The 54,058-nt window shown below is 48.0% G+C and overlaps 1 protein-coding gene across 1 annotated transcript; it reads right to left on the bottom strand.

The window, feature by feature from the left end:
* Positions 1–3,768: 3,768 nt before the first annotated feature.
* LOC111159019 (rab effector MyRIP-like) lies at positions 3,769–41,394 on the bottom strand. Its single transcript, XM_022521373.1, has 8 exons — positions 41,359–41,394; positions 40,986–41,083; positions 40,689–40,769; positions 38,124–38,267; positions 29,959–30,112; positions 21,827–22,458; positions 6,051–6,290; positions 3,769–3,831 (listed from the first exon to the last, which is right to left on the bottom strand). The coding sequence occupies exons 2-8, from the start codon at positions 41,073–41,075 to the stop codon at positions 3,769–3,771; spliced, it is 1,404 nt and encodes a 467-aa protein (XP_022377081.1). The 5' UTR covers positions 41,076–41,083; positions 41,359–41,394.
* Between the last annotated feature and the right edge of the window lie 12,664 nt (positions 41,395–54,058).

Genomic DNA, 54,058 nt, shown 5'->3' with positions numbered 1-54,058 from the left:
ACTGAGTCACCCCTCAACCATCATTTTTTTTTTAAAGATTTTATTTGTTTATTTGACAGACAGGGATCATAAGTAGGCAGAGAGGCAGGCAGAAAGAGAGAGAGGAGGAAGCAGGTTCTCCGCTGAGCAGAGAACCTGATGCAGGACTCAATCCCAGGACCCTGAGATCATGACCTGAGCCGAAGGCAGAGACTTTAACCCACTGAGCCACCCAGGTGCCCTCATCATTTTTTTTTTAAAACAAGCTTTCTGTCCCGTTCTCTCTTCCTTCTCCTTCTTGGTCTCTAATAATTCAGATTGCTTCTCTTGATGGTATCCATAGTTCACACAGGCTCTCCTCACTCTTTTTCATTATTTTTCTTTTGTTCTCCTCTGGCTGCATAATTTCCAAGGTACTGTCTCCTACTTCACATGTTGTTTCTTCTCCTCAATCCATTCTGCTCTTGATACTCTCTATTGTACCTTTCATTTCATTCACAGTATTCCTCAGCTCCAGAATTTCTGTTTGGTTCCTCCTTTGATTTCTACCTCTTTGTTAAACTTTTCATTTTGTTTTATGCATTGATTTCTTAATTTTGTTGAATTGACTTTCTGTGTTTTCTCATAGCTCATTGAGCTTGCTTTAAAAACCTATTTGGAATTCTTCATCAGGTAAATCACAGATCTCCATTTTGGGAGGTCAGTTACTGGAAGATTATTGTGATCCTTTGGTGGTGTCATGTTTCCTTGATTTTTCATTTTCCTGTAAGTTGTGTGTAGCTATCTTTGCATTTGAAGTAGCAGTCACCTCCTCCAGTCTTTACGGACTGACTTCAGGAGAGAAATACCTTCTATCATCTTTAACCCACTGAGCCACCCAGGTGCCCCCCTTCTATCATCTTTACCAGGGATTCTGAGGCTTTCTCAGACCTCCTATGGATACCCCTGCTCCACATTTCTTTGTCCCCCCTCACCCGTTCAAGCCCTATGGATAAGAGCTGCAGCTCTAAGTGCACAGTTAAAGCTTCCTCCCCACACCCCCCCACCCCTGCCATCCAAGGCAACAGTTAAATGGAGAGTTAGAGGGGCGCCTGGGTGGCTCAGTGGGTTAAAGCCTCTGTCTTCGGCTCAGGGCATGATCCCAGGGTATTGGGATTGAGCCCCGCATCAGGCTCTCTGCTCGACAGGGAGCCTGCTTCCTCCTCTCTCTCTGCCTGCCTCTCTGCCTACTTGTGTTCTCTGTGTGTCAAATAAATAAATAAAATCTTGAAAAAAAATGGAGAGTTAGAAAAGAGGTGTTAATTCTTCAACAGGCATAGGCCTACTGAGATCAATCACTTGTAAGATACAAGTCAGTACCTAACACTCTATTCTCTCTAGCACCATCTAGAGATGAAGACACTCTGAAATAGAATGTGACCTGGGATGAAAGACACTGAATCCTTACATGAACGTGTGTTATTTTACAGGGGTGAGACACACACAGATACAGTTGACTTTAATGTTAACACTGATATCAACAAAAAGGTTTTCATGAGCACATTAAAATTCAGAAACAAAAGGCTCTGGGTATGTTGGAATAGTCAATAGATCTGTCTCCTTGATCACTGACTGGGATTATGTATCCCTGTTCCTTAGTGTTAGTAAATGAGCAGACAGAAGAAGATGCATAAATTCATCTCTTGTTTGGGAAGAAAGACATATAATAATTTAGGGAGCTCTCAATACTTATGATGAGAATTATTCCGTGAAACTATACATATGGGAGGTATCTGCTGGTCTGTGACTCCCTTGTGAAAGCAAAGCCCAATGATCCAGCGACTTCTAATGGTTATAAACAAAGGCACTTTAAATAAAATGCTTTCAGGACACCAGCTATACAAATTTTACTATAATGCAAGAACTAACTAATCTGGGCCTTCAACAGACATTCATATTCCAAGAGCTTGATACATGGGACATCTTTTGTCATATAAACAGTGTCATAAAGGATACTTAGGTCAGGAAACAAAAAAATTAATCTAATCTGTTACATTTCTAGAACCAGGGGATTTGGGAGCCAGAAGGGACCTGGGGGACCAGTGCTCTAAGCCTGGGAAGATTACGGGCTTGTGGGAAATCCAGCCTCTGAACGTAGACTCCAAACTCAGGCCAGGAGTTCTTGGCCATTCTTGGCTCCTTCAGGAATGCTGCCCTTGCATACCTAGATGCAGACCCTTCTAAGAATTGCTTTGGCCAGGACTTTCTCCCAGAACCATTGGCATGGCCATCTGCCCAGTGGTAGAGGTGGTGCTCACTTCTGGGCTCTAAGGATCACATGGTTTAGGGGGTTGACCCCTAAGCTTTGATGGAATAAAATGACTTCAAGGACAAAATGATTCTTTGGGAATCCAGCACCCAAGAGGTTTCTGGGCTCCTCCTAGCTCTGCAAGCGTGTTCTTCCATTGGTTAAAATTCAGAAGGTAGGTACCACCCTCCAACCCCCAGAGAAAGTGAGCCACCTATAGGACAAGTTTGCCTACAGCAAAGAACTGAATCCAGTCAAGATAAAATGCTTCTTCTGCCACTGGGCAGGATTCTAAAGCCCCGGTTCTTATGTGGGTTGTCATACTAAAGACAGTAAACAGCCACTGATATCCAGTGTCTGAGGGAACATGCACATTCCTCTGCTTTGGCTCCCAGAGAGCAGGGCCAGTGTGGGAGGCAGGGGGACAGTGACGGCTGAGCAAACCTCTCTCTGCATAAGGCAAAGCTCCTCTTAATAAGGCAAAGGCAATTAGTAGCCAATTGGGCATTGGGATTTCTTCGCTGCCTACACAGCACTGAAGGATTTGTGAACTGGGGACCATGCATTTCTCCTGTTTAGTTACCAACTTAGTCTGGTTTCCCAGAAGCAGATGTGAGACAGGGATTTAGTTCATGTGGGAGGCGATCCTTGGAAATAGTGGTGGAGAAGGTGGAGGAGGGGTCCGTGGGGGCAGGGGAGGGAAGGGAGTCGAGGAGGACTGTTCATCCTGTTGGGTGCCGGGAACTCGGGGAGTCAGTATGCAGCTCTGCCCCAGAGTCACCATGCCCACAGAGGCCAAACAGCTGGGGCTGCTCCCAGCTGGGGTTCTTGCTCTCCCTTTCAGCCTGACTTTTGCAGAGGAAGAAAAGCTCCTGCTGCATCAGGGGTCTTCAGGCAGCTAGACTTTGGGCCAGTATGCATTGCTAGAGTAAAGGGGTTGGGGAGCACTGACCACTTCTGAAATCATTACACAAGCCCAGTTCCACTCCCAAACCATGCTGTGTGCCAGCCATATGTGTGTGTGTGTGTGTGCGCATGCACGTGCACACATGCTGTACAAATCAGTCATGGTTGGCCCACAGGGGAAGTCATAGTTATTCTGATACTGAAGATGGGAACGTGGGGCATTCTCATGTAGTGCCTTCCCACTTATATTCTACCTAGCACGACAAAACCCCAGATGTGGTTACAGACCTATGTTAGACATGCCAGGTGTCAACTGGAAATAGGTACTAAGTCGTTGCTTCAGTACCTGAAGATGGATGTTAACTCACAGCCATGAGGTTTATAGGGGATCTGGTATTTGCTGGGCTTCTGCTATGTGCTAAGCACCATGCTGTAAAATTCAACCCTCACAACTCTATCAGGGAGTACGATTATCCTTATTTTACAGATGAGGCCAAGATGTGTTTATGCAATCAACCATGAGGCCCAGGGCTGAGTCCCAGGGATCAGCTGAAAAACACAGCAGGTGTGGGCCTGTCTCAGTGCTGACAGCAAGCTCAGGGACTGCAGGGCAGTTGTGGCTGTGGAGTGGAGGAAGAACTGGAGTAGTCATGCATGGTCTGGAGGGACAGAGAGAGCAGCTGGGGGACAGGGTCCAGCGGGAGGCAAGAAATCACCTTGGCTTGTTCTAAGCACTAGCCAAAGTTTGCAGAGTTTGCAAATTGCATGGTTGCATTTCGAATTCAGTCTTATCTTGAAGCCTATCTCTATATCCTTTTGCTTCTAAATAATAGTGAAGATATAAACCTGTATTTCTGTGTTCCCATCCCAGAGTAAACCATGCCTGATGAGGAAAATATATGTTAATTATCTTTCTCAGTTTGCTCCCCAGATTTTTACATACAATAAATGATAGCTGATGGATATTTTAATGCACTGATTCATGGTAGGCGAGGGGAAGACTTAAATTTTGAGAAACTGACATATTTGGGAACTTGAATAAAAGCAACCCTCCTAGTTTCTTGCTCAGTGAGGGCACGGGGCAGAATGGGGGCTTATCTTAGATTTTTCTTGCCCTGGCTCCTCCTTTCCCTGTTCACGTTCTGCCCAAGAGAGCACAGCGCAGACTGGCTGCTCTGCTTCCAGAAGGTGAGGCCTGCAGGCTGACAGGGGCTGGGAGTCCATGACTCATCATGGCCTGGCGGGCTGCTAGAACAGCAAGCCTGTGGGGAGCCTTGTGACCATCAGGCAGCAAAGCCAGTAGGATGCAGAGGCATTGTAAGAAATACCATGATATTCCTCAGTTACCATCTGGCTCTGAGTTCTGGCAGACAAATGTGACTGTCATGGGATATTGGTTCAAGTAACAGAGAGGAGCAGAGCCCATTACCACGGAGGAAGTGATGGGTTGGAGCCCACATCCCAGGGAGGGGTTGCCTGTGAAGGCCACGCTCCGGCCTCCAGCCTACAGATGTGGCAGGGGACAGATGTGTGCACATCCTTGGGCAGAGGACCTGACAGACTGAGGAGTAGGAGAATTCGATGGCTATGGAGGGTGGGACAGGAATGAATGAGATGCAGAGTCTGAGCTGTCGGAGGGCTCAGGGGCTCGGCGGTGGGAGAGGGCCCCCAGTTGGCTCTTAGCCGGCTCTTGCCATATCCGTGCTCTTGCTGGCTTGGCCTGGCTCCTCCCCCAGCTTGGCTGTTGTGCAGATGAAGGAGCTCATCCCTCACTCATGTGCGCTACCAGGAACTTGTTAGCTTATATAATGTACTCTCAGAAGAGGGGAAAAAACTACCACAAGTGCCAAGAAATCTACATGTTTCCAGGCAAGACATTATCTGATTACAGAAGAGACAGCTCGTCATAGTAAAGAAGGGACCTGTGATTTGAGGCCAAGCAGGTCTGGGATGCAGCCCCAGTTCTGAAGCTGACTAGTTATGGGCCTTGCGTAAGTGCCTTCAGGACAAGCCTCTGCATCACCTTCAAAGGGTTTTTATGAAATGAATTCATTAACATAAGCAAAGCACTAGGCACTCAACAAATGTTAGCTTCCTTCTCTTCCACTCGAAGCAGTAGGGATAGCCTGACTGTCCAGTGGCCAAGTCTACAGGGATGTGCTTGGAGAAGCTGTAGAGGAAAGAATGGGGGTAGAGCACTGATTGCGGGGTAGGGGCCCAGGACCCCCCCTTTCTGCCAGAGGGTTCTTCCTTCTGTGGTTTCCTAGCAATGCCCTTGGGTAGTTAGGGGGGTGGTTTGGGACTGGAGATCAAATGGTTGGGTTTTGGGGGCTTTTACCTATTTTAAACACCAGGATTCCAAATAAGGCTTGTTTGGAAAATGATTTTGAGGCTAAGACAAGCCCAAATATGCAAACTGCAGGGATAAATGACATAACAGGCCACATTTAGCACAAAGATCATGGTCTGAAACATTGCTGTTGACTAAAAGGGGGATGGTGAGATGCTCTCAACCCACAGGCAAAGTTCCTCTGGGAAAGGGTGGGGGAAGGAAGAAGTAGCATGGCCCTTTACCAGCAAGAGAGACTGTGAGCATTAATTATAGGCTTGAAGGGTAGTTCCCAGTATAGACTAGGAAGGATAGTTAGTAGAAGGACAGGACAGATCTCGGAGGCCTGGGACCCGCGGGGCCCTTTCCTGGATTGAACCACTTAGCTTGAATCAGCAGGAGTTTCTGGGGCTCTCCTGCATGCATGGGATGGGCATTTGAGAGACAGCTCATGGGGAGCCCAGCACAACTCTGTGCAAATACAGAACTTCCTCTGCCCACCTCCCCACCCCCCTGCTGCACACATGGAGCTGCCTTCATAGCCCTTACCTTCTTCAGCTCTTCCTGGACGCCCTGGCTGTTGTCTTCAGAGGACAGACTTTCCTTGTGGTTCTCAGACTCCATCTTGGGCTCTGACTCCTGATCTTCTCCCGAAGACGTCTCCTTCTCACTCATTTTCATTGCTAACTCATACAGCCTGTTTCTCAGTTTCTCCTCGGTGGTGGCCACGCTGGTCCGAGGGTGCTGAGGTTCATTACTGAGGTCAGTCTCTGACAAATCACCCGACACCTAAATGCAAGCCGGAAGCATGAGCTGAGGACTCCTCTGCCACAGTCAGATTTGTTTGTTCCTAGTCAACCCCAGGAAAGGACAGTCCAGGAAAACCAAGCTCTCTTAACTTGATCTACTGTCTCTACATGTGAGCTTTTATTTTTCACTTTTACTTTCTCAAACATGTGCACCTTAACACTCTGTTCCAGGGGTCAGGCAGGGGAGCATCTGTACTCAGAAACATGTTTGAATTCATTGTTTTTCATTCACAAGGTGCTTACTGAGTCCCCGCCTTGTGCTGATGGTACAAGGCTGAGCACACCTGGTTGGCAGCCCTCAGGTGGAGGTGACATGGTAGTTCTAATAGCCCATTAAGGGGCAGTTAACGGCAGGCCTGAAAGTTTGGGAAAGCTTCCTTGTGGAAGTGTTCAAAGTGGAAGTGCTGTTTAAAGCATAGCAGTTACCCAGCTAAAAGGGAGAGAGCAGATGAATGGTATTATAGGTTAAGGGCAAAGATTTTGAGATGGTGTGAGGTCCTTGCACTTAGGTAGGCAATAATGTATGGCATTCCCTTGATAATTACAGTCCCAGCTTAATAATGACACCTTTGGCTCCTACTATTCCATTTGGTGAACACCTCCGAAGTTTCTTATAGGAGTAGATCCCTGACTTGGCCTGGGAAACTTCAGGAAGACAGGGAGATGGTGACTCTCAATCTATCCTTAACTTTAAGTTGGACAGACGTGTATGGAATTTTAACACGATAACTCTCAGTATACCATTAGGGTCCATTAGACCCAACTTTAGTTTTTGAGTTTCCTCTTTGAGTTGCTCTGTCTATTTAAAAGGCTTGATATTTCATTGCTTTCACTCCTTCTTGAAGGGTTTCCAAAGAACACAGAGAAAATTTACTTATTTTTTAAAAATAAAATAAAACTCATTCTATTTTGTAATTACTATGTGGGTTCATTGGACCCTTTCATAAATCTATGATGCACGATGACATCTTTGTGATCTTATTTCTCCTATCTTTTGAAATATCTTGCTCTTTCATCATCCTGGGAATTATCTTTCATTATTACTCATCAATTATTCCCAATTATGCTAAAAGAGACCAAAGTAATAAAACAGAAGAATGAAATGGCCTGGAGGGATGATTCAGTAATGAAATAAATCATCATTTATTTTGAGTCTGCTTTTAGCTCATTGCATACAGTTGAGAATTTAGAATTTTTCATATTCGCAAAGAGAAGAAAAGTGACAGAGAATAACATTTCACAATTATTAGATGACTCAGAAGATGAACTCAAAGAGAAGGAGAACAACTCTTTAGACTCTAACAATGACAGTAAGTTGATTGTATAAGTAAAGTCTCAGACTACAAGATGAAGGTGAGTTTTCTCAAACTCAAGAGTAAACTATTTATAAGGACAAAAGGAAATATGGTATTTTCATTTAATTCGTCATTCAACAGGAAGGACTTCATATGTAACATTTTGTCTCAAGAATCTGGACCATCTTGTGCTAAAAAAATATGAGAGAGATTCTTTGATCCTTTATGATGTTTGTGCATCAAATTTACTTGACACCATTGTAACTGGACAAATGTTAAAGGCAGTTGTCTATATAAAGGTCAGTCGAAGGAAACAGATGACACAGAAGTGAAAAAGAAGAGCTCCTAGGTTGATAAAAGAGAGTCCACTGGAAATGACTGTTTCTCTGGTCCTGAGCAAGAATCCGTGATGAGGGTCTTACAAGAGGTGATCTGTGCTCCCAGCATGCTTGAGAGAAGGAGGATTCTTTTGTCTGGGGACACAGGGAATCTCAATGGGAAGAATGACCTCTGAACAGACTCTTGAAAGATGAGCAAAGTTTTAATATGTAGACATGGGGCCAGACCTTCTTGATGAGGAAACAGCAGGACCAGTAAGACCCAGGGTCCATGAGACTGCTTGGTGTAGCTAGAACAATAAGGCCCAGAAATGGGACAGTGCAGGGCTTACAAGTGAGGAGAAAATGGGCCTGGGTCAGACTGCAGAGGGTTAAGGATGAGCCTAAGTCGCTGAGCTTGTCTACCAGATGGTCTCACTGCCACCATGTGTCTGCACATTAAACTCGCCCGAAAGTCAGCAACTGGCCACAGACCCACACTTGGGAACCTTCTCTTATCACCTCACTCAACAGATTGAACACACTGAAATATCAATTCATCTTAACTCCTACTTTGCTTTCTTTAGCTTTGGCCTCTTTCTTTACCTTCTAAGAACCTTTGAAGACTTGGGTCAATGGTGATTCAGTCCATAGTCAGCGAACATGCACTGAGTGCCTACTATGTGCTGGGCCTGTGCTGACCACTGGAGCTCACAGGTGGGAGTGACAACCCTCCTGCTCTGGCGGCATTCACAGTGTGATGGAGAGACACCATCTTGACACACTGTGTGCAAGGCACACACATGAGCATTTGATGGGATCATGGGGAACCCTCACCTGGTTGGTTGGATGAATGTTGTCGGGAGAGAAAGAAGAAAAGGTGACAGCTGAGTGAACTCTACAAGAATGAACTCCTAGAGATGATCAGGATTTATATGTCAAGTTTTATCTGAGTGTTGAGAATTGTACGAATGCTAAATGATGGCCCTGGAGTTCAATAAACACTGTAGGCATATGCACTAGGATCCGACACCAGGAGAGGTGATACCACGAACAGAGATGGAAGCATCCTTATCAAAGCCGCCACAGCTTCAAAGCTTACTAAGTAATATTTGGCCCTGTAATATTTATCAAGTACATCAACAAATATATCTTCAAAGAAATGGATCCTACAAAGGATCAAGCCATCCCTACTTCATGTTATAAACTTACACGCTTTCCCTACATACTGATTTTCATGTCAGTCTCCACGGGAGCTGGGCAGTAGACGTTCAGTTGGGGTCTTAGCTAATGGGGGTCTGTGGTTGGCCTCTGTGGATCTTTGATACTGTGTGCAGACTTCGATTTAAACACACACTTTTCTAGGGGGAGGGGTCCTGGCTTTCATTAGATTTTCACTGGCACCTATGCCCCCAAAGGGCTAAGAAACATTGAAAAGAACACACAATTTACTTCCTGGTGAGACAACAATAGATAAATACATGTTACTTGATTACAGGATGGCAGACTTCCAGCTGAATTCAGAGGAAGAGGGAGAAGGGCAGTTGTTTTCCAGGGTCTGTTGGGAACCTGGACCCAGCATGTAGAGAAGATGAGGATCTGCAGAATCTCCAGCCTGAAGAATGTTCTCTTTGTACTTCAAAGGAACCTTGACTATGAAAGTGTTGGGCAGTGACTCAAACAGATTACCAAGAGCATTATAAAGACAGTGGAGATTCTAAGAAACTTTTGTGACAGGAAAAAGAAAAAAATCAAGCTGGGTAACTGTCAGCAATATGTGTATCTGGGCAGAAAATATTTTCCATAATTGGTTGAAAATCAGAATTTTCTGCCTGCTGGTGCTTTGTCTCAATGCCCCCACTTTACAGATTGGCATTGGTCTGTAGAAGGGGACATTATTTTGAAAACAAGAAACTCATGTTTTTCAGTTCCCACTAAAACTGCATTCCCTTGCCTCTTCATTTTCTTAGCTAAGCCTAAGCATTTTACCCTAGAGAAAAGAGTATAGATCCAGAACGAACAGATCATGGGTCATTGTTCAGCTCACCTCTTTAACATGGTGACCGCATGGTCCAGATTTTATGGAGAGACAGCAGAGGTTTCTAGAGGCTGAGGTTCCCTAAAGTTCAAACGCTGGATTTTGCTTGTTCCTTGGTTGGGATTCAGGGAGGAGGAGCCTCATAGGCTGTCTGTGGTCTCTGGCCCTTTCGCCCCTAATAATTTGGGGCAGCTATAGCAGAGTTGACTCAGACCCTGAGGAAAGGCTTCAGAGGAAGACCTGAAGGGCTCCGGGTCCCCCAAGCTCCTGTGTGAAGCAGAGAATATCCAGAAGCGGGCTTATGGAAGACTGTGGGTGGTGCTGGAAGGTGAGCTTCCCAGGGACTCCTACGGTGGGAGGGAAGGGCTGCCTTGGGGCTAGACAGTCAGGGCCCTGGGTCTGGTGGGGAATGAGAGTAACAGCCACGATGGGGCCCGAGGGAGAAGGACCAGGTTCTGACCTTGTACACAGGGAAGAGACCACAGGTTCTCAGGCCTTAGGATGATAGCAGGGCGGGAACAACTTCATGAACAGGGGCCCCATCACTAAGAAGACCTGCAAGGACAGATCTCAGCCCTCAGATGGCCCTGCAGCCACAAGGCCACCAGAGGCTCCCCCTCAGGCACTCCCAGATGGCAAACATGGGGAAGTGGAGGGGTTGGAGGGTTGATTATTTACCTAGAAGAGGAAAGATGATTTTAAAGAGATAAAGATGTTGAAATCAGAAGAGGCTTAGAGTTCCTGAATTGGCTAGTTTATATTGCTGGCTCTGCAGACTGGGGAGGTGGAGGAGGAAAGGTGTGGTAGTTACAGAAGGACAAAACATCCCCTCTTCCTTGCACCTGTCAATGTAGCATGTGGAACTGGAGACCCAGGCTAAATAACAAACTATAGTTTAAAACACTTAGTGACGGAATACTCATTAAGATAAGCTAGGATGGTTTCTTAAACAAGAGTCTGCTGATATATTCTCAGTGGTCTGCAAGTCCCTATTTATAATAATTTTTAAATTTCGGTTTTCCTTTCATTGATCATCTGGAAAGAAGGCACCGTCTCAGTCACCAGGGCAACAGAGTGTTGCCAACCTGACCTCCATGGATCTTAGGTTTTGAGCCAGGTATCCTCTGAATGATTCCTGAGGAATCTGGGGATTCTCAAGTTTGGGGAAACACAGAAAGGGAAGCACATGGAGGTGAGGCGGATGTGAGTGGGGGCCAGGCCTGGACGGTTCTCAGAGCTGAGCACATTAGTGTGGATGAGTACTGCATAGGGCCCAAGACACGCCAGATCTCATTCAAGTGGCCTGGTAGTTCTCTCTGTATCCACAAGGACGCCGGGCTTGAGGAAGCTGTCCAAGGTCATGTGACCAGCGTGGGGCAGAGCAAAGGCCAAGCTCTTCCCATTCTTCCAAGGGAAGCCCAGATGCTCCAGATTGAATCAGGCTCATTAGGAGAGGAAGATAGTAGAACCACAGCGTAGGAACAGAACTGGACAGGAAAAGGATTTAATCCCTTCTCAAGTGGAAGTTTCAAAGAGGGAGAAGATAATTTTTTTTCGAAGCTTTCTGGTACCTGCAGATTTCCTTAGAGGACTGACTGTCTTTACCTTCATTCACCCTTGTGATCTGACCTTATGCACCCTGAAATCCTGCCTGCTTTAATTTAAAGCAATTTTTCTCTTATTACGCCTCCCCATCATCTTTATCAAAATTCTCCACATGTTTGAAGGGAGCCCTGTCAATGTCTTCTAGACTGAGCAACACCGGTCCTAGAAATCCTCTTTTTTTTTTTTCCCCCACAAAGCCTGTCTTTCATCTGCTGGGTCATTTGAGGGAGCAGTGGGAGGCTCAGCATTTTCTCCACCTTTAAAAAAAAGGCCCAGCTACAGGATGACTTTCAAATATTACATATCAGACTTTGTTGATTATATCCTCGTGTCCTGGTGGTTCTCCTTGTTCCTGTTGATTAAAAATACCGAACCTGACCTAAAAAGCAGAATTTCTGCAGGTTGCTTTTAGGTATTTTAGTGAACTTCAGAGATGAGCCCTGACTTACAGGTTACCCAGCCCTGGGAGAACCGTCTGTGCCACATGCATGTTTTACTTGCAAATGTCTTGACAGAGTTGTGCTGAAGCTGGAGAAGAGAGGACGAGCCTCGGGTTTGGCTGACTTTCCTGCTGACCTGTTTTTTTCTGAGGACGCAGATGATTTCTGTCTCTGGTGCCTTCACACAGAGGTTTGTCCTCTCCCAGTGTATCACTATTAACCTAAAACTAGTTTTAGTCACAGGCTGTGCCGTGGTGATGAAGACATTTATTTTTCTTATAACTGGTGTGATAAGAGCAGTCACACATACACAGATACAAACCAAATCCTTGGTTAGCTAACATGGTGGAAAAAGGAACATGTCACCTGGAATCTTAGCAAATTTAATATTACAATCCATTTCCTCCTGCCTCCATGAGAGCCCCTTCACAAAGAAGGGCCTGAGTTTGGCCCGTGGAACCGCACGGAGGGCAGATGTGAGTTCTGCCTTTGGTTAAAGGAAGTCATGAAAACTTAGCACCTAGATATCGATCCAGAAGGTTTATTTTTAGCTTTTACAATTACAGGTCAGTTGTCCTGGTGTGGATCTCAGGCTGTTTTCCGAGTCTTTCAGATTATAAAATTGATTTAAAAACAAACCGACAAAACCTTAATCTCACCCGGGGCACGTCTCCCTCTCCCAGAACAAAACATCGTATCTGACTAACGGGCTCTGCAGCTCGTCCATATTTTTTCTCTTTATCATCTTCTATCTGACAGAGTTAGACTGTGCCATTTGTCAAAAGGGCGGCTACTCGTTCCCCAGAGTTGTGGCAGCCCCATATAAAATATCTAGAAAATCACCAGCCTGGCCTGCTCAGGTCGATATTTATATGAGGAACAGACATTTGAGACACAATTATTTTCGTGCTGACCACAACTGGTCTATCGCTTTGTAGAGAAATCTGTTAAGGAATGAAGCAGCATTAAGGGCAGATTTCATCTTTGTTTGTTCCTTTGACTCTGCACTGAAACTGGGTGTAGACCTTTGGATTTTGATGGAGGTTCAGGACCTGAACCTTAATGCCAGCACATGAGTCAGAATTCTCAGGAAGAGTCTCCTAAAAGTGATGGCATTCAGGGCAGGGATTGGGGTAGAGGGATGGAGGGTTGTTCCAGATCCCCTTCTTTTCGTGGGTTCCTAAAGCCTTGCTAACAATTTTGAGGGAACTGAGTTGTGATAGAGAATTCAACATTTTCTTCACAGATCGAACGTGGTTTGATTGCCACAAATAAGTAAAGGCCTAAACTGATAGGGAGCCCTGGTATTTAGTATCTGCCCCGAATAAAGACTATAATTGAACTATTGCAGAACTAATGTCATCACTTTTGGTGGTTGATCCTTAATTACTCTGATGGCTCCTGGTTAAAAATCCTGTATAGCAGGGCTTCTAACCCAGAGTCTGTGGAAACTCAGGGAAGTTGCTGCTCCAAAAACTCCTTAACATTGTATGTAAGCCTTTGAATGCTGTGTTTATGCACGCACCCCCCCCCCCAACACACACACACTCGGGAGAAGAGTTTGTGTTCCTCAGGTTCTCAATAGGGTCTATGACTCAAAAATATTTAAGAATCACCATTACTCAGCAAGCGTCTCCTTGTTTTCCAGACCTATTTTCTGCAACTGTCTTGGAGGGCACACCTAGCACTCCTCATGCTCAGAGGGAGTCCCTTGACAGATACCCCACTAAGACTTTTCTTCTGTTGAGGGGGTATGGGTCACACCTGCTCAAAACTGTTTCTGGGTTATTATCAGTACTTGCCTAGGCTGCTGTGTAGGTGGGAGGAAGGGGCAAGGATGGAGGGCAGCCTTGTCTCAGAGTGGTTTGGCTTTCAGCCAAATTATTTTCTTCTCCTTAAATTTTCATTTCAGGCAAAGTCCCATGCCTTAAAAAGATTTGAAAATCAATGTGAAGAATTTGGTGTGGGATGCAGGGATTACCACTCTTTGATCTCTATACTGGAGGAAATTCAAATACAATTGAAGTAGATTGAAGGGCTTGCTTGGGGATTTTCTCTAGGCACACCTTAGAGGGATGTGCACCTACCTGTTGGGTGTCTCAGTGTTCATGGGATGAGGGGCGCCACACTACCTCCAATTGCCGTGATCTTCCTGGCACTTGTCAGAGAGCATCCCCTTGAATTCAGAACTGAACAATACTCATGAACCAGGGCTTGGGGAGGTAGTCATCCACTCCTTCACATATCCCAAAACTGAATCCCAGAGTGACCTGGACCAGGAGAGGTCAGTGTAATTGGCCACTGATAGACTGATGTGATTGAGATGTGCCTGCAGTGATGTACTGGTCCACACTGAGTGACACTGTGAGAAACAGCCTCTAACATGTGTGCTCATTTGAAGCAGGTTATAGTGGAGGGTGATGGATTCTGCTTTCTCTCCACGAGGCCCCATGGGATAAATTTCTCATGGATCTCAGCTCTAAGAGCAGCATCCTTTAAGGAACAGATTTAGCAATGTAATATGGTTTCCATGACTCAGCAAGCTGCTCACATCATTCTTTTCCCATCGTCTTCTAGAAAGCACAGAGCCAAATTTTGGGCATTGTTAGCTTGTGATTAGGACCTCATTGCATCCATATTATGAACTAACGTTACTCTTAGTTTCATTTATTTCTCCTATCCTGATTTTCCCTTTGTCCTGCTTTTCTCATGTTTTCATTTTATTCTCTTGTGTTTATATTTATGTAAACCACTTTAAATTCTTTCTGTAGCAGGGTATAAACACATGAAATACATGAATATTTACAGATTGTTAGTTATAAAGATTTAGTAGCTTCCCAATGTGGCAAGATTCTTAGAACAGACATCTTTTAAGAGTAATTAGGACCTTGCCTTCTAGACCAAGGGGCAAATTTACCTCAAGGAAACAAGTTGCACTAATGAGTACTACAAAAAATGAAACGTCAGAGGAAACTAAAATAGCTGCCTCCTGCCATCCTGATGTCTCCATCGACGAAAAATTAATTAGCAGGTTTCCATTTTAAAATGACATCTGGCAAACGTCACTCTACAACCTCTCCAAATTTTTCCACCAAAATGGTGTGGGAAGAAACAGAAAAAGGTGAAAACTTACATAACCAAGAAAGAATGGAAGTCAGCTTGTTACTAGTAAATGGATGGGGACAATTTTTCACTAAGTACAAAGCCCATGCCAATGAATTGGGAAAAAAAAAAAAAAAGAAAGGAAAGAAAATTTTTGGAGACTGGTCCACTCTTTCCCTCTCCTAAGTAGTCAGGATAATTGCTGCCCACCCCCACCCACATGCCCCCATCCCCCCAGTATTCTCCCAACCTCAAACCCTGTTTCAGAATGTGAGATAAATGCTCACAATAAAATAAAATAAAATAAAATAAAAAAACAAAAATCAAGTGAATGAAAGCACAATAGCTGAGCCTTCTGTTGTGGTGGTGAGGCATTTGAAACATCCAGAGGTAAGCTCTACTCCCAACTCTCACTTCCTCCTATTTTTATAACCACTTAGAAAATGTATCTGTCCAAAATATTCAGGAGGGCAGAGGGAAGAACTCGCCACGGAATGATGTTGCATTCTGGGAGATGTGGTCATGAAAATGTAAAGCCCTGGGGGAGAGGGGGAACTATAAACCATGTAGAAATATGGAATGAATTTTGTTCTTTTCCACTCATTCATTTAATCAACATATGCATTTTCAGTTGTAGGTTCTTAGCCATTTGTTCAAAGAAACATACAGCAAGATGATGAGAGTAGGAAAAAGCTCCTCTCAAGCTGGCAGAGGGGAAATGGTTTGAGTATGTTAGATACTGGCAACAGTGGGGTGGAGACAACATTCTCCTCACTTAGGGATGACTAACAGAAAAAGTTAACATGGAATTTATGGAAAAATACTGCGGAGCAAAGGAAACCAAAGGTAGCTTGAAGGCATCATGTTTTACTAATTCTACTAACAAGCAAGACACAATGTCTGATAGTGATTTTGTGCTTTCATTAGGGCATAACAATACAGAATGCCAATGAAGAGATATGGAAAGTTATGAGGGAGAAGCACTCAGACTAAAAGGCAAGACTGTGGCATGAGATGAACTGTGAGACTGTTGAGACAAAAGACTGCAGAAACACTGGAAGCAGAGCAGTAGGGTTGGAACCTACATCTGACAATGGTAATCACAGAACTAATCCTGGGAACACAGATGAGTGATGGGAGGACAAAATTGGAAAGGAACTCTAGAAGGTGGAGGACAAGATCAGAGAAGGGGAAAACAGTAAGAGAAGATCATAGACATGGACGACAGAGAGTCGAGATTCAACATAAGCACTATGGTGGCCTGGAAGAAGTAAGAAACAAAATGACAGAAGGAAACACTCCTGAGTTGAGAAAATACCTGAGTGTGCAAAGAAGAGCTCACTGTCTTATGTGCAAGAGCACGGAATGAGAGCACACGACCCTTCTGGAAAAAGGTTTGCGCTTTAAAGGTAACAGCAAATCAAACAAATGTTGGAGAGAAGAGAAAGCCATTATACAGAAAGGAAAAATTAGGCTGTCTTCAGGTGTCTGTTCATCATGCCAAGGCAGGAGGTGGTAAAATACGGGCTGCAGGGCTTTGGAGGGAAATTAAATCTGACCCACAGATGTCATCCCACCAGTGGACATCGGGGGTCGGGGTTCCAGAGGTCAGAGAACCCGTTCAGCCGTCCATGGTAACGGATCACAGAGAGACTCCACGCACAAAGTTACATGTGTGGTGAGATCTGAGGCTGTGGATGCAGTTAGAGAATGTGTGACAGGACTTCTGCCTTCAGCAGACTCTACCTGCTAATCAGGGCTGGTGAGGGCATGGGTCCAGCAGGGAGTGGAGCTGCCAGCATGTGCTGCTGTGCCTCCTAGGGACTTGCCAGACTCAGAAGGGATGGAAAGTAAGAAAACCACAGAGCCATGAAGACAACAGTAGAAAAGAGTAGGGACGTTAGGGAAGTGAGGCCTGGCAGACGTGAAGGCGAGGGAACGTGAGCTTCTGGGCAGGACCTTGTCTGTCCTACTGACATCCAGAACAATGTGCACGTGCACATGGAGTTTGTCCTCACCAAACAGAGAATATGTGTTCTTTTCAAACACATGTGTGTAGTAGTCATAAAAATTGGCCATAGATTGGGTCACAAAGGAAATCCCAACAGATTGCCAACAACAAAACCACATAAACCATATTTATTGCTCACAATGCTGTGAGGACTCAAAATTAGAGACAAAAACAAAGCCAAACCAACCAGAAAGCTATCCACTCTTCTAATTACCTTTTAATTTTGTTTAAATTGAGAATCACCTTGGAAGTGATAATTTACTTAGAAGAGTTTGACGATGGGCGCACTACCTATCGAAGCCTGGGATGCAAACAAAACTGCATTTCAGGGGAAATTCATTATATATTCACCCACATCATCTCTGTATAATGAATATATATATATATTCATATATACATATGTCAGCTTTTCAGTTTATGAATCGAACAGTTTTTGTTTTGCTTTTATATTAATAGTTTCCTCTTACTTTCCTGTTTTCTAATATTTTCTAATACATATGTTTTCTACATAATCTAACATATAAAATTCACTTCTAAAACTGCCTCTCAGTAGGGGCAGACCTGGATAGCTTTATAGGTGAATTCTTTCAAACTTTCAGAAAATTATCACGTCATGTAAAGTATTGCAGAAAATAGTAAAAACTAGAGAATCCTTGCCAAGTCATTAGTATAACCTGATGGCAAAGCCGAACAAGATGGCATGAACATGGAAACCTGCAAACAGAAACCAGTTTTTATAGAAAGGATTCAGGTCCCAATATAATTTATGCAACAAATGAAAAGACATTTCAGAGCTAAGCAATCTATTAATGTGATTTACAATCATTAACAGAAGAAAAACTATCTTCTCAAGAGATGGCAGAAAGCAGTTGATAAAGCTCACATTCCTGCTTTAAAGTGTTTAGGAAGCCAGGAACAGGCAGATGCTTCTTGGTTTTGAGAATATCTACTAAACATAGAGGAGGCAACATACTTGACCATGTAGCACGGCAAGCAGGTGCCTAAGGATGGCAGCTGGACACAGACCGAATGCCAATGTCACTATTGCTTCGGAGTGTAGCCTCGGTTGTCTCCAGGGCTTAAGACAAGCAAGAGAAATAAGAGTGAATCATGGGAAAAGCCATAAAAGTGTCCTCCGTGTGGACAGGATGATGATCTGCCTAGAATAGCTAAGAGAATCATGTCAAAGACTAGTAGGACTAAGAATCTATTAGGTGCTAAGTTATAAAATACAAACATAAAATCAACAGTGATCTATACACCATCAGAAACCAATTAGAATGTATAATAGATAAAAGAGATCTCATCCACAATGTCAACAACATGTATAACATATTGAAAAATCTCTGAACAAAAAAAGTAGGAGGGCTTTGAAAAAAATCTCTAAAACTTGAGTGAAAGTAAATTGATGGGAGACAAGTATGACACCATTGGATGGGGAGCCTCAATATTATAAAGACATAGATTTTTCCCAAAGAGATAAATGCATTTGGAGCAATCCAATCAAAACTTAAAAAAATTTTTTCAACTTGTAGAGAAGATTGTAAAAAGTCATTCATGTTAGTAAAGGATTGAGAAAAGTTAAGACACTTTATAAAATATCATCAATGAAAAACAACTGTGAAGGGAAGACCATCTACTGGATATCAGAGTACGTTATGAAGTTATTAAAATTAAAATAAAGTTGTTTTTGTACACAAATGGGACTTCTGCATCCATGGAACAAAATAGAGAGCATAAGGAAGCCAGGCTCATGGAATAAAAAAAGGTTAATATATATGAAAGGGGGCATCTGAGGCCAGCAAATTAAAGATGAATTATTTACTCATGGTTTGGTGACAAAGGCTTATTTTGAAACAATAAGGTTAGATCTGACCACATTATCATCTAGAAAAGCAAAGAACAGAGGAACCAAAGGGCTCACTGTAAATTACATTGCTCAGAATTGTCCCTGCATGGTGCAAGGTGATAATAAGAAGACTGACTTTTATTGGGCTTATTACTGTTTTAAAATTCTCTACAGGACGTGCATGCCCACTACTTGCACCCTGGATGGACGGCTCCGACTGCCTGTCAGGGACCACCTCAAGGCAAATCTTCGGCAGGTACTGTGTGAACACGTGCGCTGACATTTCTGCCGCTCACTGTTAATAGCAGGCGACAGGGGAATATGGAGAGTAAGAGGATGACGCTGCGAAAATACAGACACCTTTTCAAAAGTGTATTTCTAAATGTCCTATACACATGTGAATGTACAAATACATACCACTGAAGTCATTCTGGGGGAGATGGCGGGGATTTAGGTTGTGGTCGGGGGAGACTATATCTGTATATTCACAGTTTTTTTTAAAACATTATATTCATTTATTTATATAATTAAGAAATATGCAAACAGTTAAAAATACATCTATATCCTTGTATGTACATGTACACACATATATAAGATCTAACCTGAAATATATCTAACCTTATAAAATATATATGTATATATATATATAGTATGTATATATATGTGTATGTGTGTGTGTATATATACATGTAATTTTTTTTTTGAGAATTGCCTTAATAAAGGAAGAGGGTGAGCAAGGAGGACTTATGTTAGTGCAACACCACTGCCACCTACCGGGAAGGAGAGGACACTGCCAGGGAGGCAGAGAGAACACTGGCCCCGTCTTCTCCCTCTCAGTGCCTTGCAAAGATGACCACCAGAAGACAACCTTCAAGCCAACTCCCAATAGACAGGAAGCTTCACTCAGCCAGTGGGTGTGGATGCATGGCAAGGGAATCAGGCAGACAACCCTTAAGACTATCCCTTCGGGGGGTGCCTGGGTGGCTCAGTGGGTTAAAGCCTCTGCCTTCGGCTCAGGTCATGATCCCAGCGTCCTGGGATGGAGCCCTGCATTGGGCTCTCTGCTCTGCAGGGAGCCTGCTTCCTCCCCTCTCTCTCTGCCTGCCTCTCTGCCTACTTGTGATCTCTCTGTCAAATAAATAAAATCTTAAAAAAAAAAAAAAAAGACTATCCCTTTGGGCAAGGGACCCAAAGTCTCTGTCAGACAGTCTCCCCTTGAGCTAGAGCACAAGGAGTCATCACTGAATGGAAGCTTCTATTTCTGCTGTAGGACTGCAACGGCCCCACAGGACAAATTTGTAACGATCTGGTTTTACAGAGGAAAACACGAGACCTTGGACCAAAGAAAGGATGTTTTCTAGGCAACATATTAGCAGCTCAGGCAGGATTGATGCCTGATTCTGGGACCTGAGGGCCTCTGAGTCCACAACTATGTCCACGGGGGCCTCTCCATCAGGGATCCGGCTGATGCATTCGCAGTCATAGCAGACAAAGGTGATGTCCCCACCTGCATCCCCGAGAGCAACCTGAGTTGCCCGCAGCCACGGGGGACAGTTTCTAGCTCACTGATCATTTCCCACCTGAGACCTGGGTCTCTCTCTTCTTCTTTGCCTGAAGGATTTTTCAGTTGTGCATGGAGTTGATGCTCCCTTGGGGGGGGGGCCACTCTGTACCAAAGGCAGTTGGGAGACTGTGGATGAAGACTACTGTCCTCAGGTGAGGGGTGTGTCCCACATGGTTCTCTGAGGGTCCCTGGTGGGATGCAGCCCCAGTAATCTATAGCCTTCCTTAATAGGCCCTTCTCACTGCCCTGGCTCACTCTTGGGGTTCCTGGGATTTCCTTCCACCTAAACCTACACCTGAATCCTTGACTCGGAGGCTGCTTTGCTGAGACCCAAACTAAGGATGCAGGGCACGGTGGTTGACTATTACTGGAGAGGCAGTAGGGTTCCAGAAGTGGGTATGGTTTCTCCAGGAGTGTGAAAAGTCAAGTTGACGGCAATGTGAGCCTACAGAAGGGAGAGGAACCTAACTAGATCTTCCATTAGACACTCAGTTTCAAATGCAATCCATTGTTTCTATAAGGTCATTCAAAGCAAACGGTGTGAGAGTGCACGCATGCGTGTGTGTGTGTGTGTGTGTATGGGTGCATTTTTCTGTGAAGAGAGTCCATAGATTTTATCAGAGTCTCAAAGGAGGTTCCTGAACTAATCCTTATGGGCAGAGCCACTGAGGATTCTGAGAGGGGATGGGAGGTGGCCAAAAGAATCACAGAACGTGAGTAAACTGTGCCCTGAGTTATCATCTTGAAGTAATATTTACTGAGCCCTGTACCACGACTAGGACAGAGCTTAGTTCATTATAAATATTGTCTTATTCACTCATCACATTATCCTTTGAAGGGGGTGGTAATAGTATCTACATTTACAGATGAAGATACTGAGCCCTAGCCCAAGGTCACATGGCTGGATCTGAAGCCAGGCAGCCTGTCTCTAGACCCCAAACCCTTAGCCCCAAGCCAGCGGCCCTCAAGCTTTAGGACAGCAGAATCCCCAGGAGACTTGGTGACCGCACCTGCCTGGACCCCATCCCCAGAGTTTTTGAGTGGGGCAGGGCCTGGGAGTGTGTATTCTAACTCGTTCCCCACTGCTGTTGCTACTCTGGGGGTCACACTGCAAACCCGCTTGGAGCCATAAGCTCTTGTCTCCAGAGAGGAGGTCACAGAACCTATCTAGGCTACTCAGCTACTTAGCAGCAAACCAAGACGAGAATCTGGGTCTGTGAATTTTAACCCTTTCCACACCACTCCTGCTTGGAGGAGGGCACATCCGGCTGAAAAGCGTACACCACTCCGATTACCTGTTGTATGTCCAGCCCCTGGGAATGGGCGTTGGGAGAAGACAATTCCTCACTTGGCTCCTCGGAGCCCACGCGGGCCCTTCTCCACTTCCTGGTCTTCCGGTCCATGGCGTAGGGGGCCTCTTCAGGCTCGCTGCTGTCTGAGGTCTCCCTGCTGGGGGCCTGGGGGTTGAAGTTCACGTCCAGTTCTCCCTGCAAGCGCAGCTTCTCTGCTGTGGGGTCCCTGGGGGCCTTCCTCAGCAGCCAGGACAGTCTTGCCCGGCGCCCAGCTTCCCGGCAAGAGCCTGCAGAGGAGGTCTCTGAGTCGGAACACATGGCCTCGGGGTTCGGAGAGAGCCCAGAGTTGGCGGCTGATGGGCCTTGGTGCAAGCTCTGGGCCTGTGTGGGCTGAGGCTGGGGGTTCCTGGGCTGGCCTCGGGTCCGTGGGCACAGTGTACTCAAGGCCTCACTCCAGTCAAAGTCCTCCTCGCTGTCAGAGCCCATCTCGTCGTAGGCAGAGGCCACGCTGGAGGCTGCCTCCAGGACCTGGAACGTGCCACTCTTAGGTTTGGCCAGCAGGCGGGTGGGCAGCAGAGTACCATCCTTCAGGGCCACCCAGTTCCCATCGGGGCTCTGCAAAACCTCGGCCAGGTCTGCGGGGGGAGGGAGGGAGGGAGAAACCAGACAGGGCTGTTATCAACTGACGGCAAGGCGAGGCTGCCCTCTGCATCTTCCCCACTGCTGCCTCGGGGTCCCAGGAAGCAGCTGACTCTGGGAAGTCCAAAAGGGCACACCTCTTTAGGAGGCAGAATCGAAGGTCCCCAAGAAGCCCCTTGAGGCCTTGCAGGCCCCAGTGCTCCAGGGATGAGGAGATAACTCAGAGGTCAGGTTACTAGTGCATCTCTGCCTGGGTGGATGGTCCCCTCTATCTCAGAATGGCCCCTCTCCTGCCCTGAGATGGCTGGGTTGGAAAGGCAGGGGGTTGGGGGGACAGCTACTGTTAGCAGCCTCAGGTCTGGCTCTTTGCCCTTGGGCCATGGCTGTCCCTGGTCAGATGGGAGAGGACTCTGTCACCGGCCCTGGGCTCCCTCAAGGTTAACACACTCTGCCCTTGGCACTCCTAGAGATCTTACCCACAACGGCCTTGTGAGATGGCAGTGTGAAATAAGACATGCACACGCACACACGTACGCACCAGACTCTGCTCCCAGTTCCTGTTAATATTTGGTCTTTGACCCCAGTTCTTGACACAGGGCTCCTCAATTAAATCCCTTGTAATTTCCTGGGTGACAGGAGCCTCTTTTGTTCTAAGGGGGTGACTCTGGGCGGCTCCAAGATGGGACTGGCCACCAGAAAGACCAAGCCATGATTAGAAATTCAGAACTTTCAGCCCTATCCCCATCCCCTGAAGAAGGAAGAGGGGCTGGAAAATGAGTTAATGATCGACTGTGGCTACGGGAGGAAACCTCCGTAAACGTCTCCCAAGTCTGGGGTTCCGAGAGCTTCCTGGCTGGCACGTCTGCGTGCCTAAAAAGGCACCCCAGCTCCTCGGTGCTCAGGATCCTCCAGGACCTCACCCAGTGAACCTCTTCATCTGGTTGTTCATCTGTATCCTCTGTTATATGATAAACTGGTGAACCTAAGTGTTTCCCTGAGTTCTGTGAGCTGAGCTGCTCCAGCAAACGACTGAACCTGAGGAGGGAGTCGTGCACAGCTGGTCGGTCAGAAGTCCGAGGGATGACATGGGACTTGTAATTGGTGTCAGAAGCCACATGGTCCTGAGCCCTTGATGGTGGGATCGGGAGCTACCTGCAGGGAGGCAAAGTCAGCACGGAGCTGGAGGCCCCCAGGCTGGTGTCAGAGAACTGGTAGATACGGAAAAACCCCACACATCTGGTCCCAGAAGTGTTCTGTATGAGCCGCAGAGGGGGACAGAGTTTATTCCTGCTCGCCACGTAAGTTTATTTTCAACTCAAGGCACATGCCTCATTCCGGAAAGGATGTGAGGGAGAAGGCGGTTGGTAATTCCAATCTTCTTTGACAGATGGGAGACAAAGGTGAGCGAGGTTACGTAACTTGTCAAAGGTCACAGGGCTCATACCTGGTCAAATTGGGATGATCTCTGTCCAATACCGAGACGGCTCTGGCTTAGAGACTGTGCTGTGGACACCAATGAAGGCACTGATCAAGGGGAGGCTGGAGTGGTCCTCACTGGAGGTCATGATCTGGGTTGGCCTACAGTGGGCTCAGTTTTGCCCAGAGCATCCATGATGGCAGGTGACTGGGGCCCCAAGGGTAGACCTGCATGGCAGAGGGTGACAGCTGCTTGATCTTTTTTTTTGCGGAAGCCAAACAGGATAGTGCACCCGGGGAGTGAGCAGGATGGTACGGTGCTCCTCCCAGCCACGAGTACCTGGGAAAGCCCCGCGGCCTTGGGCACAGCAGTGGCCAACAGAAGCTGTGTTCCTGTATTAGAAATCTTACAGGACTCCCTGGGGTTTGCGTGATGAGGACCACGGGGCTTTGGACGAGACCCCCTTGTGTGCGGACACGAGCTTCTGGGCTGGAGGCCTCCAGGGGCCACAGGTCCACTGTGCTGGGACACTGGGGCAGCGTCTTGCCAGAGGTCGTTTCGAACACAGATTTCCTACTAGTTAAATGATTACTGTTTCATGTAATGAAGTAAAAGTTCCTGGTGTTTCACAGCGTTGTCCACAGAGTGCTGTACGTGCCAGGACTGCTGTAGGGCCACAGCCTTTAGGGAATTCAGATGTTGGTTGAACACATTTTCAGCTCGAGACCCCGGGGCAGCCCAGGCTGGCCGGACATCTGTATTCCCTTTCTTCTTGAGTCAGAAAGTGGGGCTTCTTTTCCTCCAGGAAGATTCCAGGCCTGGGGCTGATTTAAGCACAGTCTTCCTGGAAGTCTGAGGGCCTGGGTCCTGCCTTTCCCTGGCTGCTCCCTCTACCCTTAGGGTCTGTCCCCACCAGCATCTCCACATGGCAAAGCTCCAGTGACTTCTCAAAGACCTCATCTGCTTGGTTGCTCTTTTCCCAGAGCACTTTCTTGTCTCTCTGCCCAGTTGTGGCCTCCTCCTTCCCTGGGTCTTGCTAGGGTGACAGCCTGTCTGGCTTCTGCCATGACCCAGTCTGGGTTCTGGCTGATCACGCACGTGGCTGAGCCCTCCTTCCAATGATGACAAGGTTCCTTTGCCAGGGGCTGGATCTCAGCGACCTTTCCAGCCTGCTGCGTACCCCCAGTTGGCGCAGAGGGAAGAGCAGAGGCCGCTGAGTCGGGGGCCTGCGGGGAAAGCTCGGGAAGCTTCTCGGGCTTGGTACTCTCATTGGTGGAAAGGGGCACAGCTAATCCCGCCCTCGTTGGGTGTGGGGATTAAATGAGGTGACACCCACCAAGCCAGTTACACGTGCCTGCTCAGAGCAGGAGACGAGTTCTTCATAGCACTTTCCCCCTTATCCATCCCTGGGCTGCCTTAGAACTTTGGAATCAGGAGAGCCAGGGCTGAGCCCCAGTTGTTGTGATTCCTGGCAGGGGACCTTGGTCAAAGAGCACCTCTGAGCCCGTTTACTGACCTAAAATTGGGGACAATGCGACCCTCTGTGGCTGTCAGAGGATTATTAGAAGACAACATATGTCAAGCCTCGATCGTACTGTCTGCTACCCCTCAACCTTTTTACCTTCTGCCTGCTGAGTTGGCCTCTACCATTGGCCATGTACTGCCTACACAGGGATTCATACCTACCTACCCTGTATTTACGACTGTGTACCACAGCAACTACTGTCCTTGGCCATGGAAAAGTGCCGAAGAGAGCCTAACGACGGCGTTATTGTCATTTGCAGGTAACGGGCTCTACCTGTTGTGGTGGTAATGGTCTTCTGGGGAAAAGGGTTTCTATGTTGCCGGCATTTTCCCAATGCCATGTCCCAGTCTCATGGGTCAGGTGGTGTGGAAGCAGGGACCACAGAGCCCGCCTGGATTTTTCCAGAAATATGCAGGCTTTCTCTCTGAGAGGCTGTTTGTGGCCAGTTAAGTGGTGATTTTGATTTCCCCAGCAGCAGGCAATGTGGGTCTCTTCGGCCTTCACCCTCTGGGCTTCCAATTGCCAGCACTTGCGATTCTTGGCCTGAGGTGTGCTCTGGTTAGCAGAGGCTGCTTGGCTGCCCCAGCAGTGGCGGTCATCACAGCCTCCAGGAGCAGCCCTCGACCAGTGGCAGCGGAAGCTGGTGGATTAGTACCCCCTTTCCTTTGCCTGCTGCTGCCCAGGAGGGCGTTCTACACTGGTTCTTGCTGTTCCCCAGCCCTGCTCCATAAGGAGTCATTTCCTTGCCTTGCCTTCCCTTCCCTGTCTCATGTCCCCTCCTCCCCTCTCTGTGTTTCCTGAGCTCACCTCCAAACAAGCCACAAGTCCTCAGATCTTTCTATTAGAGTCTGCACACAGACACACTCCCATGATGCAAAGCAGACTCGCCCTGGCTGTGGAGAGGGTTCACCTTGAGGGGAGAAGTGTGGCCACCCCGCCCCGCCCAGCCCCACCCCGGGCCCTATATTTAGCTGTTAAGTCAGCCCTCTGGATGGTCTTTGGAGACCCAACTCCCATGCTGCTTCTCAAGGACACATCCATGGCTTTCTTACCTTAAGAAGCTAGACTACTCTGTTCTCTGGACTTTGCAAAAAGCTTTCATTTTTGAAGACTTAAACTATACTAGAGCTAATTTTCCTGGTTGTCTACCCCCAGTCTCCTTGCCCCGCCACAACACTGACAAGAGGATGCATTTTCTTCACTGCCCTACCTCCAGTCCGTGAGCAGTTCTGGAACCTGCCCGGGGCTTGTAAAGACTACTTATTGGTGAACCCAGGCACCCACAGGATGCGGGGGCAAGACTGCGCTCGTGATGTTAGGCCCTCCATGGCCCTGCTGTCTGCATCCTCTCCTGGGGTCACGGGAGGAAGTCACAGCAGGAAAGCCCCGATGAATGCCACTCTGTGCCTGGCTCCCGGTGGTCATGCACCTGCCTTCGACACCCGCTACCCGGAAGGCAGGGATTCAGTCTGTCGCTGGCCCCCCTCTTCTGCCTTTCACAATCCCAGTTCACCACATTCTCCTGAGGAAGCTAGAAGCTGGCCAGCTTTTGTCTCCGCAAAAGCATAGCGGGCTTCCTGAATGCCCACCCCTGTGAAAACCTGTAAGGAGCGTGGTCGGAACTGCTCAAAGCTGTACTCGGGTCCCACTACCACACTCTCTTAGTCCTCTGGGAATAGCCATCGAGGACCCTGCACCCTTCCATTATCTCCTTTGTCCAAATTCTTTCCCTTCCGTGACTGTGCGGCAACAACCAGTCAGCAACTACAGAGCAGGGCCCGCCGTCCCCAATGGCTATTTCCAGCACCGAGCATGTGCTGTGCCTATAGTGGATGCTCATTCAAGGTCTATCAAGGGGAAATGTGTTTGGGGAGGCATCCACTGACTGCTGCGAGCTCTCCCGGGGCTCAAAGTGGACCTGTTGTGGTTTACTCAGCCCACAGTGTCCCTCCAGCTGACCCCAACCACGAATTAACAGGCTCTGGAAGCCACCTTTCCCCCAGGGCATGAATAGAACTGCGGAAAATAGCCAATGGCCATTAACCAAGATGACCTCTACCTCTGGGTCTCCTCTCTTCTACATTTCTGCTCTGCTGAGACTGGGCCCTGCTCCCAGGTATAATCTGCTTCCCGCTAAACAGATCAGACACTCCTTGAGACCTGTGGGGCTGGTCTGGACATTTTAGCATGTCAAGGTCAAGCATTCCTCAGAAAAACCAGAGGTTTTCTACACAAGTGCTTTATAGTTGTTATTTTAAATCTCTAACCTGAGAGATGCATGGAGTTTTTGAGAAGAGTATGAAATCTTTCCTGTGTGTGGTATTGTTGAACTAAATTTTGTGTTTATGTACCACTGATACGTAATTACACGGGTGCTTCATTTTACAGAAAATTAGGTAAAAAGAAATCATGTTTTGAAAATCAAAACCCTTTCCAAATTTATTTGGAATGCTCCTAAGTCAGCAGGGAACTATTTTGTGAAAGGGAGTGTTTTCTAGAAGTTCTGATCATCTCCTCTAAACTTAACCGTGTGTAAGCGTGAATTCTGAAAGGCTATTTGTTGTGGTGTTGCTTATTTGCTTGCCTTTATGGAGGGAGGGACACTTATTATCATGCAGTAGTTGAAAAAGCCTGCAAATTGGAGCCATAAGGTTTGCATTTGGCCACATTAGCTGTGGGATCTTGAACAAGACACTCACCCTCATTGTCCCTCAAGGTTCTTGTCGGCTACGTGAGAGGGTGGTAACGCTCCGTAGCGCTGTTGTTGGAATGAATAAAGTAATGCCTGCAGATGGACCCTGTACGTGGTGAAGTGACATTTAGAGGGTAGTTATTATTGTTTATGGAAGATAAGCATATGCCCTGTGGAATTTTAGAGCCCCCTCTCTATGGGAACTTTCAGTCTCTGGTGAGAGATAGAGAAAGGAAGAAAGCCTATGAATGAATGAAGAGATACGTTGGGCAGCAGGAGGAAAGGAAAGAAAAGCTTACTTAGAATGGAAAAAGGCACTTCAAAAACAAAAACCCAAACCATATACATAAATAGGGAACATTTCATGTGCTCCCAGAATCTCTGCAGATTCTACTGACAGGTGGGTTCTACTAAAAGGTTCACATGGAAATGATCTGTTTTGGGAAATTTTTAGAATGACTGTTAAAAAGCATTGCATGCTTTGTGGTTCTTTGCACCTTGAGGACAATGGAATTTGTTTCAATAGCTGTGGATTCAATATTTTCCCTTAGAGAGTAGAAACGATAGCACAATCTTTAAAAACCTATTTCTAAGGTGAGTATTTTGTTGCTAATTTTTGTGGTTGTTGTTCAGAAACAGATTCTAGATCTGACATACAGTGGGAGTTGAGAATCCTCTCATGGCTTCTTTTGTGAGGACAATGCTCCTAGCTTCCGTTACGTGTGGTCGGGTGAGGAGAGAACAGACCTGTGCCAGGGAGGAGCGAGCATCTTGGCTTAGACAGTCATGGAACCCAAGACACCCGGGTGGCCTGAGCAGGGGACTTCGTGGCCCTCAACGGTTACCCATGTGGTTCCAAGCACCTCCAGCCTTTGGATGTGTAACTTTGGGAAAGTGACTCAGCTAATTGGAGCATCTTCATTGTGAAGGATTAGGTGACGAGACTGGTTTATGACGGACTGTGTGTCATGGATGTTGAGTCTCTGGAGAGGGGAGCTCAAGGGCTTTATGCAGAGGTGGGATGTTCTAGGAGAAGGAGCAGGAAGAACGGGCAGCAGGCCATCCCCAGGTGCGGTGGGGATGACAGATGTCCATCAAGGACTCCTGTGCACCCAGCCAGGACACCTGCCAGGCCCTCTGCACTGAAGTTGGGCTGTGTGACTGGTTCCTGTCTGTGGGCTGGGAGTGAAAGTGGTGTGGGCCATGTCCCTGCTGGGGTGGTTAGGAAGCAGATGCACTCACTTCTCTGTTCTCTCTTCCTCCATCTGCTGGCCGGTGTGAATGACCCAGCAGAAAGCTCAGAGGCCGTGGAGGACAGCAGAGCCTTGGGCCTCCGCAGACCTCCCACAGCCAGGACACTGCATTGCACTGGTGTTTGATGAGAACCTAAACTCGTATGTTAAGCCACCTAAATGTTTGGTTTCTTTGTTATGGGAGCGAGTATCACCCTCACTATTATGTAAGGTTTCAAAAAGGACACTCTTAAAACCAGCCCTCACTGAGACCCAAATCCTCTGAACACTGACATAGCTTGCTAGGTTGGATTAGTGTTTCTGGCCTGCATGAGACCTGTTCTCCTGGTCCACGTGGAATGGGAAGCTGAAATGTGGCCAGGAAGCTGAGGCATTTTTAACACCCTAGCCCTGGAGCACCCCAGCCCCCACTGTCCCACAGGTCTCAGCGGGAAGACTGCCCAGTGGAAAACACAACTGCATTATACGTGTGTGCTTGGTAGAGGCCTCATGACTCGGTGGCTCGGCGGCCCCAAATGGGCCCACACCAACTCGGGCTGAGCAGGAAGAAGCCTCCCAACAGCACTCCTGGGACCCACAGACCAACCAGATGCCACTTAAAACCGTTACTTGTCTCGTCCAGCCTGTCCGTGCTCTTCCAGCTGGGCAAGGTTGCCTCCTCCCGCAGTGGCTGGGCCTGGCTCCTCCGCAGTCTCGACACAGCCTCCAGGGAAGGGGGCTTCAGGGCGTCCTCTCTGGGGAGTGAGAATGCAGACTGGGACTGCTGTGGAGAAAAAAGAGGGGAAGAGAGCGGACTGAGGGGCACAGTCATGGGGAGGGATGCCTTCCACTTTCTGGTAGACGACACAGTGTGGAGAAGACATGTCTGATGGTGTTGGTTCTTCCCGCGCTGGGGCTTCCAGCTGCAAACAGTGTGTAACGCTATAGGACAGTGCCAACAGGCCCTGCTGATTCTGCTGAAGCTGTGCCAGGTCCACCCGAAAGCATCAGAACCCTAGTGGGTAGTGGCTGCAGACAGCCTTTTATCCAGCCACTTTCCTGGCAACATTTCTTAGGTCAACCGTGCTCAAAAAAGAAAGCATCTTCCCTCGGAAGACCTCCAAACCCAAGGTTGGGCAGAAACTTAGGGCGCAATGTCAATCCTACGACAGATCCGTGAGCCAAGTACGGCCCATCCACAAACCTACAACTATTGCAACACGTACCACTTAGCGTCTGAATTAAAGAAGGGAAACGGAGCTGTTACCTAAGAAGCGGAGGCAGTGAGATTTCAAAGGACAGGCGGAGACACTGTTTGAATCATATCACAGGTACATGGAGGGCGAGGTCTGAGCTGGAGGACAGCCAAGCTAACACACACACATCAAGAGGCTTTCAGCTGAGTGCTGCTCCCTTTATTCCAAGGGCAAGAAAGCCCGGACTCTGTCCCTTGTGTCGGGAAAACAAGGTTTTCATGGGGATGGGTATTCAGGGAGCCGCCTATGATTTTGCTAAATCCTTATTCTGATGAACAGCTTCCAGAGAGAAAAGAGATCAAATCTGATGGTCAAATGAAGTTACTAAAAATGAAGGAAAAAGTCTTTCTATGGCAAACTCCTGTGTACTCAGGTAATATACCCCTGACACTCATCCCACCGTGGTCCGGCAAGAAACCTCCCCTTTGATGTAATCCCACACATAACTGCATATACTGTCTCACAGTCCTACTACAACCTTTCAGTTCTTCCAAAGACCGTGAGCTCCTTGACAGCAGGAATGGTGTTTTGGATGTGATCCTTGGTTGCCTGTTTGTGACTGAATTTCCAGGACTTCAGACAGAGTTTAGACAGACAGCTCCTTAAGGGAGTTGACCATCCTTCGCCAGGTACGGTATGGAGAGTATGGAGCCATTTTCTATGCCCTGACTTTGCCTTTTTTTTTTTTTTTAAATATCTGACAGCTTCTCACTATAAATCACTGAACACATGCTTACAAAAGAGGAAAAATGACACTGAATGTTTCACTTTATAGGGGGTCACATGGTATTTTATATTTGTCTGTATGCGTCTTTAAGAGTGAGCTTGGGTCCATTTTTATGGGACAAAAATGCTCCCCATCTACAAAAGCCTACACCAAGAAATGAAAAGTCCCTGTGGTTCTAACACGGAGGATGACATCTCTGTTCTTTGCGAGTGAGTTGGGGACCCCAGACTTTTACACTAGATTTCAGGCAAGCCATTGTTTCACACTAGAAGAAAACTATACCCTGACAACCACAAAAGACCCCAAGATCTGGCTTCAGTAGGTTTCAGGACACCTCTGGCCCTGTCTCCAGCCAGGGTGGAAAAGCTCCCGTTCTGAAACCCAGACCCAGTTTTGCCACAAATTCAATGCAATAAACATATTTACCAGCAGATGGCGACAGGATAATGCATTTATTCACCACTTAGCTCAACCTCTGGCTCCTGGGAAGTGAAGGGATTACTGGAGTCTTATTTGCTCATGATCCTAGCTGGGCCTTTGTGCCCCCTCCTTTGTTCTCACCCATGACCTCTGCTTTCCTTCCCTTCCTCTTACCCACCCTACTGTCCACGGAAGAAGCAGGTCTGATAATAATAGGAAGGGCTGGCCTGAGTTAGTGTCTGCATGTCTATAAAGGGAGGGCGGGAATGGCTGGTCCATGGTCCAGGAGTATCAAGGTGCCAGCAAGGTCTTGCAAAGAGGAACTTGAGAATCTGCGTGTTGAAACAGGTCAGCCTCAACTCTTCAGGCACCAGCTAATGGGTGGTGTGTTTGGCACTGGGTCAATGCCAGCTTCCTCTTGCTCTGTGGGATTCTGCGGGGGGTGAGGGGGCTTCAAGTGTTCTGTGCCTCAGTTTCCTCATGTAAAAGGATCAGTGTCATGCCTGGTACATAAAAAGCACTCAAGGAGTATTAGTCAAAATAAGAGTATTTATTACACTCTACCGCTGAGCCGGGACAACATAGGCATTCTCTCACTTGACCTGATAGGGTGCACATGAGGAAACTGAGGCAGGGGTTGAATAACTTGCCCAAGCACATGGTTGGTCAGGCGGCAGAGGCAGGGTCTGACCTGGGGTCTGTCTGGCCCCATGCTGATGCGATTCCATGCCTTCTCCATGCTGTGCCGAGCCCATGCTGCAAGCCTGGGAACACCTTCCTCCTGGCTAACCTGCTCCGGCCGGGCAGGACTTGCCGTTTGAGCCAGGTGGCTCTGACACTCTGGGCGAAACACACAGCATGATCATGAGACCTTGCTCCACACTCGCTGCCTATCCTGTGTGGGCAGTGGCGTGATGTGCTCCTTGCATCTCTTGGAAAGGTCTACTGTCGCTATGACAAATAGGACCATCAGCACTGCCAACAGGGCGGACTCCCTGAGGGACTGACCATGGCACTAAAGAAGTCTACTCACAAGGAGGTTATTCCATAAAACAGGAAGAGGATGAATGACAACTGAGACAAAGCTTTGCTTTGTATTTTTGGGGTCCGGCATAGATACTAAATTCAATCCTGTAATTATAAATAATGAAAAATACTTTAGATCTATCCTGTAAAAGGAGAGAGCAAGAAAGAGGGAGGAAGGGACAGACACGTAAGAGGAAAGGCTGAGAAAAATAGAGAAGGATAGAGAGGGGACAGAGAGATGCCTCTTGGTCACTGGACGCATCCTAAGAGCCTGGCCTCTGGGGTCATCACGGTTATTATCAATAGGATCACCAGGTTATTATGAAGACGACTTTGTATATACATGCGCCCAAAGAGGCAGGCATTAAATGAATTATAAGACCTGCACTACAGGCTTTTAGGATACTGCGTCTTAAGGCTTTGAAAGCTGGATGGCACAGATCCCCTACTGTTGGAGAATCACACAATAAGGGAGGAAATTAACAAGAGAATGAACACATTCAAGTTTCTTCCAAGAGAACACAGGAGAACTCCTGTCTGCAGGGGATGGATTGAGTTTGGGTTTCAAAGTTAAGCCTAGCAGCCTGGCCTGCAGTGTTTTGAGATTCTGCATGGTTATGCCCTGGGCTAGAGGGGTCCAGGTTGTTGGGAAACTGAGGAAAAAGGGGAGGCATTGCCTGGAGGCCACAGGGTTATGGCCTCTGCAGCAGGAGGTCAGGGAGCCCTCCTCAAGAGAGAAAGAGCTATCCTTAAGCCTGCAGCCCATTAGCCTCACTGGGGGAGAATTGGGTCAGGTACTTGCATGCCCAGGCTGGACTCCAGACCCCATGAGTCGGAACCCCTGGAGTGGGGCTCTGGTGATGGTGCAAATGAGCAGAGGGGGAGGTTGGAGACCAGCTGGTCAAAAGATGGGAGGGCCACCTTCCCTGAGGTCCCCAAGAGCCAAGACTTGGCCTGCTGCTTCGTGTCCAGGATTTGGCCAATGATGAGGCACATTTCTGCATTTATGCCCTCTGCTTATCACTTCCTCCTTATCTCAATTCTAGACCAGTGCTGTGCAGCAAAATTTTCTGGGTGATTGAAATGTTCTGCAATGTGTAATACAGTACCCACCAGCCAGAGGTGCTACCGAGCACTTGAAATGTAGCCAGTTGAATGGAGGAGCTAGATTTTAAACTTTGTTTCATTTTAATTAATTTAAATTTGAATAGTCACTTGTGTCTCATGGCCACTGCAATGGAGAGTGCAGTCTCAGGCCTGAGAGATAGCTGAATCTGCTGATCTTGTTTCATAGAGGAAGAAGCTAGATCAAGGGCTTTGGAAGAGGAGAAAGGTATTCAACTCTCAGAGCCACCAATCACAAGCTATGGAGCCTTAGGCAACTTATGGTAAAGCTCTAGCCTCAGTTTTCTCATCTATAAAATGGGTCCAAAATACCCACATCTGCACCTTGTGGTGGAGATATAAAAGATATAACATGAGATGGGCAAACATGTATCTGTTCCTTAACCAGTCCTCATTCCCGCTCATTGGCAGCTAGAACTGCAGTCATCATGCTGTACAACCTGGGGGCACTGATCATGCTGGATTCTAGGTCAATGGTTGTGCAATATGGTGGCCTTGGCCAGGGTCAGTCCCCCTTAGGCCCTAACTCTGGGATATGGTGTTAGCACAGACTTTCACCACAGGGGACAGGGACCAGTTGCAGGCCAGGAGTGAGGAGAAAGCACGGGCTTAGCCATCAAGGTGAGATCCTGCACAGCGCATTGGAGAGGCTGACCTTTGTCCCCCAGATGTACCAACTCTTGAGGTCCCAGGCTGGCCCTGACCATTGGTGCTGTTCAGAGGGAAAGAGCTTGGGGTCCTGACCAAGGGAAGTCAGGCTGGGGTCTGTCCAAGGGTCAAGACCCACATGTAGCATTAAATGAAGGTCTGAAGACAAGAGAAGAAGGCAACAGGACAGAGATAAGGATGAAGGGAGGAAGGCTTGAGACATTGGGGGAAGTGGTGGGTCAGGGTCATTGGAAGGGAGCCAGTCCTTCCCTGCAGGCCCTCTCAGGGGCCTGGGCTGGCGAGCTTGTCTGGTTAGCCTGTTAATGGGGTTGGAGCCCAATGGGACAGCACTCACACAGAGGAGGTATGCCAGCCTCTTTGTCGCTGGAAGAGCCAGAACTTGGGGTAAGCCTTTCTAAACAGCTAACTAATCAAGATTCCATGGATTCTTATCACTGAGTGCTGCGTAAGGTGCAGACTCTCCTTCCAAATAAGGTTTTGTAAAAGCTCTAATCATGTGGCTGTCTTCAAACCAAACCAGGATCTACAAATGGCCTTCACAAGGGGCTGGACCCACCCCTGCGTGGATCCACACAGTCTCCTTCCTTCACAGGTATCCTGGGAACCAAGGGGAAGGGTTTGAGCCCAGGCCATGACAATCCCCACAAATCAACATGGTGCCATCAGGTGGCCATGGCCCTGTTATCGAGAAACGGCTGCCACATGTCCGGTGCTGGGCTGGCCCATCGCCTGAAAATACGTGACCACGGACAATGGGGGCTAAAGATCCTGGCCGCTCAAAAGAGCAAGCCGTGCCAGGGACCCCGCTGGATGATGGATTTCTCTTTATGCCGGGGTTCTGGCTGCTTCGTTTGCGGCAGCTCCCATGAGTACAAGCGTGAGTAGAGAAAGCCAAAGCATTCGCGTGTCCCTGACTGATAATGTTGACAGAAATATGCTGTTTACATATTGCAAATCACAGCTTAGGGAGAACTCACACCGAGAGGCCAAGAGGGGACTTCTTTGATCAAACATCAAAGTTAAGGATGGAAGGATTAGCAATAGGAGCGAGAGGATGATCCTGTCCCCTCTGTAAGGTGCCAGGCCCTGTGATTTGGGTGGTTAAAGTGTTATCCAAGGGGTGTATCGGTGGCTTTTCTGGGCTTTGCTCCAACTATAGCCTCAAGGATCTCTTCCACCCCCTCCCACACTGATGGATTCAAGACCCAGGAAGGTGGACATAGCTTGCAAAGCACTGTATACCTGAGATTCAAAAGATGCCTGCAGTGGGAGAGGGACTTCCATTAGGCCTTATCCTATATCAAAATCTAGAAATAAATCATATTCTGTCATTTGCTTCAGGACAAATAAGTAAGAAATGCATGTGCTCTGTCTTCATTGCTGTTGAAACCAACGTGACAATTGGGACGTGCGGGAGGCAGGCATTTGGCGAAACAGATTTTCTGGTGAGAAAAGGAAACCCTGAGAAGGTTTTTTTAGCAAAGCAAATGGGAACCCTGTGCGACTGACCCACAGTCCCCGTGTGCCTGCACCCCAGGTAGACTAGGGTCTTCCAGCCAGCTGAGGGGCTGAGTAGGAGGTCCCCCTGGGAAGCATCACTGCTGCTTGTTTTAAGCCACTTTCACCCAGTACTTGATGAAGGGGTGTGCAGGAAGCACTCTGCTGTCCTCCTGTGGAAAGGGGGTGCCCACTGCAGGCTGTTCCCACTGTCCGGACCCATTCTAGAGCCCACTGTCCCCCATCTCCGCGGACACACAGAGTGTCTCCAGCCTCAATGACGTGGCAGGAATACCATTTCTAGGTTGAATTGCAAGCATGACAAGGGGTCCCCCTAAACATTTGGTGGGAGAACAGGCATTTCATATCCATGAGCTGCCCCATGACCCAGGAGACAGGAGCAAAGTGGAGGAAATGCTCAGAGCCAGGAGACCTGGGTTCTGGTCTTGCCCCACCCCTCAACTCAATTCCAGTGGCTCAGGCTAGAGAGGCCACAGTTCACTGCTCTGTAAAATGGGGAGAACCCAGGATGCCCTTGTGTGGATCTCACGAAGTAATATGTATGAACACCATCCGCACAGAAAGTCTACATAGAGGAAGTATTGGTCCAATGCCGAGACTGGGGGGATTCACACCTCCTAGAGACGCCCCCCTCCCAAGCCTGACTCTTTCAGAAAATGCTTCCAAAAGACTTCCCAGAAAGCAGGGTGTCACTATGCATGCAGCCTGAGCTCGCAGCGGCAGGACGAGTTAGTGAAACCTCTGAATGACAGGCTATTTGAAGGTCATGGGGCTCTCTCTCTGCTGAACCCCAAGTCCATTTCCAGTCTCAGCCGTTCAGTGGGGCACCCACAGCCCTGGGCGGACTCGTACCCCAGCCTGCTTCGCTATCCGGATTATTCAGTTCCAGTGGGCCCAGACCGAGGCTCCTGTTTAGGTGCACAATGGCAGCAGTAAAGTAAGCTGATGGGCACGCTGACAAGGGAAGTTTCTGCCAATAAATCAGTGACGCTAACTCCCCGATAAAGCAATAAAGATGTTCCCTGTTACCCTGAGCATCTGGTGGCTGGTGAGGACACAGGGAGGTCTGACATGGTGAAGATACTGGGCATCGCTTCTGGGACCGCATGCCTACCATGCAGCTGGGCTGCACACCCGTTTTTATCAATCTGTTCACAGAGGGGACGAATGCCGCTGACCCCCAGGGGGAGCAGGGGAAACACATGCTGGTGATCTCCCAGTCTCTGACTTGCCAGTTTTAAATGGCACCTGTGTGCGCTGTCCTGACCTCACGCCCATGCTGGGACCATGGGCTCCTACCACTGCTGGAAGACAAGCCCTGCCAACCAGTCCCTGGGTTTGGGGTGTAATCTCTGCACAGAAGGCCTGGTTCCTTGGCCTCAGCCTCTGGCCTTCCCAGCCCCCACATCTTCTGCTGGGGCCACTTCAACAGGTAGAGGAGTTTACAGGCTTGTTGGTTCTACCATAGACACAAGCAGGCTCCAACCCTGGGGTCACAGCAAGGGCCCTGTGCTTTGAGTTGCGGCCCTTGGCTTAATTTCAAGGTGATGGACAAAGGGCTGGGCCACTCCCCGACTCCCCGCCCGTGTCCAGAGGTGGCCATTTCGGTGCCTCAAACGGCATGGTGATCTCACTGTCACGGCTCGGGTTCGGGAAAGCAAGGGGTGGAAGCTGTAAGGAAGCCCAGAGCCCTCATAAAGCTGTTCTTTTCACAGGAACAGTTCAACCCTCTTTGGAATGAATTTTAAAAATACCTATCGACACCTTTATTTTTCCTAAGTGGGTCCTGCATAAAAAGCCATTTGCATATCCTCAGGAGGCTGTTCTGTATTTACTCCCTCTGGCCCCTCTGGCCCCTCCTGGCCCCCATCACATACACTTTTCTCTGTTTCTCCCCCTGCCCCCTTTCGGGTACTTTTACCCAGTCGGGTGGGTACAGGAGTCAACTATAAGTGGTTGAGAGTGTTGGCCCCACGTCTAGGGCACCAGCTCTGATCAGTGCCTGGGCAGGACACCAGTCCGTGGTGGGGGCAGGATTATGCTTCGGGACTCACCCAGAGGGTGCAGGGAGCTCGGGGGCCTCCTGGGGGTGTGGCGGTCCCCCGGTCAGCTGCCTTGGCCATGCAGCTCTGGGGCTGCAACCACTCTGGCTCTTCTTCCATTTGCTGCTCGCCTTTGCTCTTCTGTTTCCTTATGATCTGGGGAGGGGGTGGGGGGACAAAAGGGGGCATGTTACTGGCCAGGCCTTCAGGTGCTATGTGGAGCAACTGGAAGCATCTCTGGGATGTGTTTCAGCCACAGAAGAACTTAGTTTCAACAGCATACCCATCTGTTTCAGTTATGCCTGAGGGTAAAACAGAACAACACCTTACATTTTGTAAATCATCCTTTTATGATGCTTACAACTTCTATTCATTAAATGCCTACCACAGGCCAGACTGTGGTAGGCACTGTATGCATTCCATGGCATTTAATCCTCAAAATAATCTTAAGAGCTATGGGCTATGACTCCTCATTTTGCAGATGAGGAAACTGGCTCAGAGAAGTTAAGCTACCAGTGAAGGCTGCACAGCTTGTAAACAGTGGAGTTGCCTTTTGAACCCGCAGTTTCTGGCTGTAAATCCTGGTTTCAGGAAGCACTGGCAGGGTCTGTGAAGGGGGCAGGTTCCAAGAGCCAGGAGCTGATGGCTCATTTTTACCACCTGCCATGCTGGGCACAGTCACACGGAGAGAATGAATCTATTTGTACAGTGGTGTTTGGGCTCCTGACTTCCTAGAGGCAGCTGAGAAGACTTCTGAGCCACCAATCTGGGTTTATTCTTCAATGCCCTTGTAGCCCAGACAAGATGAGAGCAGGAGGCCGAGTAGAGAGAGTGAGGAACGGAGGTGCCATGCCCTGGGGCAGATGGCGGGCCTGACCAAAGTGTACCCCCACCTCCCTGGGCTCTGGGATTGCTGGGGACTGGTCACATCCTGAGCCAGCCAGCTGCCCAGGGATCTGTCCCCGACAGTGTGTGTTGGACATATGGGGACAGATAACGTTTCCTTGGTTCCTATGTCTCAGCGTAAAAGCCCCGGAATCTGGATTGAATATACTATGAACTGTGGGTTGGATGAGACATCTGGGGCTCTCTGGGGGATTAGTGGGGATCTTCTGTGTGGGCCGTGCAGAAGGGACATGGATTTTGTGACCAAAACAGAAGACTTAACTTGTTCATTGCTTCCTGCATGCAGTTCTTTGTCATGTGACTCTGCATCTGTCCGAGGAAGGGGACAATAAGTATAAGCCTGTGGCAGTGGGCTGACTGGGTGCCTTGCTTTGGTCAGTGACAGGTGAGGAGGAAGTGGGTAACCACAGTAGTCAGGGCTGAGCCTAGGCCTTAGTCCGTATGGCAGTTTCCTCTTCCTCTCCTGTGCTCCTGTCCTGGGTCCTGGCCCCAGTAGCTGCTGTGCCTTTACTCAGGCCCCTGAGTGAACACACAGTGTGGACTCGAGCCCAACCCACAGCATGAGCCGGGAGCGGATGCCTGAGCGAGAAAGAAACTGAGCTCTAATAAAACATACATTTGGTCTTTGGCCTCGATTCCTGGCACTGAGCCCAAAAACCCTGGGAGTGTCTTTGTTATGCTAATGAGCTGACTCAAGGCTGGGAAATCTCAGCTCCCCCTTCTACCTCTGGGAGTGAGGGGGTACTGCGCGCCCAGGGCTGGGGCAGCCCCCTGGTGTCACCTGGAGGGCAGTGCGCTGGAGGGAGAGGGCATGGAGGTCTGCACACGTCCTCCCCCGCCTTGTTACCCTGTGTATCTCTTCATCCAGTTGTTCATTTGTATCCTTTATGATAAATCTGTCTTTGGAAATGCAGCACTTTGCTGAGTTTTGTGAGTTGTTCTAGCAAATTATCCCACCTGAGGGCAATCAATGATCATGGGAATCCCTGGATTTGTAGTAGACTGGACATCAGTGCGGTAACTTGGGGATACCTGACACCTGTCCCTGGTATCTGCAGTGGGGGCACTCTGGTGGGGCTGAGCCCTTAACTTGTGAGGTCCATGCTAACTCGGCATAGATAGTGTCAAAACTGAGTTGTAGGACACTGAGGTGGTGTCAGAAACTTGCGTGTGGCATCACAGAAATCATCCTTGTTTGCAGACACAGAGGTCTGGCGCGGTTGGCTTCTCCACAGTAATGAACGGATACTTCATGCAAGGAACGGTTTACGGCATGGAGGTAGCAGGAGGTGACTGCGGGTCAGCAGGAGACCGAAACTTGTGAGAAGGACACACATATGTGCACACATGCAAACACGCACAAGCGGGGAGGCTAGGAAACAGGAAGACGGTGAGTAACCTGCTCAGTGCTGAGTTCCTGGCTCCTTACCCGCCAGCTCGATCCCTAAAGATGACCCCATTGGATCCCTCCACTCAGACTCTGCAGCGCCATGCAATCCCTCCGCAGTGGCTCCCGGGGCACAAAAGGGAAACGTGATGTGGCCCAGAAATGGTGCCCAAGACAACAACGGGGCCCATGGTTGCTCTTCCGCTGGCCAAGACTCTGATCCAGGCCAGGGGTGGGGAGGGGTGGGGGGTGAATGGCATAACGGGATGGCAGGGCCCACCTACCTTCTGCAGGATAGTTGTGGCCAGTTCCTCGGTCAACTCTTCCTTGTGGTCCCGCAGGTAGCTGGCCTCGTTCTGCTTGTCCTGCAGAGGGAGGGAAGAGAATGGCTGCTGTGGGTGGGTGGGTCAGGGGATGTGGCCATCCCTGTCTTGGGAGTCCTGACCAGAGACGCAGGGGGAGGGTGGGCCCCGCTCTTGTCAAGGACAGCCACTGTGAGGCTGGTTTCCCTACAATCTGGACTCTCTTCCGGCAGCCAGGACCTTGCCCCACACCTCCCCCCAGCAAGGACAAGGTCATACCAGACTGTCCCCGTAGGCTTCTGCTTTGGAAATCGCCTCCTCGATGGCCTCTTCAGCCACCCGCAGGGCGACAGCCAAGGTGTCCATCATGCTGTGTCCTATAGAGTAAACAGAACACAGACCACTTTCTGAAAGGGAAAGACAAGTCAAATGATTGTTCCACTTCAGTTCTTCTGTTTAAATCTTGCAGGGGCTGGGGGCTAATTTCCCCATTGCTCAACTTGGCGCACCAGCTCCAGCCCTTCTCCCCTGCCTCAGTCTCCCCCTCCCCCACAACCCCAGACACAAGAAATCGTGATTCTTTGAGAGGTACTGTCTCTCCCTTCATGGCTCCTATATCTTGGCCTTCTTTCCTCTGGTCCCTGCTCTGTACCTGAGCTTGTTCCTGGGGCCCCCAAGGCTTGGCCCAAGGGTTCCTCCTCTGAAAAGACTCCTCAGATCTCTCCAGTCCCCATCTCAGCTGGATGTCTGTCCGAGACTCTGGAGTTTCTGGAGTTTCCCGCGGAACCAGAAAGACTCTCTCCCAGCCAAGTCACTCTGAGAGAGCATGACTGCATCACACGCAGTCCCTCCCGACAGGCAGACTGCCTTACAGATAACTGCTCTCCTAGAAGTGCTTCATATAAAGAAATAACAGCTCTTTCATCAGCTTTCTCAGATGAAGGTTATGTGTTATTTTGTGCATTTCACGTATCACTGTGACGATAGGGATGGAAATTATTCAATGTTCTAAGGGCATTGGACAGTACACATGGTTTAATGCAAATACAAAACCCGTGGAAGCAATGTTTAGACTCTAAGCCAATTTTGTCAAGAACAACAGCACTGGCCAACCTCACCAAGCTCGACTACCTGCCGGCCCCAGGCTGAGTGTTATGTGCGTGGCCACAGTTCATTTGGACCACAGTCCACTGAGTGGGTGCCATCTAACGGACAACAGAACTGAAGCACAGAGAGGTCAAATAACTTGGCTGAGGCAACTCAGTGTGACAGGAGGAGAGATGAGTTTTGAGTCCAGGACTCTGTCTGCAAAAGCCCTTGATTTTGACTACAATAGTGAGACAAATACAAGCTCACATGATTTAGAAAAATAACGCTAGCATATTTTTAGCAAGCATATTTTTTGCAAATGGCAACAGGTGGAAGGAAACATCCCCACGTCAGAGGGCTTCTGTAGGTGACAAAATTCTTTTTGGAGCTGAGTGCTTGGAAGAGCTCTGCTTTCCCAGAAACTCAATCTTTGAAGTGAGAATTTCAATCATCCCTCCCTTTGCCCCAGAAGCCCAATTCACATCAGGCCCAGGAACACAGGTCTGCAGGGGCTACATGTCTATGCCTCCTTTGGCCAGATTTCAACTTCCTGTTTCCATTTATACTCTCTTACTCATGCATTATTTAACACATGCAAACCTCCTGAGAGCTGCCTCAAACTCTCTGTAGAATGAGACTAAGCATAAATACATCAATTCACTCATTAATCAATCCCTCAATTAAAAAAAACCTTGATTCAAGCTTTGCAGGTTCCTCAAGACACAACTGTGAACAGAAATTGGCATCTGGCAAACATATAAAATCTCCAAAACCAACCCAGGGATGCTCAAAGAGATCCAGCAAGCTGACGGGTCCATCAAAAGCTGGCTATGATGACAGTCACATCAGGGCTCTGTGCGCCCCAGGGTGGCCGACTGAACATGCAGCTTTCCCAGTGTTTCGACAGGTATAGTCTACAGAATTGAGATTGTCATCACACCACGTGCTCCCTAGAGATAGACACTTGTACCTCCCGTGTCTCTTCTTCGAGATACCAATCAACGTATTTTTCTCACAAGCCCTCGCTAGCCCTGGGACATCCCAATGGACAAGCCAAGTCCACACTCTCCCGTGCTCCCCAGGCTATGGGGTGAGCAGGCACTTACGCTAAGAGGCTTGCGGAAGGACCTGTGGTAGGTATCGTTCCCCAGTTCCACAGATCCCTGGCCAGTAAGAGCCTGGAGCCATAACCCAGAGGCTCCGAATGCTATATTCATGACTTCTGGATGAGGATGAAGTGGGGCACTCAAGATGTTTTGGTTGAAAGTGAAGACTCAGGTTGGTGCTGCAGAGGGAATGACTGGCAGGGGTGTGGAAGAAGGAGAAGGAGGCGAGGCAGAGTGACCGAAGCTTGGAGGACCGGTAGACAATGGGATGTCAGTTTTAGGCATCATCCTGGCTGGGCTGTCATACCCACTGATTTAATCCAACACAAATCTAGGTGTTGTCATGAAGGTATTTTGTGGATGTGGTTAATATCTACGATACTTGACTTTAAGGGAAGGAAATTGCTCTTGAGGTAATGTGGGTGGGTCTTATTCATGCAGTTGAGAACAAAGCCCTTCAGAGCAAAAACTAAGGTTTCCCAGAGAAGAAAGCCTGTCTCAAGACTAAAGCATTGGCTTCTAATAAATGAAACAAGATGGGATTGGGAGGGAGACAAACCATAAGTGACTCTTAATCTCACAAAACCAACTGAGGGTTGCTGGGGGGAGGGGGGTTGGCAGAGGGGGGTGGGGTTATGGTCATTGGGGAGGGTATGTGCTATGGTGAGTGTTGTGAAGTGTGTAAATCTGGCGATTCACAGACCTGTACCCCTGTGGATAAAAATATATTATATGTTTATAAAAAATTAAAAAAAAAAAAAAAAAAGCATTGGCTTCTGCCCCCAGCTCCTCCTGCTGACCTACCCTATAGACTTTGGGCTTACCAGGCCCCACAATGGTGGGAGCCAAGTCCCTAAAATAAAATAAATCTGTGTGAGTGTGTGAGTGTGTGTGTGTGTGTGTGTGTCCCCTATTGGTTCTGCTTCTCTGGAGAACTCTGGTGCATACGGATGGTCACTGAAGGTAAGATTAATACAGGGGAACTGTGGGCAGGAGGCTCTCAGGCCATGGGGGTTCAGAAAAGAAAGAGAAGGACAGAATTTGGAGAAAGAGCTGCTAGGAACTTGGGTGACTGAGAGCTTGATTAGGATGTGCAGAGGCTAGGATCCCTGTAGGATCTACAGGGCTTGATACAAGCTTCAAAAATCTGAGTCTAGAACTCTGGGCTCAAATCAGTGCTGGGCATTTCAGCTTCAGCAGTGAATGGAGGAGCCTGGAGCCCGCAGGAGTGTGTCATACCACGGGGAGAAGTTCTAGGTGGCAATGATGAAGGAGGATGGGACCTCCAGGCGAAGGCACCTGAAGGAGAGAATAGAGAGCATGGAGAGGGGCTGTAGGAGCAGGTGACTCAGGAGGATTTCAAGGTCCAGCACGCTGGAGAAGGAGCTGAAATGATGGCGAAGGTTTAATTTGAAACCATCAGTTTGTTTTGCTTTTAACTTCTACTCTCAGGGGACTATGATATTGGTATAAAGAAGAAGTGAATCAGTACATGATAGATTGTTTCTATGAATATTTTAATATGAACTACACAAGTGTATTCATTATTATATTCTAGCTCTGGAAGATGGACTTGGAACTGGAGCTCACCAGGGGATATAAGGTATCCAGGGGTTGGGTAGCGAATGCACTGCTCTCAGCCACACCTTGACTGTACTCACCAATTTTGATGATGGATACACACGAATGGCAACAACAAGAAGACCCCTGGAGACTCCCACCCAGTAAGAAGGGGTTGTTTCTAGCAGTTACAATGCAACTGGGAGGCCCCGAGTTTCTAAAGGCGCTTCTATTCCTTCAACCTCCCATTAGCTGAAAACTCTTAAGCAAACTTACCTTCTGACTGTCTATAAAATGTTGAATCACTGCCCGAAATACTTCCTTCATTCTCCAGGTTTGCCTCGAAAAAGTTTCCTCCTGAAGGGAGGGAGGGAGTGGGAGAGAGAATGGGATTATCACAGGTCCCCAGTGAGGACTGGTGCATGGTCACAGCCCTGGCAGACCACCACGACCCACTCTGATGAAGTCAGCCTTGCAGATATTTAGAGAATCAATGGGCTCCACAATAATGCTACAGCTTTTGATGAGTCACCTTTTTCTTCTCTCAGTGATTCCTGGTGTAACACTGCTGCCTCCCTCGACTTTCTTCCAGTACCCTCTTTGGAGGCAATGTGGAATCAAAGAGAGAACAATAGATCGAAGCTGGAGAGATGTAAGGGTGTCATTTCCTGGACCTGCAAAGTACTAGCTGTGTGACCTCAGGCACATTACTTAACCTCTCTGACACTTGGCTTCCTTTCTAGAAAGAGAGAAAGAATAAGAGCTCATGATGCTGTGGGTTTGGTCTTTAGCTGCAGTCTATGGCACTGACCCAAACAGTTGCCTTTAGCTATTGATTTAACTGTCACCCTACTCTTCCATAGAATGGAGTCCATGTGAAACAAGCCCAGAGTGAGATAAGGTCAACCCATGGTGTTTGATCTTTCAAAGCCCGCTGCCTCTCCTCTGGTCTTCTTTGAATCGAATACACAACCAACCCTAATCTTAATTCCAGGCTGGGAACAGCAGCTAGATAAGACCTTTTTAAAGCCCCTTTTCAAGTTGGTGATTTTTATGAGATCTCTGCATGTGGAGAGGATGGATTGTTTTCAACTCTCTGTATTGTATCCTCAGGACCCAACACAGCACCTACACAGAAGGTGGCTCAAGGAAAATGTTTTGAATTGGATGTTGATGGGAAACAGTGTTTGGCAGAACCAAGAAAATAAATATGGGTCCATGTGCCTTGGCTCAAAAGGGGGCAAATGCCATCAATGCTATGTTGAACTAAGCCTTCAATACATGTAATAGACGCTGTGCTTTCTTGGATGGGCTGTGATGGGGGCTCCCCTGTGGAAACCCTAGGGGTAACTGCTGTAGGTATTTGAGGCAGGTTTACTAGACAGCTCCTTTATGAAATGGGCCATTAATGTGTAGCCTGTCATGGCTCACTTAGTCTGACCATATCCCTTTCTTTGTGTTTGTGTCCTTTGAGCCGGCCTTCACTTATTCTAGCTCTGTGACCCTAAGCCAGTGGCTTTGTCTTTCTGAGACTCCTTTTCCTCACTTACAAGGCTTTAAGATAAGTCCTCTCTGCAAACTCCAAGCTTGGTTCCAAGTGCAGATATTTCCCTTTGGTGTGGCTACATCCAGCATTGATTTATCCATCCAGCAAATAGTCTATGAACAGGTGTTTATACTAGGTGCCAGACTCTGGCCTGGGTGTTAGTATACGGGTGACCAAAGCCAGAAATCCTCACTGCCTTGACAAACTTGATGGAGTGGGAAAAAATTCATCAGTCAAAGGCTTACACAAACCAATGTAAAGTTATAGAGATGTTAAGTGCTCTGATTGGGTGTTTCATAGTACAGTGAATGCGTCTAGCAGGGACAGTGAGTAATGAGCCAAAGAGGAGCGGGGAGGTGGGAAAGTGTCTGGGTCAGAGCGGACAGTTTGCACACGACAGGCTCTGAGCGTGGCAGGTGCATCTGGGGACCTGAACGCGAGGCAGAGTGGCTGGGCTTGGAGATCCACACCATGCAGGTCATGGTGACCATACCCTGTTTTGATCTTTATTCCAACAGCCACATAAAGCCAGTAAAGCTTCCGTGGAGGGGATCTGGTCGGATTTGTGTTTCCAAAAGTGCACTCTGGCTGCTTTGCAGAGAATAGCTCGGTGAGGGGAGTAAGGAGGGGCAGAGAACAGAAGCCCTGAGCTCTGTGTGCTCTCTGGAGTGTGCCTGCCACCGAATGGGAAGACAGGCAGGGAAGGAAGTGGGGGAATGTGCAGGAATGGTTTTGGAAACAGAGAGACTCAGGCATGTTTACCAATCAATAGGAAGGAACCAGTTAAAAGAGAGGCTGGCTCAGTTAGAGGGAAGGGATGTGTGACCTTGAGACCTTCCTGGAAGGTGACAGGATCCAGTGCAGGGTTACATATTGTCTGCCCTGTGAAGGAGGAGGTGAGGTCCTCTGTGGAGAGAATGGGGGAGCGTGGAGGACAGTATGAGGAGAAAGAAGATCTGGAAACGTCACTGGGAGACTGAGCTGCCCAGAGGACAAGCTCTGGTTCTGCATAATTTTAAACCTTCTGGGACAGCACTTCTCCCTGTTTCCCTTGAAATTCACAGGTGGGAGCTTCAGTGCCATCTGTGAATGGCAGAGAGTGGCTGAACTGTTCTGGAAAAGCATGACACAGCAGTCAGATGACACATGATGTCTTTCATGAGTTGGAAGAACCTCTGAAGTCACATGGCTCAGCATTGTCAAAAGACTATGTTTGTCAGTCAAATCCCAGATGAAAGTCTCAACAGACCCTTTTCAGGAATCATGTAAAAAATAGCTATAGAGTATTAATGAGTAAAAACAGGGTTTATTTCTCTCATTTATTTATTGAATACTAAATGAAAGCATATGCTATTTATCCAACTGCCTAGAGATTAAGTATGTTAATAATGACCACTTTTATTTTTTCATGCCATGCTCCTTTCTAGGGTCACTATTAAAAATGTCATGCTGGGCGCCTGGGTGGCTCAGTGGGTTAAGCCACTTCCTTTGGCTCAGGTCATGATATCAGGATCCTGGGATCCAGCCCTGCATCGGGCTTTCTGCTCAGCAGGGAGCCTGCTTCCTCCTCTCTCTCTGCCTCTCTGCCTACTTGTGATCTCTGTCTGTCAAATAAATAAGTAAATAATCTTAAAAAAAAATGTCATGCTGAATCTATCAGGTGTCCCATGTGAGCACACATTACCATGGGACACTATTTAAAAAAAAAATTTTTTTTTTTAAAGATTTTGTTTACTTGTCACAGAGAGAAAGCACAAGCAGGGAGAGAAGCAGGCAGAGGGAGAAGCAGACTCCTGGCTGAGCAGGGAGCCTGATGAGGGACTTGATCCCAGGACCCCGGGACCATGACCTGAACTGAAGGCAGACATCTTAACCGACTGAGCCACCCAGGCTTCCTGGGACACTTTTTTTTTTTTTTTTTTTTTAAATGTACTTATTTATCTGACTTCTCCACTGGAATATTGACTCCCAGATGGCAGGGTCTTGCCCATCTTGTCACCCTTAAACCAGGTGGTTGCATAGTGGGTGTTCAATAAATGTTTACTGAATGTTTATTGAAGTCATGAATACATCTTAGATTTACCTGATGGAACTAATGGGTCTCTTTTCATGCCTGGCCTCTCCTGGTCACCCGATATGGGCTGCAGAGGAGTAAGCCTAGCTTGGGAGTGTCAGAAGTACAGAGAGCAGAGCAGGGTATGCATGTAACGGCTGGCCCAGAAGATTCTGCGAACTCAGTGAACTTTTACGAATTTTCAATGGACTGAATGTGTCAAGGCAGACTATGGCTGGTCCAGGGGGTAAAGATATTTCATAGGTACAAGGGGTTCCACTTCAACAGTTTGGGAACAGAGCATGTGCCCTGTGTGCCGTAGATGTTGTGTATAATATTCTGGCAACCAAAATTCTGCAAGCAAGTGCCCTTAGGCAGAGTTGAAGATGGAGCCATCTTATTCAGAACGCTACTGCCCCAATTATGGTCAAGTGCTAGCTGGGGTTCTCCACCTTGGCTGTGCCTTAAAATAACCTAGAGAAATACCTGTACTGGGCCCACCTCCAAAGATACAGAAGTAAGTGGCTGAGCATGGCAGGGGATCCTGGACACTGGTTTTTTTTTTTTTAAAGCCCCCTAGGTGATTCTGATGTATAGTCAGGATTAAGGATGGCAGGGGACAATGATGAGAGGGTGTTGGGTGACAGGTGGAGCTAAGACTAAGGGCTCCCCAGTCAGGTGACATAGCCAGGAGGCCACTTCTGCCCCAGAGGATTTGCCCATACTTGCGGGGTGACTAAATTTTCTAGGCGGTGTGTAGAATAAATCTCACTGTTGTATGATCATGGCTTAAGAGGCTTGACTATCACCTCACAGACTGTTCCCCTTCACTTTTATCCAAAGGAAGTCTTAGTTTAAATGGATTCTAACCATATTAAAGCAACAGATTCTAATAGTTCAGGGAAGGGTCTTGGTACCCACAGAATGCTTCTAAGGTCAAACTGGTGCCAGACAAAGGATGTGGGCTTTGCCAGGTGTCGAGCCACGCTTTGGGAACACAGAGCGGATGAAGCCAGTGCTCACATGGCTTGTAGACCGTCCCCTGAATGCAACGCAGCAAGTGCCGTCCTGAGGCCAAATGAAAGAGCTGCTGAATCACAGAGGGCCCAGAACCCACATCTGCGTCCATTAGGCAGAAGGTTATCCCCAGTAAGTGGTTTTCCTCAGAAAATGACACTTGAAAATTTCAAAACCCTGAGCTGGCCCACTTCGGGCTCCCATCCACCTGATCCGCCTGTGGGGCCTGAGAGAGACAGAAGAGATGAGAGTTGTGCCCTGCTCTGGTAGGATTCCCGGTATGTTTGCTTTTCCTCTCATCTTTCATGAAGCAGTACAGAACACCTAGGAGGTCTGAAATTTGGTGACACGTAAGGGGGTACACGAAACAGACCTGAGGCTGTACGTGAGAGGAAAGAAAAGGATGGGACACAAACAAGTGAGCCAATAATATTCTGGAACTTTCTTGAGATATGTCTTTGGCTTGAAAAACTACTGTTAATAAGATTACTTTTAAGCTTTCTTTCGTTCTCTCTCTTTCTTCCTTTTGCCTCCTTTCCTGGAGAAGAAACGTTTTAGAGAAATCAGCAAAGAGAAGATAAAAATAATCTGTGGAAGCCTTCAGCACTGTTCTCGTAGCTTAGGCTTCCTGAATAGTTTGAAAGATAGAGTCTAACAACCACCACAAAAGGCCCTAATGATTCTCTGTGTTTAATGCTTCCATCCTGTTTCCCCCTGTCTCAGTGGCTGGCATATTTTTAGATAAGACACAGCCATAGACTTTATTGAGAATACAACAATGTAAAATAATGACAGTGAAAAGGCTCCAAATGAGAAGGATGAGATCTTTCTTCCATCCCCCTTTCTCGTGGATAAAAAGCATTTACCTGTGTCAGCAAAGAGATGAAAAAAAACTGCCTTTAGACAGAGAAAAAAAAAAACAGCCTTTTTAAAGAGGACAGACTGTTCATATTGTGACAATGATTTCTTTCTACTGGCTAGTCTAATAGAACTAAAGAAGATAATTTCTCTTTCTAATTACATTGGTTGTCTTATGTATATAAAAACAGCAAGGCAAAATCCAACCACCAGGCTACTTGGGAGAGAAGCCTGTACTTTCCCGACTCTCCCATTACATCAGGTTCTGGGCCTGGTGTGAGTGGAGGTTGGGAACAGGAGGGAAGGGGAGTGGAGGGCATACCCTCCGAGGGCAGGCCTGGTCTACATGATCAAACAGAGGACTTCCCAGTGTTTCATCTGTAGGGGGAGATGATCGAGAATCTTTGATTTCCAGGGGCCTACAATTAAAATGTCCACAATACTTAGAAATATTTTGGTCCCAACAGCCCACTGGGGATGTGGGAACCAGACGACTCAAACTTCACATAATCTTTGGTATTTGCCCTCCTATTTCTGCTCCTCATCGGAGCCACGTATTTAGGCAACTTTCTCTGTCCCGTTGAGGACACCCAGTGTCCAGGGCCTCCCAGCCAGGCCTCCTATCCCCTCAGCCCCGCAAAGACTCCCACAGCAGCGGGCCGCCAGCGTACCTAAAACATCGAAGCACGCCCCGCTCTCCAGCCGGTGTTTCCGGTACAGGTTCTTCAAGACCTTGGCGCTGCCAAAGCGTTTGAAGCGGCTCTTCACGTTACTGTAGAACCATTCCAGAGACTGGGTCCTCAGAAGCCTGAGGAAGACACAGAATAAGAAAACAAAATGAGAGACAAAGACTGGAATTATGAAGTGGCGGACGGCAAAAGTTGCCACCGGACTTCATAGCTCCTTCCGCCAAGATGTGGAGCAGCATCTCTCTCGACTTCTTGCATCCAGGCCGGCCTGTGACTTGCTCAGACCACAGGGATGGGTGGGCAAAAAGACAGCTCCCTCTCATGCAGCTCTTAGAAGTCCTGTACTCTGTTACCACATGGTCAAGACCGAGCAGGTCTTAGGGGTGCCAAGAGACACTTGGCCTGAGCACCCCTTTCACCTCAGCTGGTGACCGGCCAAGCCCAGAAGAGATGACAGGGATGAGGTGAGTGATAAGGGCGGTAGCAGCCAGGATGACAGCAGTGAGGACGAGGCCCAGGCCACCCAGACAAAGAGATATTCATCAGGGATGTAGACTTGGAACATGACACTGACTCTGGTGCTGAGGACGCAGGCCAGCCCATGGCGGTGACAACGATTCAGACAGTGGCAGAGATGGGGGTGGCCAGCGGAGCTGCAGCCACAGCCAGAGTCACAGTGCCAGTCCCATCCCTAGTGGCAGCGAGCATTCAGCCCAGGAGGCTGGCAATGACGCCACAGCTTCTGGTCCCAGCAGCAGTGACCCTGTCCCAGGGCCTTCGGGGCTGGCGCAGACACGATTACTGTGCACAGAAAGGCACTTTGCCAGCGGTCTCTTTGTGAGCCCTTTGCTCTGTTCTTCCCTTCCTCCAAACCTCTGCTGTTATTAAAGACAGTCTCTCTTTAAACAAACAAACACAGCGCCTGCCAGTTGCCTGGGGTGAGCGAGTGGCCGGACGTAAGACCAGCGAAGCATGTGCCTGAGTCCACCCAGCAGCAGGTGGGTGAGTGCCTGCCATTCGAAGCCACTCACAGATGTACCTGCTTCATAGCAGGCTCTGCACTTGATGCTCGTGCTGCATTAGCAACACCTCTAATTCAGCCTGGGGACGTACAAAGCATAAGAGAGACACAGGCTCTAGGACAAGATTCTCCAGCCACTTACTCGTTCAGCTAGAAGTACTGAGGGAAGCAGTTTCTTGCTCAGGCTGGAATGGTCAATACAGAATGCTGTCAGGATGCTTCTGGTTTTGGCTCAGTACTTCCGAATCCCTTCCATCTTAAGAATAGCTCTTGTTGTACCTTTTATTGTGACTGTAATAACAGGTACTCATTATAGAGAACTCAGAAAAGTAAAATGAATACAAAGGCCTCTCGCTCCCCAGATGCCAGGGATATGTGAGAAGGTAGCCGGAGGGAAAAGTCAATGCAGATGAAGAATGGGGGTGAGAGCAGAACCAGAGATTTTTACATATTTCTAGAAAATCGGAAGTGAGTGATTGCATAAAGATCAGAGAAAACACTGCCCTCCAGGTAGGCACTGGAGCTGGGCCTCTCGGACCAAGATGTCTAATCTGGAACTGGTTGGTGCCAAGAGCAGGACTGGGTGTAACACAGAATTCAGAAAGCTGATTTAATGCTTGTGTAGGCAACCATTGGTCCCTATTCCAATTCCCAATCAGCTGGACAATTGACCCAAGTTTGTTTTATCCTTAGGCCCCAAACAGAACATAGTCCTCTAATAAAACTGAACAACCCACTTGGAGAAGACTAGGACTTGAATATAAGGGTTACACCCGTAATGAAACCCTCCTTCTGCAGCCCCGGGGGAGCCCCCACACACTGCCCACCAGATCCTACTCATCTACCCTAGAGCCGGGCCTGCCAGGTGGCTGACTGGCTAATAAACTTGGGAGCTGCCGGTCAGCACACCCACCCCTTTTTCACAGGGGAGGTCTCCTGGGAATACTAACCTACCCATGTAAGTCACCTTTATTAACCAGCGAAGTCCTTTGTTAAAAATATATATAGATAACTGGGGATCAGTAGATATTTGAAACAATCCAATGCCATGGGAAAGAAGGACCCAGAAAAACTAAGAGCAAATTTTTAGAAAGGGAAATGAAGGTAATCTAGGGTAATGAAATTAACTTTAAAAATTCTAATAAATGGGGGGAGGAGTCAAGATGGCGGAGAAGTAGCAGGCTGAGACTACTTCAGGTAGCGGGAGATCAGCTAGATAGCTTATCTAAAGATTGCAAACACCTACAAATCCAAGGGGAGATTGAAGAGAAGAAGAACAGCAACTCTAGAAACAGAAAATCAACCACTTTCTGAAAGGTAGGGCTGGCAGAGAAGTGAATCCAAAGCGACAGGAAGATAGACCGCAGGGGGGAGGGGCCAGCTCCCGGCAAGCGGCGGAGCAACGGAGCACAAAATCAGGACTTTTAAAAGTCTGTTCCGGGGGCGCCTGGGTGGCTCAGTGGGTTGAGCCACTGCCTTCGGCTCAGGTCATGATCCCAGGTCCTGGGTTCAAGCCCCACATCGGGCTTTCTGCTCAGCAGGGAGCCTGCTTCCTCCTCTCTCTCTGCCTGCCTCTCTGCCTACTTGTGATTTCTCTCTGTCAAATAAATAAATAAAAATCTTAAAAAAAAAAAAAAAAAGTCTGTTCCGCAGAGGGACATCGCTCCAGAAGCTTAACCGGGGTGAAGCCCATGCGGGGTCAGCGTGGCCTCAAGTCCTGCAAGGTCACAGAACAATCGTGGGTGTCTGAGTGTCGCAGAGCTTACAGGTATTAGAACGGGAAAGCCGGCTACAGAGACAGAGCCGAGGAGTAAGCTCTAAGCTCGGGGTTACCTTGAACCGGTCGCAGGCTCGGTCAGCTCGGAGCGCGGCCAGAGGCCAGGGTGACGGGAGTAATTGGGCGCTGTTCTCTGAGGGCGCACTGAGGAGTGGGGCCCCAGGCTCTCGGCTCCTCTGGGCCGGAGACCGGGAGGCCGCCATCTTCATTCCCACCCTCCGGAATTCTACGGAAAGCACTCAGGGAACAAAAGCTCCCAAAAGCAAACCCGAGCGGATTACTCAGCCTGGCCCCTGGTAAGGGCGGTGCAACTCCGCCTGGGGCAAAGACACTTGAGAATCACTACAACAGGCCCCGCCCCCAGAAGATCAACAAGAAATCCAGCCAAGACCAAGTTCACCTACCAAGGAGTGCAGTTTCAATACCAAGGAGAGCAGCGGAATTCCAGAGGAGGAGAAAGCAAAGCACGGAACTCATGGCTTTCTCCCCATGATTCTTTAGCCTTGCAGTTAATTTAATTTTTTTTTTCTTTTACAATTTTTTTTTCTTCTGCTAAATTTTATTTAACTTTTACCCTTTTCTTTTTTAACGTTTTTTAACTAGTTTATCTCATATATATATATATATATATATATA

This window comes from Enhydra lutris, unplaced genomic scaffold (assembly GCF_002288905.1).
Source record: "Enhydra lutris kenyoni isolate GAN:26980312 unplaced genomic scaffold, ASM228890v2 scaffoldscaffold66, whole genome shotgun sequence".
NCBI classification, from domain to species: Eukaryota; Metazoa; Chordata; class Mammalia; order Carnivora; family Mustelidae; genus Enhydra; species Enhydra lutris.
This window is presented reverse-complemented; position numbering and strand designations above follow the sequence as displayed.

Excerpts from the sequence above, each read along its gene's own strand:
- LOC111159019 (XM_022521373.1), bottom strand. The coding sequence starts at position 41,075 with ATGATGGACACCTTGGCTGTCGCCCTGCGGGTGGCTGAAGAGGCCATC. Across the intron at positions 30,113-38,123 it reads GAGCTCCCTGCACCCTCTGG|CAGTCCCAGTCTGCATTCTC; the intron begins GTGAGTCCCGAA and ends TTTTCTCCACAG. Across the intron at positions 6,291-21,826 it reads AGGGGCTGGACATACAACAG|GTGTCGGGTGATTTGTCAGA; the intron begins GTAATCGGAGTG and ends GCTTGCATTTAG.